This window comes from Homalodisca vitripennis, chromosome 2, assembly GCF_021130785.1.
Source record: "Homalodisca vitripennis isolate AUS2020 chromosome 2, UT_GWSS_2.1, whole genome shotgun sequence".
NCBI lineage: Eukaryota > Metazoa > Arthropoda > Insecta > Hemiptera > Cicadellidae > Homalodisca > Homalodisca vitripennis.
Genome location: NC_060208.1, coordinates 183,378,276 through 183,450,364, shown reverse-complemented (window position 1 = coordinate 183,450,364; position 72,089 = coordinate 183,378,276). Strand labels below are relative to the sequence as shown.

The 72,089-nt window shown below is 32.9% G+C and overlaps 1 protein-coding gene across 1 annotated transcript; it reads left to right on the top strand.

Annotated features, from left to right (window-relative positions):
- Window positions 1–39,091: 39,091 nt before the first annotated feature.
- LOC124355134 lies at window positions 39,092–41,604 on the top strand. Its single transcript, XM_046806102.1, has 2 exons — window positions 39,092–41,317; window positions 41,404–41,604. The coding sequence occupies exons 1-2, from the start codon at window positions 39,619–39,621 to the stop codon at window positions 41,511–41,513; spliced, it is 1,809 nt and encodes a 602-aa protein (XP_046662058.1). The 5' UTR covers window positions 39,092–39,618; the 3' UTR covers window positions 41,514–41,604.
- The last annotated feature ends 30,485 nt before the right edge of the window (window positions 41,605–72,089 follow it).

The following is a 72,089-nucleotide window of genomic DNA, read 5'->3' as shown; positions in this document are numbered from 1 at the left end:
TTCTTAGTTAACGCTTATTTTGATGAAAATTTATATTCTTTGAGGTATAATTTCTGGGATTTGTTCGAATTGAAGTTTACAGAAGTCAATCCCTGAACCAATCACCGTGCTCTTTCGTGTAAAATTAATTTAAGACTTCACAGCAAAATTTGGCCCTAAAATTTCAATTGGATATTTAAGTTAATGGCTGCCCACTGCAAAAACAACAATCTTTTATTGGGCGCAAAAAACAACCTATGGAACTGCAGGAGGTACGAGAGGTAAAGTAATATGTCCACATATCCCGCATATATTGGAAGTCACTGAATTATTTAGGGTTTAATATATTCAGAACCAGCACTATATACCCTATTTGTTATTATTCTTATTATTTTGTTAGTTACTTTTTTTCATAATTTGGTTACATTTAAAAATTTATTCAAATATATTACATCCATATATGCTAAGGGAGCACTAGATAACTTAAAACGGATTAGCATCCTTCGTAGAATGAAACAATACAGTCAAAACTATTTATATTTAAGGATATGGATATTAAGTGTGGAGTTACCGTATAATATGTTTAATCCACCATCATAAAATCCATATCGTCAATTAAGAAAAAAGATATACAGCGACTCTTATAGAAGTAATTAGTCTGTGTATAAATATAAATATATATATATATATTTATTAATAATATATATATATATATATATTTATTTATTTATATATATATTTTGAATTATTTAATTCTGGTGTTTATCTTTCCATTTATATAAACAACACGAATTTATCCTCTGATTGTTTATAAAAATGTTCATTCATAGCGTTAGTGTAGGAAACATATTTTTATTTCAATCGTTGAAAACTGCTATTATTCAAACAGTTTCTTTTTAATTCCCTGCATCATACCCTTTGTAACTTCGTGTGTTAGGGATTCTCTCTTTTTAAGATTTTAAGATTTCTCTTATTGTTAACCATGACATTTAACAAATTGAGTCCAGTCATATGAACATGCAGCGTGTTACGGTTAAAATTAAATTAATAAAGTGGAAAGTCATTGTTAAATTTCGATGATAAGATGCCTGTTACAAATAAAAAATGTTAGATATAAAGGCAAAAGTTTAATAAACGTGGAAGAATTTTGCCAGTTGTATCTTCAAGGATCTTCAAGTTGTGCATATATTAAAAGTTAGTATAAGTAAAACTGAATCATTTACTAAAAGTCGCGTTAGTTCTTTAAGAAAGTACACCTCTATGTTTCTGCAAACGGTTGAAACACATTTAATCCTATAATACAGTAGCATTAGTCATAACTCACACGCAACCTACCGACCAACAGCATATGTTTGGGGAACAATAATATAATTTTTTTCCAAATATAAACTAGTAGAAAGTGTTTTTTGTAATACAGAGTGATTCATGCATAATTTGGAATTAAGAGAGCACAGAAGTACTAGTAAACATTTCTCAAAAATATTAATTGTATGTAAGTAAATTTATTATTAATTTTCAGTATAGATATTTTAAAATTAGTTCATGTATAATGCAAGTTTTATCAACAATAGAAAATTGAAAAATAAATGACGGAATAAACATAATTAAACATTACGTGAATGATATGTTTTTCATAATTGTTCATTTTGATTCTATAGTTTACGAGTGTTTTTCGAAAAGCAAACAGAATAAAATATGCGTGTTATTCCAAGATGCTACCATAACTTACTGCCCTTGTCACGAGTTATGACTTTCCATTTTCTAGTCCACTTCATTCTTGTTTTCTTCCCTAATACGACTCGGAAGGGACAGTTTTCCTTTTTAATGTATTAGGACTCAAATATAAGCTCTAGAAATTGATTAATTTAAATTAAAAGAGCTTTTACTATTACCAAACAGTTTTACTATTAAAATTATTGATCTATTAAAAAAAATAATTAAACATATTTCAAAACAAAATTCTAGAAACCTGAAAAATATAAAATATAATGATATCTAAAAAAAATACGATGGAATATTACAAAACTAAAATATTATTTTAAACATCTTTTTACTGTGTCACCTAACATGTATTACAAATTCTAAGAAATATATATATATATACATTTGTCCTTAATAAACTGGATTAAGTGGCATTACCATTTTGTAGATATACATTGAGTTATCGTGTTTATAACAGAATACATTCTACTATTAAGTATTATAATTAGGATGTAGCGTTTTTTTTCTCTCGATGAGTTTATCGTATTTCGTTACTTTTGAAGCCTGACAATTATTTGTTTTTATTAGCCTCAATCCATTTTAACGTACTGCAGTGTAAGGATGAAATAACCCGGGGAATATCCTTAGAGAAAACGGAAAAGAGTCTTATGAAATAAAACTTTTATACAACTGTTGTTTTCCAATGATTTTTTTTTATATCTTATGCCTATTCCAATATAACATAATAATAAAATTCCTTAATTTTCCAATCGTGTTCTAAGTAAAAACTGTTTTTTAAGACTAACTTTAGTAATAATACTACCAAAAATACTTAATTTCTAACTAAAACTACATAAAAAGGCTGATAAATACAATGCGGTATTAGTAACATCCCAAAATTCTAAAGCTAAATTGAATAAAATCACTTTAAAACCAATCACAAAACCCATTGCTATAAACCTGTTCATCTAATGCATCGTTCATAGCATACGTTTTTACTAGCATTCTTTGTCATTAGTATACTCACAATATGGATATACTCGTATTTTCTGGCAAATTCCAATGCTTTAGCTTAAATACTTTTTCATTAGTGACAAATTTTTTCTATACAAATTTATGTGTTTGAAACTAACCCTTATGCAAAGCTAAAAAATTTTCGGCGATATACCCTTTAATCCTTTCATTCTTTCATTTATACCCATCCTACATTTAATATACAAGAAAAAAACTTGGCAATCAATTAAGTGAATATTCCAAACACATAATAGTCACATAAACATAATGTATGCCTCTAAGTATATGTGCTACAGTCAATGCACCATCCATTAACCTTTTTATAAGACAAAAGTATTTTAGTTAATAACTTATTAATTGTTTAATTTCTTTAAGGCTTAGAAGGTATTTAACAAAGCTAACTGCTTAATGCTTTTTTAATGGTTTATTTATGCCTTATGAAAAAGTTTTTTCAGTGACTATTGAAGACCGTGTAAGTGCCAAAATTACAATGCGTAAACGTTTGAAAAAATATCTGGTTAATTTACCTCCTGATTATTCAGCATAATTACCTAGTAATGAGAGCTTTAAATTTGAAAAATCAAGTACTATTATCAATTGAAATGCATTGAAGTTTTGACTGCAGCAGCGAGATACTATTACTCTGGATGTATAAAGGAAATAATCTGCTTTCCATACCATATAGATGTTGGTTTTCAATCTTCTTAAACTACCCTCCACCCATACATTTGAAGTAAGAGGATTAACATGAATGAAAACCAAGTGTTTGTAAGTTTTGGAAAACTAAATATCTTATTCTATAAACCGGACTTACTTAGGAAAGGAGCATCTATTCTTTTTCTGGATGATATGTCATGTATAAACAATGTATGATATATATATATATATATATAGTATATATATATACTATAATATATATATATATTATATATATATATATATATAATTACAACAAATGTATATAAAGAGACTTACAAAATGAGATTTATTCAATATTACATGAAGTTGTTTCCTTACAAAATTATGTTAATGACACAATTATAACTCATACAAATTGCGTAAATGTTTACAGAAACGTGTTACCACGCAAGTCCCTACATAGTGTAATCTAATATTATTATTCTTGGCATATGTTGGGGTATATTATATGAATGCACAACGCTTTGGTTTAATATGTTTTATTTTAATTATCTTACCTGTGGAAGTAATAGATAACTACACGTAATGGAGCTAATAATTGAACATAAACACAAGGCAGAAAACATTCTTTAAGTAACACTGATACGAAATAGTGGAAAAATGTTACTTACATATAGTAAATCCAAATGTTGTAGTTCTAAATAATGTTTGTATAATTTTTGTTGCTGAAATAATAATAATAAGTTAATATTCTACTTCTCGAAACGTCTATAACATACAAAAAGAGTAGTAGAGTATTATTATTTAAACAGAAACAATTAAAAAACAAAAATGGTGGGGGGGGGGGGGGGTGGGGGGGGGGGGGGGTGGGGGGGGGGGGGGGTGGGGGGGGGGGGGGGTGGGGGGGGGGGGGGGTGGGGGGGGGGGGGGGTGCTTCGCCATTTTGTGAGCTCGCGTCAGTTACTCGGCAGCTTTTGTCAGTGTCAAAGCTTCTTTTGTGTTACTTAGTTGAGTGTGTGTTGAGTGTCATGGCTTTGTCCAAGAAAATTACGCGTAGTGAGTTTTATTGTCCGATATTCGGTTACCCAAAGGAACTACCTGTAAGTAAACTGCCTTCCTATGAAGACGTTTTAAAGTGCTTCTTTCTTGAACATTACAATTTAGCTGTGGAAACCAACAACAAATTGTTGAACAACAACAGTTTTTCACAAATTTCTAATATTGTTGCACCGAAAGTTAAGCAATTATTTGATAAATCCTCAATACCAACAGTCTCCCTTTACAGAATTGTTCAAATGATCAATGCCTACAATAACAGTTACAGAGGTCTTATGAAGTCCTACAAACGAGATAAGGAAAAAGACTCGTTCAAAAAAAAAGTTGAAGAATTCAAGCAAAAGTCTTTGCGACTGTTTGATATCTCCGCATGCAAATGCACAATAACATTAGATTGCAATTGCCGAAAGGCCGTTGACTTGTGTGAGTGTCCGGTATCGATTGTTTGTACATGTGAGAAGTCAAAAAAAGTACCAGTCATTGAACTTAAGTTTTTGTACCTTCAAAGAAAACATAGTTTAGGCAAAATTGGTAACGTAGATGTGAAGGAGTCAAAAAAAATTATTCAAAGACAAAAAAGAAAAAAACACTGAGTACAGCAGATGTCAGTCGAACGTTGACTCATTGTCACAGCCATCGTGCTCAAAAACTATGGAACCTACACAAATAGAAGACTTTGACTCAACTGAAATAAATAGAAATGAGGATAGTAGCGATGAAGAGTTTCAACCTGTTGTAAAGACACCATGGCAGATGCGAGTTAAATTGACTAATACTGCGCTAACAAGTGATCGTTTTGGAGTTTCTGATAGAGCAACAGCTGCTATTGCTTCTAGCCTTTTGCAAGATTTTGGTATTATAACTGAAACTGAACATTCTAATGTTATTGATAAAAATAAAATCCGAAGGGGGAAAAAGGTTATCCGCACAGAACTGCAGGTGCAGAATCAGGCTGAGCTCAACACATTTCAAGGATTGTATTTTGATGGAAGGAAAGATGACACTATTGTGATTGAAAAGGTAAATTCAAAGCATTTTCGGAGAGTGATTAAGGAAGAATATTATTCTATCATTCAAGAACCTGGATCTGTATATGTTGGTCATGTGACACCTTGTTCTGGATCTGCTCAAAACATTGCCGACAGTATAATTTCTTATTTAAAAAAAACTGGACTTTCCCTTGATGATTTAGACGTCATTGGATGTGACGGCACCGTTACAAATACAGGGTGGAAAGGGGGCGTAATTCGAACAATTGAAGAAAAAGTGAAAAGGCCAATGCAGTGGGCAGTTTGTCTCTTGCACTTCAACGAATTACCACTCCGACACTTGTTCCAGTTTTTGGATGGAGACACTACAGGGCCTACAACATTTAAAGGACCTATCGGAACAGAGCTCAATAACTGCGAAAAAACTCCCCTTGGTGAAATTTGCTAGTGTGGAGTGTGAAATTCCAGATATTGACCGAAGCATATTGAGCAAGGACCAACAGTATTTACTGGACATAAGTTCTGCTGTACAATCAGGAATCTGTCCTATAGATTTATCTCACCGTGAACCTGGCCCACTCTCTCACGCAAGATGGCTAACAATGGCTAACAGGATTCTAAGATTGTATGTGAGTGTTGAATATCCATCAGACGAACATAAAATCGTAGTTCATTTTATTCTGAAGTCATACATGCCTGTTTGGTTCAATATCAAAAAAAAGCAAGTACTTAACTGATGGACCAGAACACATATTTCAAACTGTAAAATCCTCAAGATTCCTGCCTGAAAATCTGCTTCAAGTAATTGACCCCGTTATTGAAAGGAACGCTTACTTTGCCCACCCAGAAAACTTGATGTTGAGTATGATAGTAGATAAAAGAACTCACATAAGAGAATTGGGTTTGAGACGAATCATAAAGGCCAGGACATCAGCACCCAAAAGAAAGTCAATTAGAGCTTTCCATCCACCCAAATTAAATTTTCAAGCCACAGAGTACAGTGAACTGATTGACTGGACTGCCACCACATTGTCACCACCACCATTACTAAGAAGAATCAGCAACGAAGAAATTCGTGCAAAAATCTTGACTGGGGACACCGCAGCTGAATGGAGATTCGACAAATTTCCTTGTCATACGCAAGCGGTTGAACGATGCATCAAACTTGTAACCATCGCTTCACAAAAAGTAGTTGGTTTTGAAGCAAGAGATGAGCTCATCCGAACTACACTACAGTCAAGAGCAGCTATGCCATGCTTTGAAAGCAAATCAGCCTTCAAACTTCCTAAACAAGAATGATTATGGACTTGTGATGAAATATATCCTACAAATCAAAATTCCTTTTTGAATTTTCAATAACAATTTTCATGAAAAATGTGTAATGCTATGATTAAGTTGATGCTAATAAACTATGTTAAAAGGAATTTGAATTATTAATTTGCAGTCCCCACACTTTAAACAACAAATAAATTAAAACAAAACTTTTTATTAAAAGGCATTGTGAGTAAACTGTCGCAGGACGGCAGTGTTGTAAACTGCGCCTTTTAGCGTAATTATCCGTTATTTAAAGCTGTTTGCGCTACCGTAAACATTGTTTTTTTAACTGGTTCATTGTGTATTTCTGTTTTCTAAGTCAAATTATACAGTTTTTTCACTATAGCGATTGATTATTTAAAGTTTTTACACCGGAGAAAAAATTATAAAAATCCAAGTTTTTTTCAAAAAACGAACTATTTTAATTGCATTGCGCTACCGTGATATTGAAAAAATAATTTTTTTCCCAGTTGCATTTTATTTATGAAGTATATATGCAAGTTTTCCGCGGTATAGCACTTGAAAAAAAAAATAATTTTTTTTTTCAGCCCACCCTACTGGGTACTCTTATTGAGCCTCGTCAGTTGGTTGCCTTTTGAGTTGAGACTACTTAAGTTTAGTAAGTTAGATTTTGTTTGTCTTGAAGTTGATATGGCCGTCTCTTTGGTGCCTGAGTATCTCCGGAAGCCGGAGCTGGTTTTTGAGGTCGTGTCTAGGGGGCAGCAGGCTCGGGAGGACGTAAAGGGGTTGAGAGCTCAGCTCAGGGCCTGTTTGAACTTAGAGAGGACATGGCAGGAATCATTTTGTTTGGAAGATGAATTAGCTAGCTGCAAGACTAGGATGGAAGAATTAGAAGATGACATTGATACTGGGTCACTGCCTTTAACTGGGTCGGCCAAGGCTTGTTTGGGCTCCCAGATTATTCACTGGTGCGCCAGGGTGCAACTGCTTAATAAGGCTCCTGGACTCACCGCTGATATTGGTGCATGGGCCATTACTACTTCTGAAAAGCTACAGTCAGCCCTGGAGAGTCTAGGTGAGGTTAGGTCCGTCAGAGAGAGAGAGGGGCCTCCTTTCAGGAGCCTCCTACTCTGTCAATTTCGGATTCTCGAATTGCTGAGCTTGGAGGAGCTGCAGGTCCTCAGGGTGTTGCTCCAGGGTGCCGGGATTCGGAATTGGTATCCTCTGCCATTTCTGCTGCAATTGGAGGTTCAAAGTCTTCGGTACATCCTGTGTTCATGGATCATGTAGGTTGTGGGACGGTTGTTGATGGCCATGATGTCTCAGGTCTATTTAGTTCAGCCTTTGCCAAGTTGTCCCACCCACTCTCACCTATACTTCAGAGCATGCCCAAGGCCGATGGATTGGAGTTAAATCACCTCCTTGCTTTTCTTCAGGAAGCTTTCAAAATTCAGGAGTTTCCTGGAATGACCGATTTGGTACTTATGGAAATTTTAGCCCCCTTTTGCTTGAGACCACTAAGTGACCGCCTACTTGACTGTCTCAAGCGAAGAGCACCTTTTGATGAGTTTCATGCTCAAGTTATTGAATATTTTATACCTGGTCGTGTCATGGAGCGTTTGCGAGTTGAACGTATTTATCGCCCACAGGCACCCGAGAGACGCTTAGTCAATTTGTCGGCGAGATACGAGGGGTGGCCCAAATACTACGTCTTGACTTAAGCGAAAGGCAACTGGTGGACATTATTCTGGAGGGAATCAACCTGGAGGACCGTTGTCGTTTGGTTTTCTGCACAAGACCCACGTCTTGGGCGGATCTAGACCGTCTCTGCATTGCATCCAGAGGAGTCCAGGATGCGGATTTCCTAAGGGAGAGATTGATGGGACATCTGCCCAGTGAACCTCCTGGAAAGGTTCGGGTTTCAGCAGGGTCAGGGCAGGGGGTGCAACTCCCGCGTGGGCAACCCCCAACTTGTTTTGGTTGTAACCAGAGGGGTCACTTGAAGCGGGATTGTCCTCGGGCACGTGGGAGTTTTGGTTCCTCCTGACTAGTTAATCTTCCGGGACCTGGAACTGGACTCCTTGTTAACTCCGTCACTTCGGCAAGAAAACCTAATATTGTTAGTAATAATATAGTTGCCGGACTAAATATGTCTGCTAGGGTGAAGAACAGGGGTAATAAAGTCAAATCTTGTAAGGTATCCACCAATAAGGAGACCATTGCTTCCTTGGCTGCATTGGGTGTGAGAGCGGGTTGCTCGGTTTGCCCACGTGTAGATGTCCTTGTCGGAGATGTGAACCGGAAGGCCCTTGTGGATTCTGGTTCAGCACGCAGCCTGATATCCTTGCGTTTTTTCCAGGAGTTGTCAGCCTCTGGTCTCATCCGACATGTTGAACCTAGTTCTTTAATTTGCTGGACGGCGTCTCGCTCTCCTTTGCCCATCACTCATGAAGTCCAGTTTAAAATCAAAATCCACCATTTTTCTTGGGTGTGGCAGTTTTTGGTGGCAGGGGAGTTGTGTTTTCCTTTTATCTTGGGGGCTGATTTTATTCGGAGGACTGGCATGATTTTGGACTTGGGCAATGGCCGGTGTTTCTTTCGCTTTTCTCGGCGGGTGTCAATACCTTTTTCGGATGAATATTCTCATGGGGCTGCCGCAGTCGAAGCGGAGGGAGATAGGGTTTCCATTCCTGATCCGTTGGGGCATCTGACCGTGGAGCAGGCTGAGGCTATAAGGGGCATTTGTTGCTGCTTCCCAGAAGTACTCACACACCAAAACTGGGTGTTACGAAGCTTTTTGAGTACGAGATTCGCCTCACTGATACCCGCCCGGTTCGTTCTCACCCCTAAAAACTTGCTCCACCTAAAATGGAAACGCTGAGGAGCATCATTAATGAACTTCTAGAGAATGGAGTTATCAAACCTTCTTGCTCAGGTTATGCCAGTCCCGCTTTCCTGGTCCCTAAGCCAAATGGTAAGTCCAGAATGGTCCTGGACTATAGAAAGCTTAATTCCCAGATTGAGATTGACTCGGTACCTCTCCCCGATCTAAATTCGGCATTTGGTTGGTTCGGTAAGGCCAAATTTTTCTCCATATTTGACCTTAACCAGGCTTACCACCAGATACCTTTGAAGCCTGAATCTCGTCCTCTCACTGCGTTCTGTGTTCCCTGGAATTTATATCAGTTTACCCGTGTTCCAATGGGCTTAGCTGTGGGAGCTCAAACTCTTACCCGACTATTAGACTCTATTTTCCATGACGTCAAGTTTAAATTTGTATTTAACTATTTGGATGATCTTCTTGTATACAGTGAGAGCTTTGAAGAACATTTGACCCATCTGGAGGAAGTTTTATTTAGGTTGCATATATTGCAACAAATAAATTCGTAATCGATTTCAATTGCAAGCGTATTCGTACAACTTTTGTCTAGTGAGACGTTAAACGCCTGAGACAGCTAATGTGCATTGACACAACCGTAACATATTGATTCCTTAATAAGTCCAAGGGATCTGTAACAGACAGAACTGAGTGAAATCCTAACTCACAGTATTAAGTATATTCGAATAGAGTGGCAGATAACGTGACCAGAGACATACATAACGCAGGTTTGAATCTAAACTCTACATCGGAATTACCAAATAACTATGCATAATATGAATTGAAGTTAACAATATGTATAGAAAAATCAGTAAGTGTTAGGGCCTGAGCGTCAGTAAGGTCAGAGTTGCTATCATTTCAGTAGATTTTACAGGCCAGAACTTCTCATTATTCGGTACTATAAACCTCTCATAGTTCTGATGCCACAAGGTTGTAAAGACTGTAGATACTTGAAGGTTAAATCATACTCGTCTTTGGAGGCTTACGGAAAATTCCTAGTAGCTACTTTCTTAGGTATAAAAAAACTGTATTCACCCATAGAATTTTAGATTTGGGTGTAAGTTTTTAGAGCCATAAGATTTTTCAAAGTATATGAGCTTGTAATGTATATGGGATAGAAATTCATAGACACCACAATTCACAGCAGAAAGACAGCTCTAAATTTGCTGAAGACCTATTCGAATGGAAGCAGGGTACCAAGAGACGGGTAGAGTTATGTTGCTCTGATGTCAGGCAGATGGTGACGAGTCCATGTAGCTCTTGGCAGTGACATAATCGCTGTGACATATGCTGTATGTACTGTATTCCTGCTGACAGCAATCCTCAAAGCAGTCTGTTAAGTACTGCCATTAATAATAATTAGAGATGCTTTTGGTAATATATTTAAATGATTTAAGTATACAAATAAAAGAAACTATATTTATTTTTTAATTACCTGTAATTTATTCATAAGCCTCATGTCAAGCCTCGTCATCGCAAACAACTTAGGAAGGTGTATTCATCTCCTAAATAAACTAAGTTTTATACGAAAAATAAATAATGTTATGTTATCCAATAGACTGTAAAAAAATTGTGTTAAATTATATATGTCAACTATTACCCTAAGTCGAGCAACTGATTTTTGTTTCCGGTATTAAAAAAAAACTATTAAAATCTTTTTAACGATTTCCTACCACTTTCAAGACGATTCTCTGAATTATTATGGGCCAACACATTATAATCCCTATAATAATGTATTTTTTAAGTATGAAGTTAACTTATGCGGTTTATATTAGTCAATAAATATTCAAGGAGGTTCTTAACACATAATGCAGTCATACAAACCAATGCACATTTTCAATTTTGTTGTCTAGTCAGTGGATATAGTAGTTTATTGTAGGATAACCGAATATAATAACGACAAACGTGACCACTGCTTGAATATTTAAATACTAAGTAATCTTGTACTGCCTGAAAATTGATGCAAGAGTCATCATATCTTAAGTCGTGGTCCTAACCACCAGGAAAGGCATCTCAGCTACATGTATATCTGATTTTATAAATTAAAATATTGCCTCAGTTATTGATTCGATAAACGTTCCGTACTTGTCAAATATGATTGTTTGGTAATTAATAATTATTACATAAGTATATAATAGATATTTAAATGTTTAAATATGACCAATTAAGAAAAAGAAATTTGATTTAATTGTCAATTATTGCTGCGAGACATATCATGTTTAACAGTAATGACAATTACAATAGAAATAGATCTAGTATGACAATCACTTGCTCTTGTGTAAAGTCTAGCAATAAAGATCGTGTTATCACAACTGTCCAGTAGTTGACAACCCTCACAATGACACATGTAGAGTATTGGTAAACGTGCTTGAGGTCACAGTCCTTATAGTGTTTTTATCGAGTGTTGTGGTAAGCGAACTGCCATGGAAACTGTATTTATTGTGGAATGCATACACAATAAGGACATATGTATAAGTTACGTATATTGAGAAAAACTTTATGTGCTATTTCGATGGAAATTTTAACTTCCTAATTCTCACAACGCATTTAGTAATTAACATAAAAAATGTATCATAGCATAAGATGGTTTGAAAATTTTCTGTTGCTCTTATCCTATTTAATTTCATAAAATATTTAATTTTCCATATTTAAATTAACGTTAAGAAACGAGTGTTTATGTGCTTAGATTTTTCTATTTAAATTATGTAGTTCTGCGTTTTATTGGGTTTTATAGAAAACCCTATGGAATATTGGTTACAACTCAGCTGTTTAAAGGCTATATATTTTTTTTACCGCATTCAATATTGATGAGAAACGGTGATATTATATAGATACAGAAACAAATGAAATTATATAATAATTTTTCAAAGTGAACTTTGTTTGCACTAAGTTTTAACGTTGACGTGAATAATCTTATTATTTAAAAATTGATAAAACTGAACTACAAGCTCCTTAAAACTTAATCTAATTCAGACATGCAAATTCAATTTTTACTAAAACTATCTACATATTGTATATAATATACTTTAAATACTTTACAATATAATAAAATAAAGACTGATTTTAAGAAATCTTTAATTGCTTAGGTTCATTAAACTTGTCCATTGGCTTTTGTGAGATTTTTCTAAACAAAAATTGTTAGCAAGGTAGATATATATTGGTTTATAATACTTAAATGCATTGAAACCTAAAAAATTATCTTTATTAAAATTTAAGTACTATTAATATACATAAATAAGGTAGCAAAACCTTTAGATTAGAATCTAATAATGTGAGGAAATTCTGGATGATTAGAAATTATACCTTCGATTTTGAAATACCACCATGAAAAGCATATATTGAAATCATCAAAAATGGTTGGATGAAATAGTTCTTTCTCGTTGAAAGGTGTGAATATCAAATTAAGTGATACCACATATAAATTCAAAATTAATTTTTTTCCCAAACCCAGTTGCCCGTTGAGTGTGACTTATTTCTGTGCAGTGACATTGTTCGGTTATTCTCATAGGTCTGGTGTCTATACTATTGTTGTACCAGACCGTTATTACTTGAGCTTTACAAAATATCAATGTAGTTCATTGTGTAGAAAGTTAATTCTAGCGCTTTTTAGTTTTTAGTTTTTTTATGTTTATGTTTAACATTACGTATTTGCGTAGAGAGTGAGTGAGTGAGTGAATGAGTGAGTGAATGTGAGAGAGAGAGTCTTTTCGTCCTTGAAACTTAGTGTTAGTGATATATCCTATATAAGATGTAACAACTGCAGATGTTCAAATTTATTGGTACTGAATTAATTGTAACGATCTAAATTATATACCTATAACATGTGCATCATGTAATATCTATTTTAGGACCATTGTTACTTAGTTAACAACATATTTATGTACAAGGTCATCGTTTTATATAACTATTCATCGGTTTAAAACTGTGGAATTATCTTGTTGATTTAAAATCATATTGTGATACTGTTCGTCATTATATCTAAATCTTATAATGTATAAAGAACATATTTTTTATTCTCCTAATTGTGTTAAATAACAATAACTAATGTGAATAAAACACAGTAGTTTCTAGTACGTAGTAGAGACAAGGTGTTGAACTAACAATTATACCTACATTACTTATCCGCAAAGTTAAGAAAATATGTATCTTTATAGAGATTATAATAAATAACAGTTTTGAAATAGTAAAATTCTTACCAAAATCATATTTTAACAATAAAATTCTATTTCCGACCTAGAAATGTAACCAAAATATACTTGAAGGCATTAATAAAAACGGAGCTAAACTTTAAGTTTTTGAATGATACGAGAATTCTGAGATGCGAACGAGTGAGGAATGTTAGGCTGGCTTTATCATTCTAAACAGTTTAATTATAAAGAGTTCCTGAAATAACTCAAATGTTTCATACCGGATATTCTACAACCAATTTTAATTTTTGGCTCATTACTCAACCAGTGGCGAACTTATTTTGCTTGATTTTCACACAACATATTAGTAGTATTCTTTCCATTTATAGACTATTACATATTATTGATCAGAGTTTAAAAGAAGACTAACAATTTTACATAAATTGTGCTCTTTCAGTTAATAAGTAAGTCTTCAATGCAAGATAAAAATTTACAAATGAAATACTTCTACAGCTTCTTGGCATGTGTCTTACTCATAATAATTATTAACAACACTTATTTGCAATACAACTTTTTAAATGTACATTATTTGCGAGAACTAATAAAAAAATTTATATTTTTGAGACAAATAACACAAAATAAATCCTGAAAAAGTAATTTTTTGATTATAATTTCCATTCCATTTGTTTTCCATTGCGTTTGTCTTACTATAAGTTTATGAATAATTATACGTTATTCTGCTGTTACTTATTAAACAAATTTTAATGGTCTCTCTGTCTGTCTACCCTTTTGTACAATCTTGATAAAAAGATCCTTGAGGTTAGAAAAGCGATTGGACATAAATAAACTACATAGACTCCATGTCCTCTGAGTACATGGAAGAACTGTATTTATTTAAAATATTGGGCCAAAAGATTAAAATTGCAATATAAAATAAAAATCACATTCGTGAAACATAAACACATTATAACTACATTTGTAGAAACCACCAACTTCAATATAATATGAAGTGTATTACGCAAAATTTTTAGTTTAATAAAAGTTTACTTTGTTGAATTCATTAGATTCCTATGATCCTGCCATTTTAGGCTATAAATAATAAAAATTCTAAAATTTAGGATAGCTATATCATCTGCATGAGACAAATAATAATTTTGAAATCGAAACTCTGTCCAAGTACTCAACTTATCCATGTATATATTTGACTATGTCGCGCTGGTACGATCTAAAATAGAAGTTAAGCGTATTTCATCATCTATTTTATGTGAGTTACTTTTTTTGTTTGGTTCATGATGGTTTATTTTTACAGTCAGATGGATTGGCGGTGCTCTCAAGAGCTTATAGGTACACAGAAACTCTACGGATTAATATACAGTGTGACAATTTATTCTTTCATTTTCATGTATTAGAATTTATAACTTTCTAAATACAAGAGATATCATAACCACTTGTCATACCGTTACTGGTTATAGTAAGCTACTTATCTGTGTACATTTTAAACGTATGTTACCTGTAGTAGATGGCTCGTCGGGGGTAGAGTTATCTTTGTTTTAAGTCAGAGAGATCGTAATCTTGTTAAAGGCAACTTTTATTTCTCTAGTTCAACAAGTTTAGTAAAAATGTTCATCATTAAAATCTGTACTGCTATAAAAAATTTTACTTAAGGATAAAGGCTTTAATTTTAAATTGTATACAGTCGATTTTATTATGCATGTTGTTGACTAGAAAACGTGAAAATTTGAACCTGACAATATTACACAATTCGATTGTTTTGTTGAACTTATGTAGCATATATACAATATTTTAATACATTTTTTAACTCTTTGTCTTATACAAGTAGGTGTTTATAATCCTTAAATCCCCTAGGTGTTCAAATATGCTAAATAGAATATGTACAGTGATGAATGTAAAATTAGTATACTGTTATTTTGGGCATAATATTAAAATTATTGCACAAAATTTCCTCTCCTTGTTATTTTTTATGATACGCAGTACAACTGAATCCTGAATCCTAAATTTTATAAAATATAGAAATATATTGCTTCTTTTAAAGTATTATTTTAAGTTATACTCTACTGATGTCACGTACATTCACTTACCTTGACTAACACTGAAACCAGATTTCCGTCATACAAAGAGCCCTACTACTAGGTCAAAGGTTTGCCAGTAAATCTAACAAGGCGAGAAGTACGTGGGCCTAATACTTAGTTTACTTTCCTTATTTCTTTTCTTTTCATACTGTGTTCCATCCTCCTCTCCTTCTTCATGTAAAAGTAAAACTTCCCACATCGTTTACAAAGAATCTTATATCATAACACCGCAGTTACCCTCGGCTTGGGTAAATTATTAAAATATAATTTGTGTATTTGGATATTTGATAGTCTGTTACTATTTTACGTATCCTCTTATACATTTAAGAAACCATAAACACTGAAAAATATCTACTTAAAACATACCTTTCTCCATTATAAAATTTTGTAGAGCTGGTTCATATTACATTATAATAGAATTCACTTATAAGACTACATACTTAGACTTTATTCTTTCCCCATTCTTTTGCAGAGAAATTTAATTTATTGCATTGGTACTTGAAATTTTATACATTCTGTGACTTTCGGGTCTAATACCACTGCTATTTCTAATTCAATTCCAAGTATTTATTTAAAAATGTATCGTGAGATTGAAATATCGTCTAGTGACCATCACTAATTACAGAAGCGTTAGATAAACTGTTTAAAAAGGATATACCTATGATGTCCCAGTTACTCAGTATGAAAAAGCCATGGGTTTCTCCTAGTATATTTATAATATATTATACGAGAAATAAAAAACGTTATAATCTACTCTAGTATTAAATAAAAATTTGGAGTAACATAATTTAGAGCTAATTTAACTGGCACAGTTACGACAAGTGGGCTCAGAGTCGGAGTATGCTCCACGGGATAATGTCTACAGCTCAAGAGGCAGTCAACAACAAAGACAAAGAAGTGTGATACTGTGATACTCGTAGAAAGACCGCTAATACCACGCGGTATAATAACCTTTATCTTATATTGGATAGAATATGATTTTAATTATGAATATAAGAGGGGGATTTGATTACTGGTCATAAATAATTAACGTAGTATATAAAGCCTACGAGGTTTTCAGGAGATAATCATGTTTTTACATACACATTTAAAATGTTTAAACATAAGAAATATTTAATATAGAAATATAACTAAACCCTTATCCAAAATTCAAGCATAACTCTCATATTTTCTACCAAAAGACAAATTAAAAGTTTTAGAACATGGTACACTATACAGCTAACAAAATGGAAATATGCGGTTAGTTAGTAGTCATAATTTATGTTTTATGATAAAATAATTAATCACTTCGCATCCGATAGATTTCATTCTCATCAAAGTTGATTTAATCTTTACTAAATTGTTTACCTTAATATTTTAAATACTCTTTCAACTACTTACCATTCATCCAGTGATTAATTGTTATTGATTAAAAAGTCCTGAGATATGATCCTGTCAAGTAAAATTTTGATTGTATACAGAACGTACGTTAGGAGATCAAACCCTTAGTAAGGAAAGTTACCTAAAATTACTAACATTCCCATATTTCAGACACTTCGAGAAATATGATAAATATACTTTATTGGATGAGCATTAACGAGTCCATTCATAGGGGGGCTGGAAACATTTTGGTTGTGTCTGTATCTGTTTTTCTGTCTAATATTATTATATTTGTTCCATACTATGCTAATTAAATTGATTATATTCTATCACTAAACGCAGTTACTCAGTACGTGGCACAAAACCCACATCATCACCATCGAAATTCTCTACCACATATCTTAATTTCATAATGGTCATGTTGTATAAAAGCATTATGTTCTGTTATAGAAACAAAATTCGAAAAATGACCAAAGAGTAGTAACTATAAAGTGAAACCTACCCTTTATTCTATTTCTCTTCACTGCTTCTTCGGTGCTCCTTGAAAAACTATAAAGGCTAAGGGATAATAACGTAAATATCAGCAACGAAACTATTTTAATTATTTCAATTATAACGTATATTATTTTTAAAATGAAAATTCTTAGTGAAATTATAAATCCCTCTTGATATAATTTGAAACAGCGCTGAAATAGATCTGTCAGTAATTTTAAATTAATTCTTTTTTAAATAAAAAAAAATTGAAAAATGAGTAATAGTAGCTGAAAATTCAATTAAATGATTTGTTAATATTACAGTGTCAAAACTTTATATCAGTTTCAAATTCATTATTTTTTATTTTTAGTCATTTAAGGAACCTGATCATTTATAAATCACATGAAAGTTATTTGTTTGTGGTATCTTTTAGTATGCAAAACGCATTATACATAATGTAACGAATTGAATATATACTTGTTCACAGAATATAAGAAAAGTAAAAGTTAACTAAATTTGTATTATTCTGTTTTGGTCAGAATAAATGTTTTAATAATTTTCATTATTGAATTTATAGTTACTAATTCTTTTGCTTAAAATAAAATACTAAGCAAAAATATTTATAGAGTCAACAAAATTTAATTCCATTGCATGTTTTTATTTGTAGAATATATAGTCTTTTTATATGGCTAAAGTATAATTCTATATATTTTTCATTAGTTAAAATCTATTAACTTTCCATTGGAAGGAAAACAAGTTTATAGCTATATATTGATAGTCATTGGATGATTGACAAACAATAAACGCTCTCCACTGCTTCGGGTTAGTTGCAGTAAGGTTAAATAAGATATAATGTCAGTGATCATTATTGTATACTAATAAGCTGTTTAAAGTATTCTAGCCATAAAGATAGGGCCCTTTTGTTGTAGGGAGAATTTCATCCAATGTCTATAACAGATTGAGGGATTATTTTGTCATAAACCATACGTAGGGAACGTTTTTGGGGCTTTCGGATACGATGCTCTCTCATGGTATAGGGAGAGATATTCTCATTGCTTTTACAAAACCATGAGATGCTGGAAATATCTGAACAATTTAATAATTTCCTGACATTGTATCACATTTTTCCAACAGACTTTACGTTGTGATGAATCCCAAATCCATAGTAGTTTAGCGAATGTTTAGGAATTCATAACCAATATACCAATATTAAAAACAAGTGTATTGTATTAGTGTGGCTTTATAATTTTATTCCAGTATATATTATACCGAATAACCTATACAACCATTTTATAAGTATACTGTAATATAATGTGATTTATTAACTTTAATGCACCGTATACGCCTTTTAATTTTGAAGTATTATATAATTTGTAACCCTAAATAGAACAAAGATAAAACGTTAGTCTTTTGGTTGCTGTTCTTCAGTCGTCGCTTGTATCAAATTTTGTACATCAAAACATAACATCTCTCTAGCTAAATTAATTATCATCAAATAAATATATGACATGGAAATACTTTGAGAATGTTCAGAGAACTGTGCCACATACTGTATAACTAAAAATGCAATTGTTTTTGAGATAAGCTATTGAAATCAATAGAATGACAGAATATGTCTATTAATTTTAAAACCATTTTCTGTCCTTATTTTGATAGAGATACTCTGGCTATTGGTCAAACATTGTAGTAGATAACAACATACTTCATGAATGAAATTGACGAAGTAAACTCAAACGTTTCATCTACCAAGAGCTTCGATAGTATTACGCCCTGTGGCAAATTGGTTTACCGCTTTTACCGATTTATGTTTATGTTACTTAATCATATCTGCTCAGGTAATAATATGTGCGTGTCACACACACGAATAAATACGATCACTACATGTCTCGACTTGGCAGCATTTGGCTGTTATGTGTCAAATGAATGCTTCTTTCACTTTGCAACTTTAGTAAAGTTTTTCTTTACCTTTAATTTTTAAAGGGGATAGGCAGAAATAACATCTAATGTAGTTGTTTGATTGAAACATCTATACACCTTTAAACTCAAAGAAACTATCTGGTTAGTTACAATGTTATTATAAATGCATACTTTGTTTTGCAAAGACACAAAACTGCGGATCAAGGATTTTATATTAATGCATGGAATGTGATTTATTAGTCAGTTGTGTTAAATAAATCCTTTTTTTAACATCGGTCCTAGAGAATTTGTTATATGGTCCCGTAAGTTACAAGATGTGTAATGAAGCCGTCAGAAAGGAGCTTTTAACAATCCCTCCCACAACACGCAGGATTGTCCAGTGTAATCTGGTTTTGATTGGTTCTTAGAAAATCAAGAGACGTCCTCAGAGACTTATTATACTGTAAGGAAGGGATGCTAATTAAAGTGTGCTAACAAAGCGTTAAGCACTGATAGAATTTACAAAAAGGTTTTAAAGCTTAAAAATATTACAAAAGTAACCAAGACTGAAAGCTTACTTGTCGTATAATAGATGAAATTTTAAATACTGTAAACACGAAACATTATAAACAGTTTTGGTAATTATTTGCTTTAACATATAAGAGTTAATTGCAATATAAAATTGCATGCCTGAAGAAAATAATCAAAATAAAAAATATTTTTCTTTATTTTATGTGTCTTATAGTATTCCTAAAATTATATAACATAGAATATGGTAAATATGTAATACCTCTTAAATACTCGCATAAAGAGCTCTTAAATTAAACATGAAGAGTACTATCCGTTGCTTTGTGACCAACAACGTGTTTTATTACATTTGTAAAAGGACGCCACGGACAAACCATTGGGGGGGGGGGTTATGCTAAGTATTCCTCTTAAAAGAGTGTCTTATTAGAGAATAATACTATCGCGATCACCATATTTAAATCAATTATTGTTTAAATGACTGAAAATATGTAAAAAGGTTCATTTTATTTGATCACGTATTATTTTAGTATGATACATACATGTACATGTACATAAATAGTAATTATATATTTGAAATTAGCATAAATACTCTGAAGCTTTCACTTTTTATATTTAATATAACCATTTTTAAGGTAGCAACATATCCCATATGAGTACTAAGTAATCACACAAAGATGTTAACATACTGTCCCAAACATCCTTATACACGAGTTGGTCATTGCTATGGGTGCTTTCAAATATTATACACTATCTGCTTTCGGAGTAAAATCCTCATGAATATGAATGCTGTTTATACCTCGAGATATATGTCAGAGATAGAGCTACGAACAGTTAATTTTATAAAGTCTATCAGATAACTTATCTCACCTTGTGAGATAACTAACGTAGAAGTACGATTCCATTTAAAGCCAACTGAAAAGTTGACTATTTCATTGAGTCTATATAAGCCCTATTATCAAGATAACACTACTTATCATGTTAAGACTATTTTAGCTCCTTTTTGTACTGTACTTTAATATTAGTCTATTATTTTATGGCAAATATGATACAGTTCGTAATTATAATAGAAAATTAAACAGAGTCCATTATATTTTGATTAAAAGTAAAAACGCCTATTTTTACTACATACTTTTGTACCAGGGCTTTTATTTTAATTCACTTTTGTTTCTTTACTTCATGAGAAACGGGATTTAGAATTTTTATTGAAGAATAAACTAAATAATGACAGCCTAAAATGTGTTAAAATACATTTTGTTCTTTTCTTTACCAGTACACTGGGCAACCTCTATAAAACCTGAAACATTTTTCACCTCTACAAGTTACTAAATTGAAGACTAGAACATCCAAATTTACTCCGAATGTAACGCTGATATTCGATAACTTTAATCCTTCTAATATTAAACGTTTCTTTTGAATACTCGCTTAAATTATATTTTTATATCAATCAAAATTGCCAACTTTGAATGAAAACAGGGCGCTGGATTCAATATAGGTTATTACTTACATTGTCATTATTAGTATTCGTTTCCATTTTTAGGTATCCTGAGGACAGATGCACAGGGGAATATATTTTTTATATACTACCGGCAGGTAAAAAGTAACTATGTGAGCCAACTGAGCGATAGATTTAAATTGCGTTCAGCAACGTTTTATGACTGAACGAGCACTAACTTGGAACTCCTTGTTGGCGATACAGAAATACATTTTTATAAATTTAACGTGTACGGATGAAATCTGTGTATATCTTCACACATCAAACAGTTACGTTTTTTCGTTAAGTTAACTTTCATAGCAATCTTTAAATAATAAAATTACTAATGGGCTAGTGAGTATATTCAACACAAGGATACGCTGATATCAAATATTGCAATTGATTATTCCATTAATTAAAATACTGGATACGAGTGTAAAAGGATTGTATTAATCTTATATTACATTTGATTAAAATACATATTTATTACTTCGAACTTTCAATCTGACCACATATATTCGTGACCGTATTATTGAAAATGATTCTCTTATTTTAATAATTTTGTAAATCTATTAGGGGCAAATTAAAATATTGTTCGAGTGAAACACTTCTCTCACCCGTGTACTTGATAGTGTTTGCGAAATATATTGTAAAACTTTGTAAAACTTAAAATATTTAACAATATAAAAACTAAAAAGTAATATTTAGGTTTAACGATAAAAAATGGTTTTTTAGTAAGAGTTATTCATATTGAACAATACAATCCTAAATAATGCACAAAGCATTTTCAATACGTCTAATACAAATAGAATAAATATATTTTAAAAACTGCTACAATAGTTGCAGGAATAATCAAAGTTATAATTTTAAATTATATATCTATTGTTACAGTAAATTGTGCATGAATGGTTTTATTTTCGTTATAAATGGAACGTTCTAAAATCAAATATTTAGTAAGTGAAGTATTAAGTATTCACACAAATTAGTACTTAGCGAAACGTAATTAGAAGCTGAATTTCTTACGTAATATAAATAAAATTAAGATTTCTAACTCTACTGATTCGAAGAAATATGTATTCCACTTACCTATTTATAGCATTTTTATTTTAAACGGGTTTCTAATAAATACGTGTAACTTTATTTATAAAAACATAAGTAATATAAAAAGTCCTTAAACAATAAATTTTCCTTTATACATACATATATATATATATATATATATTCTTTTTCTATATGTAAAACGGTACGAAATAATCTATTGTAGAAAAAGAATGCATTTCAAATAATAAACCAATTTTACATTTTCTATTACCAGGTAATGCATATGGTACGAGAATAACTCTGTTTCAATTAAACTTCGATTTAAGTCATCATACGATAATAAGCTCCTTATAATTATATACAGTTTTTCGTCCCACTTTACACATCAATTCAAAAAACCAATACAGCCTCATGTATAACAGATTCACTACATCTCTCATATCCTTCTATAGTGCTAGAAACTCTAAATAATTAAAACCAATTTTAGAAATCTCTCTCTCTCTCTCTCTCTCTCTCTCTCTATCTATCTATCTATCTCTCTCTCTCACCTCTTTGACACTTTAACTAATATAATAGCAACTAACATAATATTGCTTAAATTCTTTTAGAATTATATTTTATGCATATATATTCAAAGTGTATGTATATGTGTGATAATAACTAAATTCTACTATCATTACAAAAATCTTGAATCATGTTTTCTTACGTAAATGTCCACGACATTTTAATATTACTCGCATGTAGGTTCAGTAGATAATCCTATAGGGAAAGGTTAATTAGATGTACATATTCATGCTGCAAGCATACGTAAGAGCCAAGGATCAACTTGTCAATGCCTTGCCGTATTGCGGTCTATGCAAATGTAATTGCAAGTCAATACCCATACACCTGTTTCACATTACGTGACAACTCTTAGCGTAATATATTTACATACAGGTAGATAAGAATGGCATTAGTCTACAGCCATGAATGATGTTTACTATCAGCGTGAAAATCTTTACTACGGTTGTCGTCTGTAGAGAACAACGTTTCTTTGCATGGTATTTATTATTTAAAAATAATAAATAATTTAGCCTATTTCTCCAAAATAACAAACTTAATATTACAACCAAATATTATTATCATTGATTAAAAATAAATAACACTATGACTTTACATAATTAAATTACAACAACAGAAAATAACAAGTAAATAAATTTTAATCTACTTATTTTATTTAAAATTGGTATGTGCTCCTTAGAGTAATAAGGTATAGAAAGTAAGTTAAATCATTCTAGGTTTTTCATTCTTTCTTCGGTACTAATAATTAGGTTAATAAGGTTTACACAATGTACTGTGTTAAAAAGAATAAATCAGTTATTACAGCTTGTATAGTAAATAATGTAGTATTACGTTTCAAAGTTTAAAATGAGAATACTTATTGTGCTGTATTAAATAAAACGATTTATTCATGATTTACAAATAAAATATTAGATTTAAACATGTGACATTAAATATTATACACAATCATGTAATAACGCTCTAATGAGTCTATTTAAATATTATTACAGTATATAGCAGAGTAGACTAACCATAAACTAATTTATTATCTTAAACATAAGCTCAATACTATCTTGACCGATCTAGCATACTCTATTTTTTTTAGAAAATATATTTATGTTACTTCTATTGTAGACAGAGTTTGGCAATAAATTATATATCCCAGGAGCTATAAAAGAAAGGAATTGTATTAAATGTGTTTTTTGAGGTACACAAAAGTTATTTGCATTTCCTAATTTTATTTCTGTTTTGCTATTCTTTTGGAGCATTTCTATTCCTAATATAAAACAATTGTAATACTTTGTAAATGTACATATAACGAAGATTCCTATTTTTATTCATTGCCCAATCTTATATAAATATGAAAAACTAACGTAAACGTTTTATTTACCATAGAACTTTGTTAAACTCCAAATTACTTTCTATGCCAGAGAGCTTACTTTCAAAATATACTACAGTACATATCTTCAATAAAGATAATTAAGCATTAATTGTAAATCTATTTTGCGATCATCAGTGCAATACGAAGGCCGGTGATTCTTCGGTGGGTTCCTTTGCTATCAAAATATGATGTGTTGTCTGTTGTTTTGTTGTATGTTACGTGTTCTCTGTTCAGAACTAAATATTTTTATACATGTGAATGGAGTGAATTCATCATGTTAGTGACTAGTCCATTTTAATTAATTCCTATTATGTATATGTTAAAAAATATATATGCAAACTAATATTGCTTTATATGGCCACATGCCCAAATTTTATTCACAACAATAAAAAATTAATAACCGTTTATAATAAAAATCCAGAATATTTGAAAAAGCTAAAAACACGGGAACCACCAGTAAATATACATAGAGATAAAAGAGTTGGTCAAGCGGCTTGGTTTTGAAGTTATTGAGCCTCATCGCAGGAGAAGACTATACTGACCCATCCTAAGCGACACATCAAGAAGCTAGTACAGAAAACACTGGAGGAGGAGGATCATGCCGTTGCAGCCAATGCAAACCAAGAAGGAGATTCGAATGGCCCTTTGGAAGAAAAGGGAGATGTGCAGTACATGCCCGTCCCACCTCAACACATAACTCGATGTTTTTGTTGTGTCTATTGTCGCGTTCGATATTCAATGACAATATGCCTCAACTAATTTGTGCCTGCAATGTTATACCACCAACTAATTATAATAAAATTATAACCTCATTTTGGTTTTTTATAATTTTTAGTTACTTTTTTGTGGTTATCCTATAAAAAACATGTATTAAATTTCAAAATGGTTTTCTATTGTAATTAAAATTTGAGGAATAAAAATGTGTTTTAACATCTTAAAATGTGAAAACGTTAAAAAGACATATTATCTAAAAATTACAAACTTTAACTAAACAACTGTTGAATAATATTGTCTTAGCAAAATTAAATGGATAAAATGGTAAAACGTACATAGAAAATACTGAGGTCACACAAACCGCATGGTTCAGGTAATATCCAATAATATTATGGTTCGGATAGAGGGTTAATATAATCAAAGTAAACGTCGTGTGGTTCAACGATTTAGTAACAAAAACTAAAAGAACGACCTTCATAAAGCTCAATATTAAGTGTTTTAGTTTAGAATTAGGATAAGTATTACAATCTACACTATAATTGTAAAGACAAAAAAGTAGTCCATAAATAAAATAAAACACACCCGTTTGTCTGCTGAGAGACTTGCTTTAAGGTAATTGATACGTAGTAACTTTCAGTTCTTCTGCCGACAGCAGAACATTACTAATAACATAGATAATAAAACTAATAAAATATGAGACGCTCAAGTAGCACACGACTTTAATGACACTTACTTTGTCACATTGCCATCACAGGTAATGTCATATAAATGGCTTGCAACGGGAGGTGTATGAGACGTAAAATAAAATATTAAACATATTGTGAATTTAAGTCAAATAGAAATATAAGAAAGTGTAGTTTTAGCTAAGTAGCGTGACAGAAGGTGTTTCAAAATCTGTAAACTCCATTTTAAAACCTTATATTAAATATTTTAAAGATACAAGATAATAAGAATAACGGAGAAGATATCTGTTTAGAAAATCTAACTAACTATAAAAAGCAAAATAGTTAGTATATTTTGAAATTTTAATTAACTGACATCATGAAACCATTGGTATTATTCATTATTGAGTACGAGGAAAAGTTTTAACCTGCTTAAGACTCGACTTCGATTTCCCTTTATATTTAAAATAATAATTATTGGGACTAACCAACCTACTTCTGTCAATTATATGTTTAAAAATCAAGCCAATTTTCATATGAATGAGTCAGGAATCACGCGATTAAATATTTTATGGGCTATTAATATGGGTAGTACATTTAATGTTATTGATGTTTTGCTTTATTTAACATACGGAAAAACACCGTTCTGTAGTCATGTACAACAACACGCAGTGCTAGTAAAAAACAAACAAATACATGCCCACTTACACATACACTATCTTATCTATGTATGCGTATTTAATTCTAAAACTGAAGAACGCGACAAATAAAGCCATCAAATTCTGACTAAATATTACGTAAGATTGAAATAAAGAAAACGAATAATTAACAATGAATATTATTTTGAATTATACTGTCCATATTATAAAAAGAAAACTCACATACACTCACTATACAATTATAATTTACGACACATATGAAGTATATTCTCTATGAAATAAGAATAATATTAATTTATACTTGCAATTTAAACAGTATTTGCCAAGATGTTACAGAGAATGTGTTCAAGTCGACAATCCAGATGAAGAGAAGCCACCTCAGCAGGCTCAGTGTCTAACTCAAGACGGATTGTCCAATTAGACGTGACGTGTCTAGGAACACTGGGGACACTACTTAGTTCCTGCCAGGACCAGGGAAACGTACTAAGTATGTAGTGTCCCTTCTAGATCTGCTCAATATGTTATGGTTTCGTGAAGATTTTTGTATTTTTAAGCACGTTTAACCATTGTATACGATGTTTAGGTATATATTAATTTAAAACTTTACATTAAAGTGTTATTTTTGCTTGTATAGTGGTAAAATATTTTTTAAACACGAAAAATATTTTTAATAACATTTTGTGTGTGGGTACACTCCTACTGCAATATATGTGTGTTTACTCTTCCATTGATTATACAAGCTTTAATTACATCTTTTATTTTTTAAGAATAAGTCAAGGAGTTATTGATTCTTATCAACCGTGTGAGAATGCCGAGACACTTATCTCTGTTGACTGACTGACGGGACAGGTTCCTTTTCCTCTCCCAACTTAATATAAAAAATCCATTTTTACTGCCTAAATATCAAATTAGTCTTTTCCCTCATGGCTGGCATGGTGGAGGAAGATGTGTTGGAGGAAAATGGGCAGCGAACCACTGCAGTCAAAATAGCAACTCGTTTTGTCTGTCGTGCGGTCATTTTTACACCACTGGTCCCCACCAAGATCAATATAAAGTATTTACTTATATATTATATGTTATTTATGTTTCTATATCAGTGAGTATAAACAGAGTAAAACTAGTTAATGTAGTTAGCGCTAGTTCTACATTTTGATGAATTTGTTATAGACCTGTGTTTTATATTGTGTTAGATTTTTATCACAACTTCATTTTAAGTCTTAGTTAGGTTAATAGAGCAATGTTACGTACGATCAAACTTCTAGTTATTGTTCATAAAAGAGACAAAAATATACATTGTATTACATAGAAAATGTCTTGTCAGTATTTGATAACAGATCAATTTCTACTATTTACTATTATTGTTGACTTCTGGAATCTTTATACTTTTTGAATAAATTTCTTGAAATTTATTAACGATCTCCTTTAAAAAAGTAATTGCTTTGAAATTCTCTAATTATTTTCTGAAAATTTCCTTACATTGAATGAGTTCCTATGGGTTTTGCTCACTTGTTCATTAACTTATCCTGATAGTTATTGGCGGATTGACTACTCTCGTAACATCATTATCATGAAAGTAAATTAGACCCCACAGTTAAATTTTTAGCTTGTTAGATAATAGCCATGAAGTAATACAATTCCCTATCGAGTACCCTTATCGTAAAGATACGCTGAACGTAATTTTTAGGTTTGTGAACGCCTTTGGAGAGGACAATTTATAAAATGACTCTTAAAATTTTTGTAATTTATAAGAGTTCTTATTTTTCTTTGATTTTAAAATTAAAACTTAGCGTCTAACTTTCAAAATCTTTTACAGATAAAATAATCCTTACATATTCATATACTAGCAGAACCCTACTTTAATTAAATATTTTCTTTCTACTTTTTATTATTACTTTCGAAAACATTATTGTACTGGATAAACGAATAACTTATCACTACGTGCTAAACATTCTAATTATATAGTCTTAAATTATCGTGATATATTTTTTAATAGTGCACAATTTTATAAATGTAACAATAAGCACGAAGGTATCTGGTTAATACCGACAGTGCACGCATGAAACGTAGCGTATTTTCTGTTTATTTAGTGAGAAGGGTTTAATTCATTGTGTTATCGATCATAACTTCTGAACATTGTATTGAAGGAAATATTAAACAGTGCCATTCAATTTTCATTTGAAATACATGCGTGAGTAAGAGCATCGATGGTGTCTCCATACTTGTCTACACTAATCGAAATGATCAGTGGGCAGACAGGCTGATGTTGATTGTTGCCGAATACTCTACTCTTGTACAGGTGGCTACAGTATAGACGATAAACACTGATAGCACAGTGTCCACAATCGGTATGTATGTAATAGAGATTACATGGCTAGAGTACACAGACCCTACCATTAAAATTTTGTTTCTAAAATTAGCTCTAAATATTTTATCCTTTATTAATCTGTTATTTATTATATTAATCAACCTGTTATTTTATTTGTTTTTGACTTTTTAAATATTTCATTTTTTTATATAAACCATTCTTTAGATTAGTGTGTTGTTTTGTGGTTTGGTTAGTTTAGTATGCATTTATCTATTAAGCCAATTTTATTTATTTATTGCCAAACAATGACATTGTCCGCTGAAAATTAAAAAAACTGAAAAAGTCACATACATTTTAACAATAAACAAATACAAAGAGGGCCATATTTTGAGAAACAGTGACCGAGCATGGAGACGCATGAGAAGGAACTGCGGAACAACGTTACGAACAAATTTTTATATTACGCAGTTGACGCCATCAAGTGACAAACTCCAGGGCCCTCATCCCGTCACAATGAGGGCTCTTGCGTCAACTCCTCCTCAGCGCTCCTCAACATCTGTCTGTATAAGGTTGACTCCAAAGAGCGATGCGTCTCGTGCTTTGGCCCCTCTGCTAGGAGCAAGGTACATTTACAATACAGAGGTAATATGGGTACCTGTTAAAACAACCAGTTAACTAGATTGTTTATATTACATTTCTTATCGCTTTTTTAAAAATAATGGATTTGAAACTGATCAGTTGGGCTTTGAAGCTAGTATATTTGAGAGAGCTAATATTTGTTTACTTTCTCACGCATTTGTAATCAGACAATCTGTTACTTTATTTTGTAATAGGAAATAAATTATATCTAGGGATGTTTATCTTTTATCTTCAAGGTGCCGCCGTTCTTAGTGACGGCTGATGGCATAAATTTAAAGCATTAGTGTTCGGAGACTAGAAATACTTTATAATCTTAACATGTAATCATTATTCATGTTTCCCATGGGACGCACTATCAAGAGACCACTTAACTCGCGTGACTAGATATTGCATTACTTATATGAACAAACTGAGAGAAAAAATATTTAATAATCAAAGGAAAATTCATTAATAATCAAAGAAACTAAACCATATACAACGGATGATGTATATTCAGTGACCTGATCTCCAAGATCGAGATTCAACGATTTAGCGAAAAAGTTTCTTACATTTAGGCAAATACAGGTAATAAATTTTCATGCTGCAGTTAACATCCTCTTAAGGTAGAACTGGGCTGTTTCCATTACGAGCTGTGAAATCGGTTAGTTGTACACTTTCAATGGTTTGGGATTATTCATCAGATATTATTTTTTCCTTTGTACTAAAACTAAATCACTGTTTTTTTTCTAGAACACATTGCCTTATTCATATACTCTGCCAAAAATAGTACAGATAAAATATGGAATGAAACATCCCATAGTAGACTTAACTACTACTGTGACGAGAAAACGTTGTTTTTAATTCTCTGGTTAATATAATTGATTCTGATATTTTAATTTAACTCTCGTTTAAAAAATTTCTTTAACTGACTAGATAGCCTATTAATTCAAGAAATAATGCCCCACAACTTTATTTCAGCAATTTTACAATAGAACAGATGTTTACAACATCCAACTACTTGTGCTGCCGTTGACAATAGTAATAGAGAAAAAGAGAGAATATCTCCTTCTTTGTCATGAACATTTGTATTACATCAAAGCTGGGTCAGGAGACTGTTTCTGTCTGTAGTTTGTTCAATCTGTCTTTTTATAACAATAATTAATAATAAGACAATGTTTAATAGGTAAGTTATATATATATATATATATATATAATTATTATAACTATATATATATTATTATATATAATATATATATATATATATATATATATATATATATATATATATATATATATATATATATAATAAATGATTTAAAAACACGCAAGTGACAGAAATGGCAAAATACCAAACAAATTCAAACTTAAAAAGTAAGGGCTCAGTGGTGTACTGGTAGCGCACTCACCCGGCAAGAGAGATAATATCCGGGTTCGAGTCCTGGCAGAGTAAGTAAATTTGTGACTCAATATTTATTGAAATATATAAAAGATTTCCTCAAAGCTGGTTGTTAATAATTCGTACAGTTACAGGTAACTAAGGGCAGCATGTTTCCTAAATTCAATCATACTTATTAATCTTAATATAGTGGCCAAGTCTAACACGCAACCAAGGTTGAGCTTAAGTTCCCTTCTTTCTAACTTCAATTGCGTCATATGTTTGTTAATTGTTATTTTATTCATTATCATATCATTTGTAAGAAATATATGTTTAGTGTATTTCATTTCAAGAAGGGAATTATTGTTCCTCATTTTACTACTAAATGAAGACGTTACATATTCAACAACTATACAAGCGCACCAAGTGTTTTCTAAATAATGTATTGTCGTGACCAAGCAAGCGTAATTATATGTTTCCTTTATTTACCAAATGCATTTTCTATTTTTAATAAAAATTTTTCAATTATAACACTTTTTTGTTAACTATAAGAGAAACACACATTAACTAAGTTAGCATACGTTCAGTTTAAAAAAATTTTATGTTTGACGGGGATAAAGTAATGAACATATACATTTTGGTACTCAATGTTTATAATATTATACGGCATGAATGGAAACCGGTATTAGGTAATGAAAATACTTATAGCATTCCTAGTTGGTCATGTAATTATTTGGCCAATGAAGTGAGGTTTTCTTAGTCAGTTTAAAGAAAAGACTTTATATAAAAAGTTTATATAAAAAAAATTTCAACTAGAAATAAAAAGAGAATTAAGCACATTGATTAGATATGAATCGCTTTGAGAGGTATTGGTGTAACTGAGTAAGAGATAAAATTAATTAAGGGCCATGATCATTTATCAATTGAGTGCTTTGATCATTTAGTAATCAATCCAACATAAATATTGTTTCTGAATACCACAATTTTAGGCAGGTAAATTTAGAACACTAGAACATTTTTTATCCTTTAATGCAGTGGTTCCCAACCTTTTGTGTTTGGCGACCCACTTCCAAATGTTTTTTTCAAATTCGCGACCCAGATGACACATTCTCCATATTTGACCGAGTCGAAATAAGTTCTTTTTTCTTACTTTGAAAAAACATCAAAGCTTTATTCAAGCATTCTGGATGTTTTGTTGAAATGTGCCTCTGAAGTTTTGAAGGCTTCATACTTTCGTTAGCCAAGGTTTTGAAACAAAGTACGCATTGTGGTAAAGGTTCTTCTTCCGTACCTATGAACGTAAATCCATATTGAAGGTATTCAGGACAATATTTTCGAAACATTTTTTTCCCTTTCTTAACATTTGAAAATACTCGAGGCACTATAACGTCATTGCTAGTAGACGGACGATTAAGCTTACCTTCATCAGTAGATTCCAGTTTTCTCTTAACACAAAATCCAGTTTTCAGCAAATTCTCCATCGTAAATAGATGTAACAGTCACTACTTTAAAAAACGCCGCGACCCACCGTTTGGGAAACGCTGCTTTAATGGTAAATAAATTATTTACTTACAAAGGTGTTACAAATTGATGGAAATTAAACACTCGTATGAATTAAATTTAAATGATTACTCAAATCTAGGCTACAGACTATACCCCCTGTACAAAATATAACGGCAATCCTTAGAGTTTACAGTAGTAAAGTAAATAAGTGGGTTTTACACGCTTTTGACCTTTCCAAAATAACACATTTAAAATACCATGTATATATTACTTAACTAGACTTTGCATTAACTATTCCAGCGGCACTTAAGGGCAGGTCTTTTCCTCCATGAGAAACCTTTCCTATTGAACAAATTTATTCCAACCATCCGCCAATAAGGCTCTCTCTACATACTCGCTTGGCAGTGACCTGCGTTCACAAGTGGCTTCTCATTATACTTAGAACCACATTATACTTAGCACTTTACTACAAATAACTACTCTTTAACGTAATTTTAGCATTCCAATAGAAATTGTTTTTAATGAGAAAAAGTTTAAGTATACATTGTTTATAATGTCTTGACCATAAAATAAAATAATAATTAAATATACTCTTCCGCTTAACAATTGTAAGTATGGTGTAACATAAAACTTTAGCGCTAAATAAAACAGAACATTAAAATGACTTTTTACTATTAACAATATTTTATCCCAAGCAAATAACCCTATTAATATTTTCATTTGATTCAAACAAGGTACTCATTGTCAAAAGATAGATGATATCACCTTGGATGGCAAAGTTGTGCAGCACACTACAAATAATAGCCCTTTATATCAAAACACATGTAGAGATATGATAGTATTTATTGTTTTAGGGAATATTTCTGACAAGAAGCATATGTGATAAAGTGGTAATGAAGCATATATCTTGTTTTATCCTTTGAATCTATAGGTTAAATTTGTGACCACTAAATAAATGAGTGTATTTTATCCAGTGAATGTAACTTTGTTAAAGTTCTGAAGAATTTAAATTCAGTTCTATTTTAAAATTAATACATATATAGTTACGGGTAAGTTACTACACGTAACAAATTAAATGCTCACGACTTTTAAAGTGTGAACATCGTAGTTTATAAAACCATGTTTGTACTACGATCCTGTTGCATACTTGATACCCTCTGCATTGAGTTTAGTTTTTTAATTGTTTCTGTTTAAATAATATACTCTACTTTTTGCATGTTATAGACGTTTCGAGAAGTAGAATATTAACTTATTATTATTTCAGCAACAAAAATTATACAAACATTATTTAGAACTACAACATTTGGATTTACTATATGTAAGTAACATTTTCCGCTATTTCGTATCAGTGTTACTAAAGAATGTTTTCTGCCTTGTGTTTATGTTCAATTATTAGCTCCATTACGTGTCGTTATCTATTTCTTCCACAGGTAAGATAATTAAAATAAATGTTAAAATAAACATATTAAACTAAAGCGTTGTGCATTCATATAATATACCCCAACATATGCCAAGAATAATAATACGAGTATTAGATTACACTATGTAGGGACTTGCGTGTTAACACGTTTCTGTAAACATTTACGCAATTTGTATGAGTTATATTGTGTCATTAACATAATTTTTTAAGGGAACAACTTCATGTAATATTGAATAATCTCATTTTGTAAGTCTCTTTATATACATTTGTTGTAATTAAAATTTTAGTATATATAAATATATATATATCATACATTGTTTATACATGACTATCATCCAGAAAAAGAATATATGCTCCTTTCCTAAGTAAGTCCGGTTTATAGAATAAGATATTTAGTTTCCAAAACTTACAAGCACTTGGTTTTCATTCATGTTAATCCTCTTACTTCAAATGTATGGGTGGAGGTAGTTTAAGAAGATTGAAAACCACATCTATGGTATGGAAAGCAGATTATTTCCTTTATACATCCAGAGTAATAGTATCTCGCTGCTGCAGTCAAAACTTCAATGCATTTCAATTGATAATATTACTTGATTTTTCAAATTTAAAGCTCTCATTACTAGGTAATTATGCTGATAATCAGGAGGTAATTAACCAGATATTTTTTCAAACGTTACGCATTGTAATTTTGGCACTTACACGGTCTTCAATAGTCACTGAAAACTTTTCATAAGGCATAATAAACCATTAAAAAAGCATTAAGCAGTTAGCTTTGTTAAATACCTTCTAAGCCTTAAAGAAATTAAACAATTAATAAGTTATTAACTAAAATACTTTTGTCTTATAAAAAGGTTAATGGATGGTGCATTGACTTTAGCACATATACTTAGAGGCATACATTATGTTTATGTGACTATTATGTGTTTGGAATATTCACTTAATTGATGAAGTTTTTTCTTGTATATTAATGTAGGATGGGTATAAATGAAAGAATGAAAGGATAAAAGGGCATATCGCCGAAAATGTTTAGCTTGGCATAAGGTAGTTTCAAACACATAAATTGTATAGAAATATTTGTCACTAATGAAAAAGTATTTAAGCTAAAGCATTGAAATTTGCCAGAAATACGAGTATATCCATATTGTGAGTATACTAATGACAAGAATGCTAGTAAAAACGTATGCTATGAACGATGCATTAGATGAACAGGTTTATAGCAATGGGTTGTGATTAGTTTAAAGTGATTTTATTCAATTTAGCTTTAGAATTTGGATGTTACTCTACCGCATTGTATTTATCAGCCTTTTTATTTAGTTTAGTTAGAAATTAAGTATTTTTGTAGTATTATTACTAAAGTTAGTCTTAAAAACAGTTTTTACTTAGAACACGATTGGAAAATTAAGGAATTTTATTTTTATGTTTTATTGGAATAGGCATAAGATATTTTTAAAACAAATTTCATTGAAAATAACACGATAGGAAAATTAAGGAATTTTATTATTATGTTATATTGGAATAGGCATAAGATATGTTTAAAAAAATTAATTGAAAAGAACAGTTGTATACAATTTTTATTTCATAAGAAACTTTTCCATTTTATCCAAGGATATTCCCGGGTTATTTCATCCTTACACTGCAGTACGTTAAAATGGATTGAAGCTAATTAAAAAAAATAATTGACCGGCTTCAAAAGTAACGAGATGCGATAAACTCATCGAGAGAAAAAACGCTACACCCTATTATAATACTTAATAGTAGAATGTATTCTGTTATAACACGATAACTCAATGTATATCTACAAATGGTAATGCCACTTAATCCAGTTTATTAAGGAAAAATTATATATATATTTCTTAGAATTTGTAATACATGTTAGGTGACACAGTAAAAAGATGTTTAAAATAATATTTTAGTTTTGTAATATTCCATCGTATTTTTTTTTGAGATATCATTATATTTTATATTTTTCAGGTTTCTAAAATTTTGTTTGAAATATGTTTAATTATTTTTTTTAATAGATCAATAATTTAATAGTAAAACTGTTTGTAATAGTAATGCTCTTTTAATTTAAATTAATCAATTTCTAGAGCTTATATTTGAGTCCTAATACATTAAAAGGAAAACTGTCCCTTCCGAGTCGTATTAGGGAAGAAAACAAGAATGGAGTGGACTAGAAAATGGAAGTCATAACTCGTGACAAGGGCAGTAAGTTAGGTAGCATCTTGGAATAACACGCATATTTTATTCTGTTTGCTTTTCGAAAACACTCGTAAACTATAGAATCAAAATGAAAAATTATGAAAACATATCATTCACGTAATGTTTTAATTATGTTTATTCCGTCATTTATTTTTCAATTTTCTATTGTTGATAAAACTTGCATTATACATGAACTAATTTTAAAATATCTATACTGAAAATAATAATAAATTTACTTACATACAATTAATATTTTGAATGTTTACTAGTACTTCTGTGCCTCTTTAATTCCAATTATGCATGATCACCTGTATTACAAAAAACACTTTCTACTAGTTTATATTTGGAAAAAAATTATATTATTGTTCCCCAAACATATGCTGTTGGTCGGTAGGTTGGTGTGAGTTATGACTAATGCTACTGTATTATAGGATTAAATGTGTTTCAACCGTTTGCAGAAACATAGAGGTGTACTTTCTTAAAGAACTAACGCGACTTTTAGTAAATGATTCAGTTTTACATATACTAACTTTTCATATATGCACAACTTGAAGATTCTTGAAGATACAACTGGCAAAATTCTTCCACGTTTATTAAACTTTTGCCTTTATATCTAACATTTTTTATTTGTAACAGGCATCTTATCATCGAAATTTAACAATGACTTTCCACTTTATTACTTTTAATTTTAACCGTAACACGCTGAATGTTCATATGACTGGACTCAATTTGTTAAATGTCATGGTTAACAATAAGAGAAATCTTAAAATCTTAAAAAGAGAGAATCCCTAACACACGAAGTTACAAAGGGTATGATGCAGGGAATTAAAAAGAAACTGTTTGAATAATAGCAGTTTTCAACGATTGAAATAAAAATATGTTTCCTACACTAACGCTATGTATGAACATTTTTATAAACAATCAGAGGATAAATTCGTGTTGTTTATATAAATGAAAAGATAAACACCAGAATTAAATAATTCAAATATATATATAAATAAATATATATATATAATATATATATAATATATATATAATATATATATATATATATATATATATATATATATATATTTATATTTATACACAGACTAATTACTTCTATAAGAGTCGCTGTATATCTTTTTTCTTAATTGACGATATGGATTTTATGATGGTGGATTAAACATATTATACGGTAACTCCACACTTAATATCCATATCCTTAAAAATAAATAGTTTTGACTGTATTGTTTCATTCTACGAAGGATGCTAATCCGTTTTAAGTTATCTAGTGCTCCCTTAGCATATATGGATGTAATATATTTGAATAAATTTTAAATGTAACCAAATTATGGAAAAAACTAACTAACAAAATAATAAGAATAATAACAAATAGGGTATATAGTGCTGGTTCTGAATATATTAAACCCTAAATAATTCAGTGACTTCCAATATATGCGGGATATGTGGACATATTACTTTACCTCTCGTACCTCCTGCAGTTCCATAGGTTGTTTTTTGCGCCCAATAAAGATTGTGTTTTTGCAGTGGGCAGCCATTAACTTAAATATCCAATTGAAATTTTAGGGCCAAATTTTGCTGTGAAGTCTTAAATTAATTTTACACGAAAGAGCACGGTGATTGGTTCAGTGATTGACTTCTGTAAACTTCAATTCCAACAAATCCCAGAAATTATACCTCAAAGAATATAAATTTTCAACAAAATAAGCGTTAACTAAGAACAATTTATGTTAAATTAATTAAAATGGTGGGATAAGAGGAAGAAGTAAATGAACCTGTTTTGCATACATGGTACAAAATCTTAATAATAAAATGTAGAAGTGCCCCAAAACATGTGTCACGTTACAGCAAAAATGTAATACAATTGCAAATTTTATCGCGCTATATGTGTTCTATGTCGCATGTTTAAAACTGTATAAATCTCAGATAACGCTGGTAAATTATGTAACGTATTAGTAACTGTTCCATTTCGTTTGTTGGTCGTTATTATAAAAGTGTATAGTTATGTACGAAGAAGACCTAAACACTTATATTCTTCAACAAATACTTTATCGTCTTTCTCAACCGGTAATCTAAAACAATTTCCAATAAACGTTTTCAGTTGGACGAATCTAATAACTTGTGAGTCTTCTGGCAACGAACAGCTGAGCCGCAGTATTATCGACTGGTCACAGGCAGCTCCAGTGAAGGGTGTGTCAATAGTGAAGGCTGACTCAGCCACTCTAACAAGACTCCTCGATACGCATCATCTCAGTGATTTATGGCACTCTATTTTACCTTCTTATTGTTTAATATATTATCAATATAATATTTAACATACCTAATATGGATCTAAATAGTTACTTGTGCACATACTTGAGCTATAGCATCTCATCGTGTAAAATATTGGATTACTTTGTAAAAGTGTGTATTTTTTACAGTAAATAAGTTGCTAATCTTTCACATGGCCAGAAAAATAAATTGTACTATAATAAATAATACTGTTGAATAAAAAAATACTCCTATCTTCGTATACTCTTCCTATACTTCCTATAAATTAATCGGAATCAGGACCATAAAATAAAATACTTCAGTGTGGTATAGCTCAATTCCTTCGTAAGATATTTGCGAACAGACAGAATGACAAAGTCACAACAAAAGAAATATTTACATAACTGACAATAGAGAAAACATGTCATCATACTAAAATGTGTATTTAAATAGTGTTGAGGCAAATTCCATTGTTGGACTTATACAATCATAAAACTCATTTATATCTAGATATAAATAGAATAAACAAATTAGTGTCTTGGAGATATCTTACGAAAATTAAATATTTCACGATATAGCTTAGCACATGATACATTCATCTTTTTGTTCATTAATTTAGGTTTCATAGCAGTGTTCAAATAACGCAAACGTTTTTGTGAACTAGACAGAGTTCTACAACGCAAGGGCGTGATGAAATAAAAACTTGTTGCCCACTTTTTAAATTGAGTTTCAAACTCTAATACTTTATTTTACACTAGAAATAAAAATCTCTCGCGTGAATAAAAACTCTGTTTATAAATTCTTTATTCAGATATTTCTACTACAAAATATATAAACCGATTTCGTGTCAAACTTAAATGACTCCTTCAAGAAACTTAAATTACTTATTTTCCCAGTTATTACTGCAACGTAAACTATTCAACTTTGGAATCACTTTACCAATTGAAGACGTCAGGGGAAAAACAGGCTCAGTCCATTTTTTTCAAAATACGTTTTTTTCTATTTATAATAAAATTGAACATTGTTAAACATATCTATACATCAATTTTGGGCAAAAACAAGCTCAGTCCCTAGTAATAAGAATAAGAAAAATCCACGTCCTGGGGAAGAACGAGCTTAGTCCTACTTTTGTGGGGAAAAAAAGGCTCAGTCCAGCTGAGAACTGTGGGAGTGGGATCAGCTGATCTGTTTATTTTGTCTTTCTTGGATTGGATTGGTGGTGTTGTTTTAAAAGTTAATCCTGTTAACATGTTCACTCTGTTATGATTGTAAAGTTCCTCTGCAAGTGAAGATAGTAAGCTTATGTTTTTATGTTTGTAGTTGAGCTAAAGAGGGAAATGTGATGTAGGCTAATTTTTTAGTGAATGTGTCAGAACAAGTGCAAATTCAACATAACCTCCAAACATTAGTTGTGTGAGTAGCAAGATAACTGTAGATATATTGCTTAGGCCTTGTATATTTAAGTTATTGGCATGGATAGTGGAGAGGACGATATTCCTCAAGTGCAATGCCTTGCTGCAACAAAGCAAACCAACGAGCAGCTTTCAAAAAAACGGAAAAAATATGGCAGGATGTCGGCTGTGAGTAAAATGCTAAAAATTCAAAGCCATGAAATGGGCAGTGACTGTCAGTGTTTGCGTGGCTGTTTCAGACGAGTAAATGAGACATCTCGGAATAAGATTCTCTCCGACTTTAATCTTATGAGGTCACATGATGAACAAAATAGCTATTTATGTGGGTTAATAACTGTCATACCTGTTCAGCGTAGAAGGCCTAGAGTAGAAAATGCTAGAGAAAATCAAGCATCTTATGCCTATAAAGTACGAGTATTGAAAGATAACATGTTAGTAGAAGAAAGCATTTGTCGTAAGGCATTCATTTCTATTCACGGAATTTCCAAAGCCAAAGTTGAGTTCTTGGTTAAGAGTCTTAAATCTGCTGGCACATCACCAAAGGACAAACGTGGTAAACATTTAAATAGGCCACATAGAGTATCTAATGAAACTGTAGATCTTATACGTGATCACATACAATCATTTAAAGGAAGATCATCGCACTATAGCCTCCACAAAAGTAACAAAACCTACCTACCTGAAGAATTGAATGTTTCGAAAATGCATCAAATGTTTCAGACAAAATATCCAAATGCAAAGGTATCATATGAAACATATAGACAATGTTTTTGCAGTGACTTTAACATCAGTTTTGGCTACCCCAGAACTGACACTTGCAGTAAGTGCGATGAACTAACGGCCAAAATTACAGGGCTACAGAAACAATTAAAAAATAACAGAGAATCCGATGATGTTGCTAACATTAATAAGGAAATAACTTCTCTTGAAAATGAAGCAAAACTCCACAAAATCAAAGCAGATGTGTTCTACAAAAGGAAAACACGTGCCAAACAATTATGTAAGCAATCAGTGGAACATGAGGCCATAAGTATGGACTTTGGTAAGAATTTACAATTGCCGAATATTACCACTAATGACATCTACTACAAGCGGCAGTTATCAATGTATGCTTTTAACATACATGAGTTGTCTAGTGCGAAAAGTATTTTTTACCTATATCCTGAGACTGAAGGAAAGAAAGGGAGTGATGATGTTTCTTCTTTCCTACACAATTTTGTCTATGAACATCTGGATGAAAAAATTAGACACCTTCACATATTCTGTGACTCTTGCTCGGGCCAGAACAAAAACTTCACAATGATAAGATTTTTACATTATCTTGTTTATGAAGCAAAGAAACTTGACTCCATCAAAGTAACATTCCCTGTGCGTGGCCATTCATACATGGAATGCGACAAGAATATGGGGCTTGTCAACACAAAATCTAAGGCAGAACTTCCTTCAGATTGGATTGAAGTTTTTGAAAATGCTAGAAAGAACCCTTTTCCCTTTAAAGTTGTGAGTATTGACAATCAATTCTGTAGACAGTGGACAAAATTCTTGGACACATTATATATGAAAAAATGCCCATTTGCTACCAGGACTATAAAGGAGCTTAAAATTTCCAAGGAAGGCAATGGTAATGAACAAAAATTGATGCTGAGGAGTTCTTACTATGCAGCGTGGGACAAATGTTCAATCCTGCCAAAGAAAAAAACCCATTCTTCAACAGTATGTGCTGAAAATGAATTTCTAATGCCAGAAAAATCTTATGATGGTAAGTGAACATTTTAAAGAACCTAATTTAACTGTTAAACAATTTTAACTTGCTAGGCCTTATTGCAATTTATTATTTTGTTACAGGTCCACTGCCTATCAAGAAGGCCAAATACAATGACTTGAAAGATTTAAAGATATTTTGTAGTAGTGCTGCCCAAGAATACTTCACCAATCTTCCCCATTTGGATGAATAAAATTAGGGTCTTAAATGAAGCAATCCAAATTAAATTATATTTTCAATGTGCTAAGTTTTATATGTAAAATAAATATCTGTATTATTTTGGACTTGGGTTTGTGTTAACTATCCTAGTCTCAATCCTCGTTTAGTACGATGGGGAAGAACAGGCTCAGTCCGGGACTGAGCCTGTTTTTTCACTGTAAAAACTGTACTTTAACCAAATATTTTAAAAACGTTGATGTTAATATTTATTTTTTTTTAAATACACTATTAAATAGTGAAATTAAAAGAGTTAAATATTAACAATAGCATTTAAAAAATAACCTGACCTTAAAACTAACTTAGAAACTAGACTTTAAACTTTAAAATCTATTTCCTGAAAAGTTTGCAAAATGTGACTGAGCTTGTTTTTCCCCTGACGTCTTCAATTGTGATTGTTTCCATTGTATTGCTTCGGGGACTTGGTGTCAAGTAATAACAACAATAGCGATCGCGTGATTAGCCACTTACAGAAAGACGCTTAGTAAATTTCAATGTTCCAATCACTAAATACAATGAGGATTGTTTCATCCGTTTGTTTTGTGTTACAGTTAAAATTTAAGCATCAGTCACTATATTATTAGTTATGCGATCTAAGAAACGTTCTGTAGCTGTATAGTGTTTTGGCAGAAGAACTGATGAATACGTTTAAAAAAAGTACTCTTGAATTTCTCAATGTTTGTACACACAAGTTGTGTAGAAGATTAGCTGGACTTTGAGTCGGCTCTTTGGCATTAATTGTACATTTCGTGTTAAGTAATGAGTAATACAGGAATCCCTTTAAAAAAATTCATTTTTTTACAAAAATATTTTGTTTTACTTTCGAAATCTTATATATATATTTATTTGAATCGTAAAAAGTGAGGGCCACGGAGCCCTCACTTTTTACGATTCAATTATTTTGTATTTGGCCGTTTCTTTCACATATGTGTTTAAATAACCAAACTAACATATGATCGGAAGACCAAATACCTGTCAAATGACTTTTATTTACATTAATTAAATTTGTATAAATGGCAATAGCCGAATTTAATTTATTTCAATAAACATTGAATCGCAAAAAGTACTTGCTCCGCCGGGACTCGAACCCGGATCTATCACTTGCCGGGTGAATGTGCTACCATTACACCACAGAGCCCTCACTTTTTACGATTCAATTATTTTGTATTTGGCCGTTTCTTTCACATATGTGTTTAAATAACCAAACTAACATATGATCGGAAGACCAAATACCTGTCAAATGACTTTTATTTACATTAATTAAATTTGTATAAATGGCAATAGCCGAATTTAATTTATTTCAATAAACATTGAATCGCAAAAAGTACTTGCTCCGCCGGGACTCGAACCCGGATCTCTCACTTGCCGGGTGAATGTGCTACCATTACACCACAGAGCCCTCACTTTTTACGATTCAATTATTTTGTATTTGGCCGTTTCTTTCACATATGTGTTTGTATATGGCTATTGCCATTTATACAAATTTAATGAATGTAAATAAAAGTCATTTTACAGGTATTGCAAAACTTTTCTTGCATAGTCTACACCTGAAATGACCAAGACAATTTATAGATTAACTTTAATAATATCTGATATTATTTTATTATTCTGTGTATAATACGTAAAAAAAATTGATAACGAACATCGGGAGCCAACAAATACATGCCTACAGAGTATGAGTGTGATCATATCTTGCAATTAAAAGGACTTGTTTTGTTTTAGTGTGGGTTTACATCAAACTTTTCGCGTATAAAAGGATTGAGTGATTGGAGTTATTCAACCACAAATACAAATCCTGTGTATTAAAACAAGTCAGACCCGGTGATTGAAGTACTCTTCACAATAATAGCTCGGCCATGCAGTGACGCCCTTGAATTGAAGCACACTTAAGTTCAATAAAATATCTGTTTTTATTAAATACATAAATGGATATTTAATTAAACAGTTATATTCCACATCACTACTTCAGTTTTATTTTAAATTCAATTTGTATACTTCGATGAAAATAAAACCTCTTTTAGAGCTAGAGCACTATTGTTCTATACATTTAACATAAATTAATTGAATAAACACATTTCGAAGTATTGCTTTATTCGGTAGTGCTTAAATATTATTTTTGAATCAAAATTTTCGCCTTGCCCTATGCTAGAAATTATTAAAAATTTATATTTCAGCAACAATCACATCATGACATCTATAACCCATTAAAAGTTCGAAGCCCATCGATTGTAGACTATTTAATTTTTGAAGAAGATTGAATATTACTTGTAATTTTCAAGGCTAGAAAATGTATTATATAAAATGGCCAGTAATTATCCGGCTTATTATAATATTTTTTATCCTAAATTAAAACCTCCAGTTCATACATTAATAATGCCCACCGTTTTTAGATTATTTAAAGTTTGAAGAAGTGTGAATATTACGTGCAATTATCAAGGCTAGAAGAAGTATTTTATAAAATTTCCAGTATATATCCGGCTTTTTAAGAATATTTTTTATCCTAAATTAAAACCTCCCGTTCATTGCGAACATGGTCGAAATATTCCCTAAAAATCGGAAATAAATATTCCCTAAAAATATATAAATATATATACATATTTTTGTTTATTTGAAACCAATTTATATAAAACCTTACTTAAATTTAAATATACATCGTAGTGTTTTGGCAATAGGCCTTAATATAATTCATCGCAAAAGCTTCTTTTAAATTCTGTTTACAAATCATGGGTGTGATTCGTAATGTCGAAAGTGTTTAAAAATATACACACTTAAACTGTTATCGATGGAACTCAAATATCACGTGTGCTTAAAATAATGAATGAAATGAATGAAATGAAATTCTCTTTATTTTTTTTCAGGCGAAGTTAGGACTACATAGTCCTTTCTTACACTTAACCTATTATTAGTATATGTAAGTACAAGCCATTTGTAATCTTCAAAATAAAAACAAATCTCTTTAACAAAAACAAAATTGCACTCTTAAATTTATACTGTGTATAAAATTAATACTTGATTACAAAATAATATTGATGATACTTTTAAACAAAAATTTAGTCAAAAATATACAATATTACAATATTAAAACATTATATTTTATTAAAATTATTTACTTACACTCACACATTCATTCATTCTGTCTGCAACAAATCATGACTAGCAATCCTCGGGCACCACGGCCGCGGACATCCGCTGCAAAAGATACAACTTAACAGCCGAAGCAAACCGATCCCGGCTCTCCAAGGATTTTAAAGGATCTGGAAGAGAATTCCACAAACGGCAAGCAGACACTACAAATGATTTATTAAAGACAGTCGTTCTGTGGTGGGGGATTCGCAACGTCGACGAGCCAGTGCGGGTGTTCCTTACGCCTTCTTCAATAGCAATGAACTTAAAATCGTTTGTAAAGTATTTTGGAAACCCGGTTTTAAGGATAGAAAAAAGTAAAATTAGGATTCGGAAAGCTCTTAGATCTTGCAATTTTTAACGTTGACATTAGTACATAATAAGGTGAGATATGCTCATCTCGCTTTAAATTAAACAAAAATCTTAAACAATAATTTTGGATTTTCTGCAATCTATTATTCAAAACCACAGTCATGTCATTAACCACGGCACAACAGTAGAGGAAGTGGGGAAATACGAGTGATTTAATTAGTAAAAGCTTTATGTGGTGCGGTAGAAATCGTTGCATTCTTTTCAGCGTATGCACTGCTGCAAATACCTTTTTACAGGTATCTACAACGTAGTCGGTCCAGTCCAGCGTTTTCGTAATTGTCAATCCCAAACTTCTGACACTACTACAGTATTGCTACAGCCTCTCCGTTTACCAATATTTCACGTACATTGTTAAAGTCAATTGTATTCAAAAGTCTAAAATGCCCAATTATTATGGGTTTTTAGTTTTGTCCGAGTTGAGTTTCAGTCCCGTGCTTTTCAGTCCAAAGTACAATCTGTTGAATGTCCAAGTTAATGTTTTCAATAGTTTGGTTTAATGTTACTAACACTGCAGTGAGCATATATCTGTAAGTCATCAGCATAAGAGGTGAAACTTCGTATGTGTCAGTACCTTGCTTATATCGTTAACATATAGTGAAAAAGTAAGTAAAAGGGCCAAGAATGGATCCTTGTGGAACACCACACGTAACAGGCTTCCAGTCAGATCTAATGTCATCAACCATAACACACTGCTGTCTTCCACCTAGATAAGATCCCATCCATGTAAGAAACCTCGGTGGAAAATCCTATATGTCTCAATTTTTCTTACTAATAAAGTGTGATTAACAGTATCGAAAGCTTTAGAATAGTCAAACTGTACTAATACAGTGCACTGCCTTTGATCCATGGCAAACCGGATGTCATCTGTAATTCTCAATAACGCAGTTTCAGTACTGTGATACTGTCGAAATCCAGACTGATAAATGTTAAGAATATTTTGCGATTGTAGAAATTGAGTAATTTGACAATGCACTATTCGTTCAAGACCTTTAGATAAAGCAGCAAGATGCTGATAGGCCTGTAGTCTTGCGGAAAAGCAGGTGATGGGATCTTGTTTAGTGGACGGATTTGGGCAATCTTCCATATATCAGGGAAAAATACCAGTTCGCAAAGATTCATTAAAAATTAAAGTAAGAGATGGAAGTATAGCGAACAAGACACGTTTCACCAGTCGAATTGATATGTCATCAGCACCAGTTTGCATTGGTACTGATTCTGTTGATTACATGCAGGACATCCAACTGCATCACTGGCTTAAATTTTGAATAGAGGATATGCACGCTCCGTGGGGGGCAGACTTTGTAATTGGTTGATGTAAATTTTGCAGAGCAACATTATTATTTGGTCGAGAAATTAATAGAAAGTAATCATTTAAATCATTCAAGGGAACTTGGACTGGGACTGAAGAGGGCTGCTTGCCAAAAGCCCAGCTTTTTCACATTACGCCACATGATCGTTGAAGACTGTTTTCTTATTAGCAAATAACGTGTTGATGTATCTCAATCTAGAATTTCGAAGGCTCTGCTTAACCCTGTTTCGGAGTCGGCGATACTGATCCATGGCCACCGCATCACCAGTCCTCCTGGCTTTCCGATAGACTGCGTCTCGTTGAGCCATTAAATTTAAAATGTCTTGAGTGAGCCAAGGCACTGGGCGCCTTTTATTCACTCGTTTTTTAAGCAATTGGAGCATGCTTGTTGAAGAGTGACAGAATCAATGAGTTTAATGTGGCAACCATTTCATTAACGGTCGACTGAGTTTTCTACAGAGTGCCATGGTGCTTGAAGTACATCTTCTAGGAAGACATCCTCATTCAAACGCCTAAAATCCCTATATTTCAAGAATCTTTCAAAAGGCTTAGGCGTTTTATAGGAAAGCACACAGAAAATAAGATCGTGTTTTGAAACTGCAGGGATTGGAAGTTGCCCTTTGTGAACAATATCATTAAGATCGCTAACTGCTATAATGTCTAATAGGGTGTGGGATTCAGCAGTGTGGTGTGTAGCGTCCAGTGGTACAATAGTCATGTTGCATACAATTAAACATAGTAGTCAGTTGTTTGTAATCATTGTTCTGTGTTTTCATGAGTAAATCAGTGTTCATGTCACCATGATTAGGACACGACTGTAGCACGGCATCAGGCCGCAATAGAACATCCTCAAAGTCAGTCAGATGTCCAATCTTAGGAGGGCGGTAACAAACTTCCCAGAAGTAGGGCATCTGAACCAGACAATCCAATTTCTAAGAACAGATATTCAGGTCTAGCCGAGTACTCCTGAGGTGAAGCATCCAGTAATTTAACCCTTAAAGTTTGTTTGGTGTATACCGCAACACCTCCACCCCCTTTATTGATTCTGTCGTTTCTGTGGAGAAACGTATCCACTTATTGATACCTCACTACTGGGAATACTCGGCTTTTAGCCATGACTCTGATATTAAAATAATGTCAAAAGTTTGCTGCCGAAATATAGCACTGATATCATCCACGTGCCCCCTCAATGACTGAGCATTAATATGGGCAGCTTTTAGTTGTTTGGGATAAGGGGGGACAGTTCATGTAGCAGGACTTGAGCGGTATCAGGCGGAGGAGTGGATGGGGGAGGTGTAGGAGAAGCCGGGTCGGAGTCACTGTCAGCCGCGGACATCCCCACAGCTGAGCCGCGACCGCCGCGCGCCGCCCCGCCCACCAGACCACGCTGCTACAGACACACATACACACACATTCATACAATCCTTTCATTTCAACACAATACATCAATATGAAAAAAATAAACAAATATTCCATATTAGATGCGAAGAGAAACGAAATACACACAGCCTTGCACTCCATAGATAATACTAATAAATATATACAGTGGTACTAAAATAAAGTAGGAGAGAGAGAGAAAAATAATTGATAACTGATAAGTTGAAATACATGTATAAATGGTATTTAAATAATAAACTTTTTAAACAGAAACAAAATACTACTTGTTAAACATGAATAAATCAATAATTACGTATATTGTATACAACATAGATAAAACTCAAAATTCCTACAAAATAAATATTATATTGTTGTCCTAAAACTTAATTATACACACATATACAAACTCACTACTAAATTACTAAATTTAAAACGTACTGCATACAACCTCGCAAGAACATGGTACATGTATGCCCGCAATATATATATACAATGCCTGCTAAATACAATCCTGTACCCAAACACACAAATACACACACACAGCTCTACGCCCACACATACAATTCAAGAAAAATATTCACTCATTTTTAAGACATTAGACATAAGACATTAATCTACTATATTAAATCATTACATTTAGAATTCAATTTATGTCGTTATGGAGATGAGGAGGAGGGATAAACACTAATTGTCCAATGACCATGTAGCCGAGCCCCTTTTCCTTCTCAGAGGTTATCCAGTTTACGCGGGCCGTCTATGGTCCAGACATTTCGCGCCCCATGCTTGGCGATCGCCTGCTGGAGCAGCTCTCGCCGATGGAGCGTCAAGTCCTCCCTAACTGTCACTGGAGTCCCCTTCAACTTCTTCTTGTTATTGAAGACCTCCCTCCGTACACGGTAGCTGACAAACCTGACGATGATGGGCCGTGGTTTCGCCGGGCCGCGGTCATCAGGCCGGCGAGCAGCTCCGACGCGGTGGGAGCGATCTATGTCGGCCAGGCTAACACTGACTCCCAACCTCTCGGTAAATAATTTTACCATCATCTCATCTGTGTCCTTCTCCCTGTTCCTCCTTCACGCCAAACACCCTCAAGTTGTCGCGCCGCTGATACTGTTCGAGCTCATCAGCCCTCTGAGCCCAACCCCGATTTACAAGTGACAGCTGTTGTCTAAGTCCCGCCACCTCTGCCTTTAATAATTCTATTTCTGCCAGCGCATTTTGGACGGTGGCGTTGAGAGTGGCAGACACTGTCTCAGAACCTGAGTCGCCACGAGCTGGACAATACGCGCAAACAACGCTGTCGTCCTGATAAGGCAAAACCCGGACGGCAGCTATTGTGGAGGCCTGCCTTGCTATCAGGGCTATCTGATAAGGCCGGGGTCAGACACAGCTCGCTGGGCAGGTGGCTTTGACCTTGGACCCTGCTCCACTGCCACTACGCGTCTTGACAGGCGAATGGTTAACTGACATTTTTAAAACTTTATCAAGTAATTAATATCAATTGATAAGTAAGTTCACACTATTGTCTTACCCTTACACACCCAAAGGTCGACACAACCACTTAGTCAAAAGTCCAACAAACTCTAATAACTTTTTACCACTAAAATTTAATATTTAAGCGGAGCACAAACGAAGCACGTGTGTAGGCTACTCTATCATGATCTTATCTGCTCAACAATAATGGTATTAGTTGTTGGATATTATTTCGGTTACATTTTGAAACTTTGTCATCAACGAGAGGCGATTTAAAAATTTTAAAACAAAATTAATTTGTAGATTACCTACAATGTTGGTTGTATAAAAATCTATTTTTTTCTCTATGGTCTACCCTCTGGTTTAATGGACGTCTAATATTATCGAGAAGTATAATTTGTCTAATCAAACTATATGAAGGTTACAAAAGGTGAGAAGTAAACACTTTTGATTCAACGATTTAGTCCGTTATTAGCCAAAATAAAAATGTATTTATGGCATTAACTTGTAGAGCTTGCATGCTAATTCCCGTAAATATGCGTAAATACGAGCTTTAATCATATTAAACATCCATATATTTCATTATTTAAACTATTTCCGTCTGTAATTGATCAGATTAATTAGAAATACGCCTAAAATAATAATACTAAAAGTATTCTTAAAGTTAAATATAATAATCGATATGTTAAAAATTTGATAGTTAAATGTACCACTTCAGCACGATGTAAGTATTTAACATACTCTATTGAATTTGAAAATATAAAAGTGAATAAATTACGCGTTACGAACCTTCCTGCCCTTGGCGCTGGAAAATGCTGACCCAGCCCACATACCCTTCGAGAGTGCTTCTTAAAATAGCTTATCGTGTGGGATGCATAACATACTGTTAATAGCATAAAATCAATCATGTGTAAATTAGTTTTTGAATTCTTTACGTTCATTTTATAAACCCGATATATTAGATTACGTAATATATGCAATTATTCAGATTGAGTAGACATAATTTTGTTGTAGGCCTAATGTATACACGCATGTAACATTTTTCATCTTGAAAATTTAGTAACATGTAATAAAATACCTCTATATCTATCAATAAATCATCTTCAATGCACGAACTTAATTTATAAATATAAAATTTTAGAAAATTCATTTTTAGAAGTTTGAAAAGACAGTTGCATTATACATTTATAAAAAAGTAGTTTAAATTTAAACTTTACACTGTTTATTAAATTTTAATATTCTAAGTTGTAAATTCTATGCGTATATCATATTTTCAAAGAAAAAGTTTTTTTATGGAATCTTTTCAAATGAATTAATGTGAAAATCAAATATGTATGAGTTTTAAATAAACTCGCTCGGATTCTGATTTTGTGTACACTGTTGCTCAATTAACAGAGTTTCTTCTTTCAATATTTACCATGAATTTAACGGCATTTCCTCAGTTTGGATATTTACCTTACAATATCGTCAATTTATCAACGTTATTTATTACGTTACAAGCAGTTGCAGTACAATATTTTTTTAACTTAAAAGTAGAATCAAGAATCAAGAGATTTATTTGCCATTAAATACAAAAAACAGTACAATAGGCATCGTCAATCAAGCCCCAATAATGAAATAAAAACTCTTAACTAGTCCGAATGATAATATCACACATGTCACTACAATTCAAGTACTCTTCAACAGTATAGAAGGCTTTGATCTTAAGCCACTTGCTAACCATAATACTAAATTTCTTAGGTGGTAGAGATTTTACAGAATTTGGCAACTTGTTGAATAATAATAGTTGATGATATTTATAGCTCTTATAATACTTATTGAGTCTAATGCTAGGTTTAAACAAATTTTCTTTTTGCCTTGTGTTGTAACTATGAACTAAGGAATTTTCTTTAAAATCATCTATATTATTTTTTACATAGAATAGGTTACAGTAAATATATGCACTAGCTAGAGTCATAATGTTAAGATTTGGGAAAACCTTTCTGCATGACTCCATTGAAAACAATCCAGTAATTGCTCTTATCGCTTTTTTTTGCCATACAAAGGCTTTTTTGGCAGAGGCTGAATTTCCCCAGAGTCTAATTCCATAAATTAGATGAGTATGGAACAATCCAAAATAGCACATAATTAGTACTTCTGAACTTACACAAGTTTTTAATTTTCTCAAGAGATAGGTCACTCTTGCCAATTTTTTACATAAATTACTGACATGTTCCTCCCAACAGAGCTTACTGTCTAGATATATGCCGAGCAGCTTTACCGGCTTAAACATACTATCATCTAAGTTAATGTGATGTTTCAAAGAGAATATGATGTGTTCTGTTTTATTTTCATTTATAAACAATTTGTTAGAGAAATACCATGTTTTTGCCTGTATGAGAGCTTCATTCAGTTTTGCTTGTACATTTGGAATATTTACATCATTTTGGATCAACGTGGTGTCATCAGCATACAGTATAGAGAAAGCTGACACATTATAACTAAAGTCATTCACAAACACCAAAAAAAGAAAAGGACCAAGGACAGAGCCCTGCGGAACACCTGCATAAACATCAAGATATTCTGAGCACTCATTTTTAACAGCAACCATTTGTTTCCTATTCTTAAGATAACTTTCTATTACTGACAGTTCTTCATTTACAACACCATAATGTTTAAGTTTTTGACATAACATAACATGAGAAACATTGTCAAAAGCCTTACTTAGGTCTAATAGGCTAGTACCAACCACCAGCTTGTCCTCAAAGCTGTTTAAAATATAGTCTACAATTTTCTCAACTGCATCCACGGTTGTATGTTTAGGCCTAAAGCCAAATTGAAAAGGATACAACAAATTGTTAGTAACAAAGTATTCATACAGCTGTGCCACCAGGCAAGACTCGATTACCTTACTTAAAATTGGGACAATTGTGATCGGCCGATAATTTTCAGGACAGTTCATATCTCCCTTCTTAAACATAGGTGTAACTTTAGACATCTTTAGGCAGTCTGGAAAATATCCTACAGTAACAACTAAATTTACCAGATAAGTAAGTGGTAACAATATAACATTAATTATATTTTTAAGCAAAAAATTGGACAAACCATACACATCCTCACTATGTGAACCACTCATTTTATTGACAACACACTTTACCATTCCTTCATCCACCAACTTCCATTTAAATACATTATCAGCATTAGGCCTAGTAGAATTTGATAGCAAGTCAGAGTACACTGAGTCATTTACATCAATGACCTCATCCTGTTTATCATTACTGTCAATAGACAAATTAACAAAGTAAGAGTTCAATTGGCCAGGTGAGATTGGTATACTGCGTTTTGTTGAGCAATTAAGATTACATTCTCTTTTAGCAACAAACCATGCAGCTTTGCATTGGTTATTGGAATTACTGATATATCTATTGTTGGCAGCTACTTTAGCCTTCATGATTTCCTGCTTATAGAGTTTTTTAAAACTATTGTAAAGTATGTGATCATCTTGGTTCCGAGTAATCCTCCATTTATCATATAGAGCAAGAAGTTGCATTCGCCTATCTAGTAATTCTGGCGTAAACCAGTTTATCACATCGCATTTCTTAGATCTAGGTATCACAGATATCTTTGGGCAACTAATATTAAAATGCATGGTTAAAATATTTAAAAAACTATTTACAGCAATATTTACATCTTTGTGATACACACAATTCCAGTCAGAATCACTTAAACATTCAACTAGATTACCTAACCTATCTTGTGACATGAGACGTTTTTGGCCAACTTTCATGTCATTGGGCTTAGGTCTAATAGTACTGCCATCCCGACTATGGCTATGTTCATTGGCCAAATATAGGCTAACCCAAATACCTGCGTGATCAGATATTACTCCTTGGTTCAACAAAACTATATCTAGGTTTTCTGCAGCTAAATTAGTAGCTATATTGTCAAGGCAAGACTTAAACCTAGTTGGTACATTATTTGTACAGTACAAATTAAAGGACCTTAAAAGATTTAAAAAATCAAGAGTTTCAGAGTCACTAGCTTTCAATATATCAACATTAAAATCACCAGCCAGTATTACATGTTTAAAATTTTTTGGACCCTTAGTAACATAAGCAAGTAAACATTCTAGGTTAAAAATAAACAGTCCAAAATTAGTAACCACGAACAGACGGAGGAAACGTTGGTAATATGAAAGAAAGTAATAATAGTGCAGTGATACACGTGATACTGAACCAATTAACAAATACGAGACATGTGGCTGGTAGAAATAATATATTTCCTGTTAAATACTTTCAGTTTTAATTGCCATATCTCTCCATTTTTAAAATAAAGGAGGTTCAGACAATCTTAGTTGCGATCTTCTTAAGCAGCATAAAAGTGGGTATAAGCTAAATAGGAATACTTTCTTCTGGATTAAACATATTTTGAGCCTTGTTAACCGTATTAAACCAAATGTTTTACGTAGAAATTGGATACAAAATATTTGTTTACCTAAATTTGTGGAATCATTTCCCAAATGAAAACCGCGTTACATTAATAGCATTTCAAACAGTAATAGCTTCAATGAAAAACGTGCAGTTTTATTTTATTTTTAGTTTGACATCGGAATTAAGCGGTATTCTTTGTTTGAAGGTTATTTTTGTCGATGGAAGGATTGTGAAGGAAACAGGATTTTTCCGGACATTTGCCATCTTTCAGTGAAACAAGAAAACAGTAACACTACGTTTCGAGATCTGCAATCTGATCTCTTCTTCAGGTAAAGAACTAACCTAATACATAATTACAAACTAGGTTAAAATAAACAAATCTTACTAAAGCGTTGTGGCACGCCTAAGTATGGGTTCTTTGGTATGAGCTGTGATGCCTTCAAGAGAGAGTTGAGACTAGCCTGTCATGACTTGCATATCGTCTGATAACTTTCCCCCCATTATTCTTGTTGTGTTGCTCTGTTATTGTTTCTGCTTGTTTTTTGTTACACAATTATAATTACGACTGTGCCTCTTGGTTATATATTTACATTTTATTGCTTGCATTTGTTGTTTTTATAGTCTTTTTCTCTGTTGGTACCTATATATATTTTGCTCTTGTTATTTATTTACAGTATTTTCCCCATTGCTGTTTACTTTATATAGTTTATTTGCACTGTTATTATTTATCTCTTTATTTATTCATATGTCACGTCTTAGACAGTAATGTGCATGCATTTAAGTTAAATATTTTGTATTTTTCCAGTTTTTTATTTACCACTATCAGTCATTAATGTTAATATTTTTTTACTCTTGTTATTCATTTAAAGTTTATCTTTCATTGTTGTTGATAATTGTATAGTTTATTTGCATTGTTATTATTTGTCTGTTTGTTTCTCCATATTGTATCACACCTTACAGTAGTGTATTAAATTAATATTATCACTAATTTATTATATACTTTCACTAATTTTTAATATAATTTATACTTTCTTGTTACATTATTTATACGTTAATTATGCCTAGATCTGATTTAGAGTCCAGTTGCATGTTTGGTTTGGCCCTTTTGTTTAAGTATGTTTTAATCATCTATTATAAGTTAATAAATAAACTTAGTTAATAAATATCTTTTTTCCTCTGTGGATGGCTGAAAGTGGTGACTGACGTGATTGTTGCTCTCGTTTATTTGGTTAATTTACCTTGTTTTTGTCATTTGTCGGGCCTCTGTGCACGCTGGAACTCGGTTATTGGTTCGGTAAGTTTTCCACTGTCACTGAATATTTTGTGTTCCTTCATTAAGCATCTAAATCTTTCCCACATAACTTTGTTTCACTCTCCTGGCTGGCAATCCACTTGTCGTGTTCATGCAGGCAACACTAACAGTCAATGTCATTAACGCAAGTCGGTAACGTCACTCACAATTGCCAACTCCCATAAACAAAATAACGTGTACATCTTTTTTCGCCACTGCCTTCTGGATCATCTTCGGCTCTATCCTACAGTACTATACTAAAACGTTGTGGAATATTCTCTGTCCTCATAGATTGAGTTTGATCAAACTGGGGTGGATCGAGTAGCTCCAGAGATCGAGGACATCTCGCAAAATTATACGTCTACATTCCTAAAGTTGTTTGAACTACAATCGCTTACATAATGGCATATGCTTCGACCGCTTGTATGGTGTGTATGAGACTAGTTCTGGATTCTGAAGAGGGCATTGCGTGTGACGGAGGTTGTAAGCGCTGGTTTCACCGAACTTGCGTGAATTTAACTAAAACTGAGTACACTCAATTCTCCAAGGACTTAAACAAGAAATGGCACTGTAGCAGAGTGGATTGTAAACCGTCAACTGATGACCCCATAGTTGTTCTAACTTCGAGCGTAAACAAACTGATGGACAGAATCGAGGGCTGGACAGAGAAAATTGAACAGATAGGTGGCGTCTCCGATGGAATTGAAGCCATAAAGTCGGATGTAGGTAAAATTAGAGACCAACTATCCCAGCTTGAGCCAAGAGTTTTAGCAAACGAGTCAATGATTTCATCCCTTGCTCCTGATATAAAGATATTAAAGAATAATAAGCCACTTGATTCGGAAACTGTCATTGCTGAAGTTAATGATCGGAACCAGCGCTCAAAGAATGCTATACTATATGGTATACCCGAATCGTCTGATATAGATATCAAGAGTAAAATACAGCATGATAAGGGAAAAATGGATGACGTCCTCAAAGTCCTCCAAGTGAGCGACCTTCATATTAGTAAGATAGTTCGAATTGGTAAAGGGAAGCCCAGAAAACCTCGTCCGATGAAGGTTTCCTTTGGTGACACAAGTTTGGAGGCCATTAGTTTCTTTAAAAATTTTGATCCTCCCAAACTTAGCAATCTCTTCCCTGACAGTGCTGTTGAAGTGTCCCGTGATCGAACTGTCAAGGAGAGATATCACTTGCAAGAACTTCGAAATTCTCTAGCTGTCAGAGAAAGGAATGGGGAGAAGGATTTAACAATTAAGTATCAGAATGGAGTACCGATGATAGTTAAGAAGACAAAAAATTAGTTTCATCCAACGGTCACACTTATTTTTACTATCAAAATGTGAATGGAATGAGAAGCAAACTGAATGAATTCAAGTCCTCAATTACTATGTCTAACTTCGACGTTGTCATATTGGCGGAGACAAACTTGTCAGTTGACGTTGACGATGCTGAGGTATTGCCTAAGAACTTCTCAATTTATATATGTGATAGGTCTTCACTGAGCAGCTCTAAGTCTAGTAAGGGTGGAGTAATGGTGGCCATCAGGGATGCTATCAACTCAACTCAACTCTACTCTGAAATCTATGATATTGAGCACCTTCTTATTGAGCTTAAACCCTGCAAATACACCTCATGGCTCCTAGTAGCTTGTTACATCCCTCCTCAGCAGCCTCCCTCCAGATACAATAGTTTGTTACAGTCAATAGAGGCACTAATGTCAACGGGGCGAAGATTCGATGAGGTGGTTGTCGTGGGTGATTTCAACCTTCCCGGGATTGATTGGAATGGTGTGTCAACTGGTACGCATTCCCCAGCGTCAAGAGTGGTACGGTCACTGATGGACTTGTTTCAGCTTTACCAAGTCAATCAAATCTATAACAGCAGAGACGTCATGTTGGACCTGATTCTGAGTTCTAATAAAGATATTAATGTATCACTGGAGAGTGATAATCTGCTGCCGGTCGAGGAGAGACACCACCCACCCTTATCCTTTGAGATCCACTACCGACTTATCAACCAATCTCATTTACTCAAAAGACACATATATGATCTGAAAAGGTGTAACCTTATGAATGTTCATCGCTCGTTGTTAACTACTGACTTTCATGCAGTACTGTCCAACTCAGACCTTAACAGGGCAACAAATTCCTTTATCTCTACAATTTCCAACATAGTTAAGGCTAACTCGCCAGTAAGAAGAATTGGCTACTCTCCGTTTCCTAAATGGTTTTCACCTTATTTAAAAAACATAATAATAACAAAAAAATGTTTACATAAAAAATACAAGCACTTTCCGTCAGCATCAAATTATTCCAGATTCGCTAACATAAGAGGAAGGTGTAGGGTCTTGGCTGCCTGGGTTTATCGCCAGCATATACAAAGGGTTGAAGCTGGAATCCCCAACAATTTCTGTTTATTTTGGAGTCATGTCAATTCCACAAGAAAATCTTCGTCTGTGCCCTCTCAGATTGTTCACAATGGAGTCGTTGCTGAGGAGCCTCTTGCGATGTGTGAAGCATTCAAGGACTTCTTCTCCTCGGTTTTCACGAAGCCTACGGGGGTCTTTATTCCAAGCGGATATTACCATCTCGGAGAAGGAGTTGCTTAAGAGTTCACCCCTGAAGAAGTATTGGAGAAGCTTAGAAACCTTGATGACAAAAAGGGCTGGGGCCCTGATGGGATTCCACCAGGTGTACTCAAGTACAGCAGAAGCATCTTGGCCATTCCAGTTTGCCACATATTTAATACTTCACTTGCGATGGGAATTTTTCCTGAGGCGTTCAAAGCAGCCTAAGTGGTCCCCATTCATAAATCAGGACCTACTGACATCACCTCAAATTACAGGCCCATTTCCATTCTCTCAGCTTTATCCAAAGTTTTTGAGGATCTATTTCTTGATCGAATAAGATTTAGGATTGCTCAGTTAACCTGTCCTCAGCAACACGGTTTCTCACCAGGAAGGTCGACTCTATCAAACTTAATGTTACTTCAGACTCAGGTGCAGAATGCTTTTGCTAATGGCAAACAGCTGGATACAATATATTTAGACTTATCCAAGGCCTTTGACACTGTTAACCATGCCTTATTACTCAAGAAAATCTCTGCACTTGGTTTCGATAACATTTCAATTCGTTGACTGTCGAGTTACCTTTCTGAGCGCAGGCTTGCAGTGAAGTTTGCTGGCTCAATATCCTCTGAGTTTATTTCACTTTCCGGTGTTCCCCAGGGCTCTATCATTGGACCTTATCTCTTCGCACTCTTCATAAACGATCTTCCTCTGAATATAAACAGTGACTGCCTAATGTTTGCGGACGATGTCAAGTTATACTCACAAATTACTCATGTTGCGGATTGTGAATCACTCCAAGATAGTCTTCATGGCGTATATGAATGGTGCTTAATAAACAAAATGTCACTAAACGCCAAGAAATGTCATTTTACCGTTGCACTTCGCCTATAATGTACAATTACTTGTTGCAAGGAGAAACCATCGCTAGAGTAAATGAAGTGAGAGATTTGGGAATTACTCTGACACAGAATTTTAGCCCTGAGGGTCACGTTCATAATATCTGCTCGAAGGCAAACAGAATGCTTGGTTTTATCTCCCGTTTTTCTAAACATATAACAAATATGGTAGCCCTGAGGACAATATACTGTGCCCTGGTACGCCAGATTCTGGAATATGGAGCGACTGTTTGGAATCCACACCAAAAGTACCTTTGTGATGATCTTGAACGAGTTCAGCGTCGTTTCATCCGTTTGGTGGGTGTCAGAAATGGATACCAATACCAACAAGTACCAATTGATGATATGTACGCCAGACTTGAACTGGAACATCTTGATACTCGCAGGACTGTAGCCGACTTAGTGGTTCTCCATAAGTTGGTGAACGGTAAGATGGTTTGCCCGGACGTCCTTCAACTCCTCAATTTCAAGACACCATCCAGCACTCGTTCCAATGACCTCTTCATCAGGCAACACTATGGCACAAACTATGCAGCAAACAGCACGGTGGCTCGCCTGCAGAGGGCCGGCAACAACCTGCCTATAACTGTCGACCTGTTCCATGATGGCGTGAGATCATTGAAGCGGAAAGTGAAAGGTGCAGTGCTGCCAACGTAAATGCCTCCACTTAATATCTATGTTTGTTCATTTTCTCTGTTAATTGTATGTCATAGTTTGTCTATTTACTATTGTTATTTTTACTGTTTGCTGTTTTGAAACACTGTTATGAATATCCCTGTTATATTATTTTATAGTTTATTATGTTATTTCTGTTATTACTGTTATTAAGTTATTTCTGTTATTATGTTATCTCTATTATTATGGTTTATTTATTGTTGCGTTCTTTCATTATGGTATTGTTATAGTTTCAAAACATTTATATACGTATTTATTCTAGCATATATCATGCCTTGCAATAGAGTATAATATTTCCTTTCAGTCTTTCACATGTTTAGTTGAGGAAACTTTTTTGTTTAGGTTAAGTTGTAGTTATTGATCTTGAATTATGGATCTTGAATGTAAAAATGGAGTGTGTCCGTTGGAAATAAATAAATGTAAATTGGTTTTTGACCGTTGGAAGGAAATAAATAAATAAGTCAGGAATCACAACCTACATGTTGTTTGTCAACTTCACTAACTCTATAGACATGCACTTAATACAAAACACTAATCATTAAAACTAAACTACGGAATACAGGTCACAATACGTCTTCACTCGTCTACTGACCACCTACGACTGACCATAGGGACTAGCCAATGGTAATCGTGACGGCTGGCTAAAACAAGATGGCGGAAATACAAGGGAAGGGGGACAGGAATCGGCCCTTTCGTTATTATTGGTTCATGCGAGATGAACTTCTTCAAACCATATTGTGACTCCGCATTGGTTTATTACAAATATCCGATCCGTTTGATACTTTTGGTTTTCTCTTTAGTTCATTTTTTAGAATTGGCAACCAAAGCGGCCTAATCTCAACTGATGGTTGACTGATTAGTTGGTCTGCCAATTTAATGTATGTTGCCTCAATTAATTTCCTTTTGAAGAAATGTGGTTCCCGATGTATTATGTGGGCTTCATCCCAATTCATATGATGGTCTTCGGACCAACAATGGTGTGCAATTTTTGACTTTTCTGTGAGACCCTTTCTCGTGTTTTCTTTGTGTTCTTTTATCCTTACGTTTAGTGGTCTTTTTGTCTCGCCAATGTATTCCCTATTGCAGCTACATTTTATACTGTAAACACAGTTTTTGGAATCCTGTGTGCCATTTTTTTGTTTTGTTTTTACGAGACTTTGTCTAAGAGTGTTGTGCGTTTTAAACGCGGTTCTAATGTTGTACTTTCTACCTACTCTTCTAATTTTCTCCGATAATCCCGACACATAAGGGATTGACATAAACGCAAATTTATCACAATTCTGTTTTTCTGACTGAAGAATGATTCTTCTGGTTCGTTTGCACTTATTAATTACTAATTGAGGGTATCCATTGCTTCTGTGATCCGATTCAATTTTCTTAATTTCTTCTTTTAGTCCATCTTTACCTGAGCACAAGCTCTTTGCTCTATCAAACAACGAGTAGGCTACTCCTTTTTTGACAGATTTTTGATGGTTGGATTGATAATTAAATATTTTCCTGTGTGTGTTATCTTTCGAAAAACAGTTGTCTTAAGGACATCCCTATCTCTTAATACACACACATCCAAAAAGGGAAGCTTGTTTTGGACTTCCACTTCCATTGTGAGGCGGATGGAAGGAGAAATACTATTAATGTGATTCAAAAAAATATTTAATTCAATGTCTCCATGAGAAAAATAACAAAGGTATCATCCACATACCTCCAACAAACCTTCGGTTTGAACTGAGCTGAAGCCAAAGCTTTTCGCTCGAATTCCTCCTTAAAGATATTGGCGAAAATAGGAGACAGTGGAGAACCCATTGCCATCCCCTCATCTTGACGGTAAATTTTACCCTCTAACTCAAAATAATTGCATTGAGTGCAAAGTTCTAACAGTTCCATAATTACTGGCACGGGAAGTTTAGTTCTATCCTTTAATGTTTGGTCTTCTTTGACACGTGATTTAATAATTCCGAGAGTTTCTGGAACTAGTACATTTGTAAATAGACTTTCGACATCAAAACTTACCAGTTTGTCAGATTCAGTCAACTTTAGGGATTTTGACTTCTCTACGAAGTCCCTAGAATTTTTGATGAAAGAGTCAGTTTTTCCTACCAATGGTGTTAAGATGTCCAAGAGGACTTTAGATAATTCCCTGCAAGGTGAATCACGAGAACTAATGATGGGCCGGAGACGGATGGTAGGTTTGTGTATTTTGGGAAGGCCATACATATGGGGGATTTTGGAGTGGTGAGGAGTTAATTTAGATCTAAATTTGTCTGAAAAAAATTATTTATGTTTTCTTAAGGTGTTTGCTACTTTGCGTTCAAATAAATCAGTCGGGTCTTTATTTAAAACTGTATATTTGCCAGTATTTAAAGTTTCCGCAATCTTTTCTTTATACGCTACTGAGTCAAGTACCACAGTAGCGTTGCCTTTGTCGGCAGGTAAGATTTTGACCGTGTCGTCTTTCCCAAGGATCGACCTGGCCTTTTTCTCCTCTATTGTCAAATTTGGTTTTGTGGGAGGAATTTTTCTGAGTAAAAGACTGGCCTCACAACGAAACCGGTCACCCTGTTCCTCAGGTAACTGTGAAACAGCCGACTCGATTCCAGTTACGAAATCCAGTGCCTTTACCGATTTTTGTGCCACAGAAAAGTTTAAACCCTTGGATAAGACTGATATTTCCGCTTCATTCAAGATTTTTGAAGAGAGGTTGATTACATTTTTATTATTTTCATCCGTATTCACGTTGCCATCCTTGGGCAAATACATTTTTTAGGCCTAATTATTTCCAATTTGGATATTTTCTTTTTCTTATCTGTTTCAGAAACTTTTATACATCTATTTTTGATGCTTTCGAGAATGTTGTTGAATTCTGTACCGATCAGTGTTTTTAATTCAGTTTTTTTACACTCAATACTATTTTGGAGGAGGCGTCTTTCACGATGATGATATGCAATTCTTTCTTTAAGTAAAGATTTAGAAGCTGAAGGCAAAATTTTACTGGCTTTCCTACTATGAAAAGGAGTTTTTAGAGTTAACCCTATAGGCATAAGGTCTTCAACCTTACATTTATGCAAGAAAGTTAAATGATTAATGTGTTTTGTTAACTTAAGATGCAAGCTCTCAAGGTCTTTGATTTGTTTACTGGTTCCGGGTCCGTACCGAGAATCAATTCTTTGTTTGTAGGTTATTTTTGACGATGGAAGGATTGTGAAGGAAACAGGATTTTTCCGGACATTTGCCATCGTTCAATGAAACAATAAAACAGTAACACTACGTTTCGAGATCTGCAATCTGATCTCAGGTAAAGAACTAACCTAATACATAATTTATTACAAACCAGGTTAAAATAAACAAATCTTACTAAAGCGTTATGGCACGCCTGTCAGGAATCACAACCTACATGTTGTTTGTCAACTTCACTAACTCTATAGACATGCACTTAATACAAAACACTAATCATTAAAACTAAACTACGGAATACAGGTCACAATACGTCTTCACTCGTCTACTAACCACCTACGACTGACCATAGGGACTAGCCAATGGTAATCGTGACGGCTGGCTAAAACAAGATGGCGGAAATACAAGGGAAGGGGGACAGGAATGGGCCCTTTCGTTATTATTGGTTCATGCGAGATGAACTTCTTCAAACCATATTGTGACTCCGCATTGGTTTATTACAAATATCCGATCCGTTTGATACTTTTGGATTTCTCTTTAGTTCATTTTTTAGAATTGGCAACCAAAGCGGCCTAATCTCGACTGATGGTTGAGCGGTATGTTTGTACCGCCGATGTATTACATTGCATAAGAGCATGTTATACTATAAACACAGCTCCCTGAGTCATATATACTAATTTTCATTTACTTTTACAAGACTTTTTTAAGAGTGTATTTTGAGCAGTTACGTTATTGCATTTTCTGCCTACTTTCTTAATTATCTCCAATACTTAGAGCAAATTGCAGATATGTTTATTTTCCTTTTATGACTCAAGGAGTTTCCTTTTTTCTGTTGTACTTATTATGGCAGACTTTCGGTACCCAGTTTGTATAAGATATAATAAAATGTTTTTAATTTCTTCTTTTAACTCATCTTCGTTTTAACACAAGCCCTTTGCTCTTTCAAACAAAAATATGTGACTTCTACTTTTACAAATTTATATGGTTCGACTAAAAGTTTAGATATTCGATTTTTTACTATATACTGTTGTCCTAAATGCATCCCATTTGTTACATACATTGACAAAGAGGTGTTTGTATTTAACGACCAGTAATGACATCTTTTAATTGTTTTATTTATAGACTAAATATTATTATGTACCTTCCTAACACACTTTCCCACAATTATCGCTCTTGCAAGTTCACTAAACCCGGTCTCTGATTAGCACCCAGCTATCTAAAACACATCCCATTGCTCAGTCATATGATATTACATTTGTATTGTGTTATGCTTAAATATATATTATTAATATTACAATACAAATCTTTGTTAAAATTTATCGATCACAAGTTTTAAGTTTTTATATTTTTTATTCTATTTTTTATATCAAGTTGCAATTATATAGCTTCTTGGCTATTTGTGTTCTACTCCTATATTGTTGTATATTGTTACTTACAATCGTGTTAGGTCTGACAGTTTAACATACATATAATGCTAATGCATAGTAAGAGTTCACATTTGAATATTACTCGTCAGCGTTTAGTGTTGTAAAGTCGTGGAGAGTTTTCGTACCGCAAACAAGTTTGTATCATCAAAACACTATCGGAAAATTTATTTAAAGTAAATTGCAGTTCTAATAAATGGATACAGATGGAAATGTAATATCCATGTGTCGGTTTAATTTCGTTGTGTTTGTTCACCATTGGTAAAACATGATTTATATTTCAGGAAACTGTGACGTTAAAACTTTACATTGTACCTGCTCAGATTTCCAAAGAGGAGCGGAGGTTATTGATTTCGACGAACTATGAAGTATTGTGTATTATAGGCTACAACTTCAACAACTGTTACTGAGTATCTATCTGATTTTTAACAGGAAGGTACACGTCATCTGAGTATTAAACATTTTAATAAACCGCTTATTATATTCAAACTCAAACTCAAACTCAAATTTCTTTATTGACAAAACACAATATGGTGTCATACAATGGCGTCATGTACAAAATAGGATTGTTCCATTCAACAAATAAAAAATAATACTAAAGTAGTCATATTTTAAGAACAACAAGGTACGGTACATGACCATAACAATAACTTAAACATGATCATAGGTGACCTTTCACCTTAGACTACTACTATCGTTGAGGAAGTCCCTGACTCTGTAGTGGCACTTCACCTCCAACAAGTTCTTTACCCCTTTAGCAAACGATTTCCCGTCACCTTCTGCCTTAAGGGTTTCGGGAAGAGCATTGAACAACCGTATACCACTAAACCGCAATTGCCTTTCAAAGAAACTGGTCTTGTGTGGAGGGATCTGAAGGTTATTGGAATGTCTGAGATGGTAAGTGTTGGAGTTGTGGGATTTTCTGAACAGGAGGGGATTTTTATGGATATAAGTGAGACAACTATGGATGTAAATTGATGGAAATGTGAGGATTTTGTGTTCCTTGAAAAGAGGTCTGCAGGATGATCGGCTAGGTTTGCTGAAGACAGCTCTCAATGCCCTCTTTTGAAGTTTAAAAATAAACCCCTTGCGCGTGCTTTCACCACCCCCCAAATCCCGTATTGTAATATAACTACTCAAATCATATCAACCCTTAGAAAGGTCAATATACATATCTTTACTTCTACATAGCGTACATTTAGATTAAAAAAAAAAAATGTTTAAGTTTTATTACTGATCTAATTTAATTAAGATTTGTGGACCTACTGTAACTCATAAAAACAAGTCCTTTAAAACTCACTTAGATTTCTCACTAAAAAGTATTTATAATAAGTAAAAAACATACTTTTAAAGAACCGAAATTGAAATCATAATTATACTCATCATAGATCTGTAAACAGTGTTCAGATATAACATACAACACGGAATTCGATATTGGAACAGAGCTTGCATGCATTTCTCAGTAATTCCATCCTCCCTGCACGGAGGAAAGAAAACAATTAGGCGCGCTTGCGTATACCGTAAAATGGCGGTCAATTGCTATGAAAACTAGTTTCAGTACGTTAATAGGTGACCAAGAACTACGAATAGAGCATAGATGTTATCTAACGTTCAGTTAATATACTAACGCTTCATGTCACCTATTTAAGGAACTATAATAATTTGTTTCGCGCTATATTTCCTGTTTTATGCGTAGGAAAGGATCATTACAAGTTTTAATACTCTGAACAGTTTAGTATATATTTACGTTGAGTCTTATTTCTATTAACGTACTATCATAGCTTTTGTAGGATGATACAAATTTTCATTTAAAAATATGATTTTGAACTGAAAACATAGCTTTAATAGAAGTTTTATTCATTAACCATTTATTTACTGTTTGTAGTTAGTTCATTTTGTTTTATAAGGGAGATTATGATCTGATTTTTGTAATATAATAAAAAGAGTTAATTTAGTTCCTCCTGCTCGAAAGTGGTTAGATAGAAAAGTTTTGTTCAATGGTCCGTTTTTAGTAACTAGCGCCTTCGTGCTTGCAACGATTTATCATAGCTGCAGATTAATTTTTCCGCAAATGATAATAAACAGTGAATACGGAAATATGTTGTACACTTAGAGAACAATTAAAAAAGATGTTGATTATCTATATGATAATAACATTAATTTAATCAATTCTGGAACTTTAGTTTAAATGGAAAAAGGTAAATTGAATAGAAAATTGGATAGAAATTAACTACCAAATTAAATATTACTATTGTTTGTTGAAAGCGTATTAATGTAATATGTAATATCAATGAACTACCAGAGCCTCATCTTATTTTAGACATGAAACGTGTTAATGTATTTAGGAAACTAACTTTAGATGTGGATTCTGGGGATCCTGAAGCCGTTAAACTGAAGTTGTTTGTGTAATATGCGGCCATTGACATTAATGTTTGTAACCATAGCCCTTCCATAATATAATGGTCTAAGTAACTGCATCACTTATGAATCACCTGTTGGTTTATCTGTTACAGGCTATAACGGATCGTTAACCGTACAAGGTACTTTACTTTTTAGTTTACTCAATCATGTAGCGTGGAGCTTTAGAACTATTTAACAAAACACATCGTTAAAACTGTTATATGAACATTACCCGATCTTAAGCATCTGTACAGTATTTTACTGAACCAATATTACTAGCTTGTTAAGACAATGTCGATATTGTGTTCCCGTACGAGCTGCAGGAGGAAATCCTCCGTAACTCTACCTTGGCGGTGATTTCTTTCGATAATTTGTAACTACATTACGTTTTTACTGGCCGAAAGAGAGAACAGGCCCTCATGCTAAGACGATGTTAGAGTTTTTTCAGGGGTTCTTAACCCATGAATATACAACAAGCTTACGCCTTACAGTTGCTTCCCTCGCAACCCACCTCCCGACACTTAAAGCAGGAATGTGGCCGAAACCAAAGAAATGGAAAAACTTGGTCACTTCCTGGCTGTTCTCAGAGAACACGCGCTTTCGGTTGTATAAAGATACCACTGACCTTATCTGTAGAACGGTACAAATCCCTTCGATCTCCTTGATGAGCCTTGGTTTCAGTAGGTTCTCACGAAGCTTTCTTACCGTATCAAGCGTACGAATCCACCTGACCCACTCAGCGATTTGGTCCACTCCTGGCTTTGATTGGTCGGACCGTCCGCATCCACTCAATAGTTTTGGCAATTATATCAAGGTATTCTCCCTCGTCCTGATTGGTGTCTTTGATGTATCACTTGAGAACCTTTAGATCAGCTAATTCTTCCTTAGGGCTTGCAGAGCCGTCGACGCCTCCTGAGAGGAACTCAACAACCATAGCAACGCCCTTCCCACCAACGTCAGGCACTACATTCTTAGGGGCGAAAATATTATTCAGCCCCTGTACTTTTAATTTCTGGGTTAACGTTCCTACCCTCAGTGAAGTAATCAATCAAGGCACTTCATGAAGGGATTCGAATTTACATCAGACATCAGAATTTACCAGCAATTTATACGAAGTTTAAAGCCAGAGTAACCAGGAACGGGTGAACCCTCGAACAAAACATTTCACACTTAAGTTCTCGGAGGCCTAGAATCCATTTTACCCGTCTAGGAATATAAATATGTTAAGGGGCTCGTCCTGTGTAACACAGAGTCCGACCTCTGCGTCCATGTCACGAAACCAAATCAAACACTGAAGGCACTGGTCCTTACCCCTCATCGACAGAAAAAATTCGCACAACCCACTGCCAGGAGACTCCCGAAGTTTCACCCTGCACGGTGGGCACTTTCAACCCTATCGTAGACTGTGCTGATCAATCTTCTGATAATCTCCCTTGGGAAGAATAAAAGGATGGGGGAAACAGTGTAAAGAGGCAAAAGTTAAAGAAATGTTTAAATATAGTTACCAATGTTAGAAATATAGTAGATAAGCCGAGAGTGGCCAGTATCGTGGAACTGAATTTAGAAAGGAAACTAAATAAGATCCCACGGAAGGAGTATATCATAAGAAAGTGTAAATGACGGCATACTTAGCTTGGGTAACCCATGGTCAGTGTGCACTTACTCACAAAAAGACCCCTGGGTGCAGTGCTGAGGGAATAAAAGATACATATTATATCGAATTAATTGGCAATGGCCGGTAGTGTATGTCACATAATTATATGTCTAAGCCTTAAGAACATTTCTACTTATGGTCTTAATGGTAGCACAGTAAAAAATATTTGTAAACAAACAAAAATTGAAAACGTGGTATAATCATACATGTAGGTGGATTATATATCACACATTTAATATGATGATAAAATGAGATGTAGATGAGTTTCGTACGGCGGTGTGCAACGACTGAACGGAGTTTATAGTAGCCTAACCTAAGATATTAAGGTATCCTGTGTTTACCATTATCATTGCCGTCAGTCGTTCTCACTGAAATTACTTTTAACTTTTCTTTGATTGTTTGCATTGGGCGGGGATCTTTGTATCTCTGCGTAAACGAAAGACTGGTTGCCTCTAGTTTTTAAGGCAATCAGGGTATTTATTTTGTAACCATTATAACTTGAACGTCGCTCTCAGTTAATCTCACTCCGTAATATCAATAGAATATTCTCAACAAGTCTTTAATAAATACAAGGAGGTTTAATGTAGACCAAATTGTAAGCATAAGTATTCTTGTATACCTAAATTATTAATAGTATAAACATTAACCAACTATTGATATTTCATGTACATTTTTAAAATGTAATACGATTTATTTAATTATATAGAATAAATCAATTATCTGGTTTAGCGATAACGACTGTAGTAAAAAGATGTAGGAGTGGTTGTTGTTCTTAAGCGTAAAGAGTCCTACTCCATGACGTAATACAAAAATATAGTAGGGTTAACTAGTGGATGTTACATTTTAAAAAATTTAAATTTATTGGTGATAAAATGGCAAGTCATATTATTTATCACACGTTACATCTAGTATCAAATAAATTAAATTAAAATTCAATTCAATTTGGGAGGAATTTAACCAGATCTAAATAAAAGAGGGCCTCGTGCAACTGTTGTATACGAAACGATTTGCAATTCAATTCCATTCATTCTGAAGGATATCCCCCAGAAGGTTTTTGCTGCTAAATAAAACAGTTATATTTTATTTTCACATTACACGCCGAATACTGAATTAAGCTTTTTTCAGATCAAAGAAAAATTTACAAAATATAGAAAATATTATCTATAAAAAGTTCCCTGTAACTAGTCTATTGAATGTATTTCGTTAAAAGATAAGTAAATATTCTAGTTTTCATCAGGTGGAACTTACAATTTTGTATAATATATGTTGGAAAGCTGAATAATCCATATCAATAATAATTTAAAACTAAGGCGAGTAAAATATAATCCAGCTTTAAACTTAAACTCTGTTTCAAGTTAAGTTAAGACTACAGCTTGTAATTATAAAAGTTTAAGATACCATTAACAGAGAGGTACTTCAGCGCCATTAAGAGGCGACACATTATTCTCAAATAATTCTGTTTACCTACTCTAAATACAGCTTCAATTAAATAACACTACCCAAGGCAAATACAAAGCTGTAATAATATTGGAAGACATATATTTTGCCTCCGGGTTATGTTAGAAAATAAATAATAAACTTATTGTGGAGAAGATATTTCCCTATACACAGAATAAAAAACGTTGTTTGTATTTTGTTTGTAAATATATGATATATCCCAAATTATAACACGGTTTCTTTCATAATAGGTGACTAATATTTAACTATTTGTGCCAGGGAATCAACATATTAATAATAAAGAGAAATATGACATTATTGCGTTCGAATAGTTTTCTTTACTTTCTATTATATGTATTGGTTTCATAGAATATATTTTCAATTTGAAACAGATTAAAGATGCAGCACAAACATTTAGTACTCTTATGGTTATTATTTTTATCATGATATTGGTTTATTTCAAATTGATAAAAAAACAGTAACTGAAGGTTATTACTCTCGAGGACTAAAATTACTTAAATTTTAATTGATAACCAGTAATATTTTATGTATAAACAAATATAAATTATTATTGCACTTATTATTTTAGAGAAATTCCCTACTCAATATAATGTAAGACCTAAGTTTTTTGTTGTACAATATTTAGAATAAGGATTTGACTTAGTTAATTATCTAGGTACGTAAATAAGAGGATTTAAATAAAGGGTTATATTTCACTTTTAAGTTACTAATGAGTTATAATGGGGATGAACGGTTGATGATACATAATTATATTTCAGGGTTCAGATTATTTAAAAATAGTGAATTACAATAATTTATAACACCTGCACTTTACAAATATTTTCAAGATCAAAATATTTAAGAATATTATATTAGAAATACGACGACTTAAGGTGCCATAGTCAGTCAGTTCGTTCTCCCCAGTGTAGATTTTTTATCTAACCTTGTTTGAATTTACATCGTGTCTTAAAATAGCAGTGTTTTTTATTATTTGTTTTCAACATTTAGATATATATCTTTTCATCATATTGCTGTTTTATTTCGTTTTTAACAAACTCGAAAGAGGAAAATAGAAGATGAGAGCAGAACGTTTGCAGAGATTTATTTATGTGTGGTAAAATGTAGCATATCATTTGCTTGAACTTTGTTTTAATGTCAAGAAAGTAGTAGACTTTGTCTCCCTTTGATATTTAGTAGGTAATAATGTTATTTATTCTGTAAAAGCAACCTGTTATTTTCATATGTCAATGATTAATTTCAATTAGGTATATATCATATCTGAGATTGTCTGTAATATAACTTTTGATACAGTGTCTCTTGAATATGTGTCCTTAACTGACGCTGCTTGTGTTAACTGCAGGGTCAGTGTTCGTAATATCCTGAGCACATTCGGCAACTCCCTACAGTAATATACGCTATGATTGCATCATTATAGATTACCAATAGTAACAATGTGGTATATTCCTATGTCAACGGTAATTTTCAGTTTGGTATAAAGCATGTCTGGCAGTTGCTGGAACTTAACTTTCGATTGTCTCGTGATTTATATGATCTTAACTGAAGTATTATTTATGTTCATAATATTATATTTATTTTTATGAATAGTAACATATTAATATTAGTTTACAATAAATTATGCAAAAGAATTAAAACTCACGGTTTTAACTCTATCCGTATTATTTAGTAATCAAGTGAGCTATAATGTGTAATGAACCAATGTTGCTAAATTTACACTTGAATATAAGGATAGTAAAAACCTTAAATCCGTAATTTAGCCATAGGATTAGGAGATTCCTTTTGGTACTATCGTACTCTTTGTCAGACACTTTTAAAATGTCAGTTAACTATGATTTAGGAAGTCAATGATACCACGCTACATCTGAGGCGAGTACAGCATGAATATTAAGAGCTTATTTCCACTTGCACTCTAAGTGAATTGAATCCATATATATATTCGATCTTTGACACCCAAACAAATGTAATTATATATGGACGTTTAAATATGGGTAAAAATTAAGTAAATACATTATATCGTTAAAAACTGTAGTTATGAAGTTATGCGGTTTATAAGTTTAACACCTAATTTTTAAAGGAGATTTTTAATATAATTAGATTTGTGCAGAATTCAGCAATGTCTCACCTATAGAAAGGGAACTGCAATTTGGTATCATTACAATTTCCCGTATAAAATTCTAGACAGAATGGTCATTGAATCATTTATATAAAAAACCTCAGCGGACAGAATTATTCCGTCAGAAGCATATTTTTCTTCTTTACAGTTTGGGACAAGTAGTTAATTTATACCTAAAAAAATGAAATATTGCATATAGGATCAAAACGCTCGAGCTAACGTCACTAGCCTTGACGTATTGAGTAGCATATTTCAGCGTACATAAACGCAAAGGAAACATATTGCTTATATGTAATGAACCAATAGTAGACTTGATTTGGGTAAATGAATAACGGAGTTCGTAGGGACATTTTCCGAAACTGCAATGTCTGTGCATGTTAGTCTGAGTTAAAATGTTCTGCTAAGGGAATTTATATATTTCAGCTATCAATTCGATGCGTCCTAGGCAGTTAGAAAAACAGTTCCATTTAACCATTATTACCTTCCTATGTCATATACATCATATTCTGTCCTGGTAATAAAAATATCCATAAATGTTTAAAATTAAAATAATAACTAAAAGTAACCGAATAGGATGTATTTTTAATTATTTGAAATTAAGAGAATTAAAAGAGGATACTCTGCAACAGGGTAATAATTATGAAATGTTTATAAGTTCCTATGGTATCTTCTCTAAAACATAACTTTACTAATCACCATAATCATCGAGGCTAATCCACAAATTAAACCCTTTTAATCTTTTACTGACTGCCCTGATTAAGATAATAAACTCTTGCATGAAACTTCTTTAGCTATTTATGAATATGTTATTTCTTCATTAATATTCGATAAAACCATTTAAG

What these genes read in the sequence shown, in the direction of transcription:
- LOC124355134 (XM_046806102.1), top strand. Translation starts at nt 39,619, where the DNA reads ATGGATAGTGGAGAGGACGATATTCCTCAAGTGCAATGCCTTGCTGCA. An exon ending in GCCAGAAAAATCTTATGATG is followed by an intron (nt 41,318 to 41,403) that starts GTAAGTGAACAT and finishes ATTTTGTTACAG; the next exon opens with GTCCACTGCCTATCAAGAAG.